This window comes from Mustela lutreola, chromosome 10 (genome assembly GCF_030435805.1).
Source record: "Mustela lutreola isolate mMusLut2 chromosome 10, mMusLut2.pri, whole genome shotgun sequence".
In the NCBI taxonomy this organism is placed as follows: domain Eukaryota; kingdom Metazoa; phylum Chordata; class Mammalia; order Carnivora; family Mustelidae; genus Mustela; species Mustela lutreola.
In genome coordinates this window covers 14,185,976-14,255,710 of record NC_081299.1, presented here as the reverse complement: position 1 = coordinate 14,255,710, position 69,735 = coordinate 14,185,976, and the positions used below count along the sequence as shown (strand labels likewise).

The 69,735-nt window shown below is 52.0% G+C and overlaps 3 protein-coding genes across 12 annotated transcripts in view; 1 reads left to right on the top strand and 2 right to left on the bottom strand.

The window, feature by feature from the left end:
• Positions 1–19,352: 19,352 nt before the first annotated feature.
• On the bottom strand, positions 19,353–28,256 carry UBXN10 (UBX domain protein 10). Of its 5 annotated transcripts, XM_059136652.1 has the most exons (3): positions 28,119–28,256; positions 23,560–23,834; positions 19,353–23,451 (listed from the first exon to the last, which is right to left on the bottom strand). In XM_059136652.1, exons 2-3 carry the CDS (start codon positions 23,817–23,819, stop codon positions 23,004–23,006), a joined length of 708 nt encoding a protein of 235 aa, XP_058992635.1. In that variant the 5' UTR covers positions 23,820–23,834; positions 28,119–28,256; the 3' UTR covers positions 19,353–23,003. The 5 variants fall into 5 exon arrangements, with proteins under 5 accessions (XP_058992635.1, XP_058992631.1, XP_058992634.1 ...); XM_059136648.1 differs by having other exon boundaries at positions 19,353–23,834; XM_059136651.1 differs by lacking the exon at positions 28,119–28,256 and adding an exon at positions 27,449–27,725 and having other exon boundaries at positions 19,353–23,834.
• PLA2G2C (phospholipase A2 group IIC) lies at positions 27,657–48,939 on the top strand. Its single transcript, XM_059136653.1, is given in 7 exon segments — positions 27,657–27,826; positions 32,796–32,968; positions 35,286–35,401; positions 37,356–37,500; positions 39,162–39,265; positions 47,515–47,658; positions 47,661–48,939. Coding segments are annotated over 5 exon segments (510 nt in total). The 5' UTR covers positions 27,657–27,826; positions 32,796–32,968; positions 35,286–35,307; the 3' UTR covers positions 47,684–48,939.
• A 13,714-nt stretch (positions 48,940–62,653) lies between these two features.
• Positions 62,654–69,735, bottom strand: part of PLA2G2F (phospholipase A2 group IIF) — a 9,779-nt gene continuing 2,697 nt past the window's right edge. For 2 of the 6 annotated variants that reach the window (XM_059137113.1, XM_059137117.1), the window contains exons 3-6: positions 68,018–68,162; positions 66,978–67,087; positions 64,743–64,909; positions 63,241–63,442 (exon numbers count right to left, since the gene is read on the bottom strand). In XM_059137113.1, the coding sequence (XP_058993096.1) occupies positions 63,386–63,442; positions 64,743–64,909; positions 66,978–67,087; positions 68,018–68,162 (479 nt within the window). In that variant the 3' untranslated portion in view covers positions 63,241–63,385. Of the gene's footprint in view, positions 64,910–66,977; positions 67,088–68,017; positions 68,163–68,951; positions 69,114–69,735 lie in introns of all 6 variants that reach the window. The other 4 variants (XM_059137118.1, XM_059137119.1, XM_059137114.1 and 1 more) reach the window with 4 other exon arrangements.

Below are 69,735 nucleotides of genomic sequence, written 5' to 3'. Positions count from 1 at the left end.
AGCTGCTAGATTGGACCCTGTGTGAGGACGTATGGCCACTGCTCCTTGTTCACAGATGCATAGGTGGTCAGGATCAGCAGGAGACCTAGAAATAGCCTGTGGTCCCCTACCTCGAAAAGAGGAGACAGAGATTGAAGAGTGAGCTTGCCTAGTGTTTGGAAAGCTAATTCCCACGCCTTCTTCCTTGGCATGGAGAATGTTCTAGAGCTTTTGGTCTCATATATAATGTTATTCCTGCTAAAGCCCTTTAAAAGAGAAAGGGGTGGGGCATCTGGGTGGCTCAGTTGGTTAAGCATCCAACTCTCTCGGTGTCGGCTCAGGTCATGATCTCAGGTCGTTAAGATCGAACCCCTCATTGGGCTCTGTGCTGGGCATGGAGTCTGCTTGGGATTCTCTTGCTCTCCCTCTCCCTCTGCCCCTCCCCCCACTTGCTGTCTAAATTAAAAAAAAGAGAGAGAGAGAGAGGGAAGGAGGGAGAGAGAGAGAGGAGGGACACTGAATGATTCAGGATTAAATTGGAGGTGGTGTAGAAGGAAGGCTCTTGGCAGCTGGAGAAAGTGGCCCTAATTCCTGCTGGCTGAATTTGAACCAGGTCCAAGCGTCTGGCACTCTTCTGGTCCTCTTGTGATAGTCAGACGACCTGAGCTCCTCCTCCCCCACCCCTGCTGTCCCAGTCTCCCAGATTTCTCCGTCACTGGTGTCTCTAGCACACTGGCCCATCTCTGATAACTTTCAACTTCAGGAGTCAGGGTATAAAAGAATCTGAAGCCATTCTCCCTCCCAGTTCCCAGATAGAGTCTTTAAGGGTGATCTGGCACAAATTTGGAGGAGGCAAATACACACATTCCCGACAGTTACCATCACTGACATTTCAATCCGTGCTGACCTGAGGATGGACTTTCTCCCATAGCACTCACCAGTTTGGGACTCCAGAGAGGGCAAACGTTAGTGCAATCGTGCTGCTGTGGGAGTTCAGTAAACACCTGGTTTTGAATGGAGGTTCTCCCTGAGAACCTCTGAGTTTCTTCGGAGAACAAAAAGAAGGTAATGGGAACAGCAGTAACTACGTGAGTCAGGAGGGGGTATGCTTTGCGGCAGTAACAAGGAAATCTGGAAATCCCCGTGGCTTAATGAGGCAAACGTGGATTTTCTTCTACCTTCTTGCAAGATCTGTGCATCATCTGGGCACTTCTCCATCTGGTGACTCTGGGAAGCAGGTGCCCTCCATCCACCATCTCAATATGTGGTTTCCAGGGTCACCGGGTCAGAGAAGAGAGCTAAAAAGTCACGGACTGGTTTCTGGACACATGTCACTTCCACTCATATTTTATTAACTCAGACTGGGTCTCAGGGCTTTGCTTAACTGCTGGGGGATTGGCCGTTTTGGACACATGGACTTCTGAGTGAGTGCCAGGTGTCTCTGCTGCTTGCCTGCCCTCAACAGAGCGGCTCCTGTGGACCGGGCGACGTTGTAAATGCTTCACCTGTTCACCCCATTCGATCCTCAATCTTACGAAGTAATCGCTAATACCTCCATTATACGGATGAGAAACTGAGCCACAGAGAGGTCAAGGCAAGAGCATCCCAGCTGGTGAGGGATGGAGCCAGGACTTAAAGCCAGAGTCTGACTTCAGGACCTTGAGTGCTGAACCTCCGCACTGATTATCTCCCTAATAATATTTCTCTTGGAGGGGAGGGGGGACTTCTGTACGATTATAGGCAATGTCAATAAAACACAGCGTCTGACATGTGATAGTGAATCACAGATGGTAGCGACTTCTGTCAGGACTACTGTGGGCTACCTCAAATCCTTTCTGAGTCAAGGCAGGTTATAAATAGATGACGACGGGATAGAGCTTTATTAAAAGGTATCTCTTTCATCCTGGCATCTGGGGTTGCAGGGAATGCTTTAATAGAACCTTGCAGAGAAGTATCAAGTAATTACCATTGTATGGAAGTATTTTAGCAAGCTGTGCCCATTCTTACCCTGCAAGGGCATGAAAGCAAAGTTTACATTTTAATTACTGGCCTGCCATGTCTCATTACTGGAATCTGCAAGGCTGCTCTGAGCAAAATTTAAGGACACAACAGTAGTTTACTTGTATTTGTTTTAACTAAACATCAGGGCTGGTCTTGACTTGTCCTGTAGGTAGTTACAACAAAAATACTGTGTTGCAAAGTGATGTCTGAATCCCTTTTGCTGCCAGAAGTATATTTGATGTTGAAGTGACTCCCCTGTCTCATTCCTGCCCTTTGTTAATTGATGGCACTCCTGCCCATTATCAGGAAGCCCCAGCAGCTGGAGAGAGCCTGGTGTACAGTGAGCAGGAAGCCCTGCCCCAAGAAGAGGGACGGTTTGGAATTCTCTAGATTTGCATAGACCACTAAAAGATATTATTGAGATTATAGAAGGACTGGGGCAGTGAATGGTGTGCGTAAACCTGTGTGGTTACGGCAGGTGGTCATTCCTCCCTGCGGTGCGAGACGGAAGGCAGACTCTTGGTAATTGAGAAATATTTCTAATTCTTCCCTAATTCTGGGCCCTGGGAGATGGCTCCTTCTTATTTCTCACCTTCTTTCAGAAGCCCAGTTTCTGCCATGGCTTGCAGCTCACCGTCTCTGACAAAGGAAGGTGCGCCCTCCTGGGAATCGCTCACTCTCTGAGTTTAATCCCTGCACTAGGCAATGGGCCAGGAGAGGAAGGTAAGGAGACACCGCCCCAGTGCCAACCACACACAGGGGTAAACAATAAGCTAAGTGAGACTGAACTTCAAATGTGCTCCACAGAGACACGGGGGGGGGGGGGGGGGGGGAGGGGAGACATGCAGAGGCGGGGGCCAATTAACTCTGAGGATCGGGGTAAGGATCGCTGAATCATGTCTGTGGGTGCCTCCTTGCCCTTTGAGACTAATCAGAACCTGGAGATGTTACTATTTCTAAGAACTAAATGGGTCGCGTTCGGTAACGTGATTTCCCAGTATCCTTTTAGCTTAGGCTGAGTATCATTCTTCGGATCAGGTATTGACAATTTTGGCATTGGAAACTATGTGAGCCCGATATTGGAAAAATATCGACCAGTTTCTTGAAGGAAGAATTCTGCAAAATAGCATGATTTCTATGCCTGCAACTACACCGAATTATCCAGGTATATGGCCAGCATCCAGGTGGGAATACACACGGGGAAAGTACATATTTTATAGTGGTAAGATTATGAATTAATATTTTATGAAATGGATTTCCTATGTAATATGGCCTTCAACTTGAGAAGAACCAATAATTATTCTGTTATATCCCAAACATTGCATCTTTTAAAAATCAATGGGAAAATCATTAATAGTGAGGTTCAGAAAGGGAATCTTTAAATACAACTCAAGAACAGTCACTCTTGATGGAAATTCTGACCTTTGGGCAGAGGGCTTGAAAATGGGTTTTATAAAATCAAAACACATTTTTAGGGAAATGCAGGAAGCTTTTTAGGGATCAGGAGCTCCTGATCATCAGGGATTTGCTATTGACATTTTTTTAATACATCAGAACAAAACTAAGAACGCTCTAACTTTAATAAGAAAGAAAAATTCTCCCATTAAGGCACAAATGTTGTACACAAAACTATGTTTCTATTTGTCCTTTATCTCATAATATTTGCCCACATACCTGAACAAAATTTAACATAGCTTTAGACACTGGTTTTGTCCTCCCCCTACAAAAGACTGTAAGTAATTTTATCCAATACTGCATTGTTTCAGATTCTCTAAAAAGGACTTACTGGCTACATTTTAAAATGTGGCTGTCCTGGAACATTTGTTGAATTAGCTATTTGACATCTCTTTAAAAAAAAAATAAAAAGCAAGTTTATAGTTGAAAGAATGTCAGTCTTATTTTTGACTCAAACAGACATGCAGGAAGGTGCTGGTCACAGGGGACCAGGACACTCTCAGCTCAGAGGGGACACACCCTAAGGTTCTTTTTAAGCAGAGTCTTTGAGCTGCGAGGCTGACATTCTAGAAGGCAGAGCCTTAAAGGGAGGTCCAGCACAGAGCCTGCACCAGAATCCTCTGGGACTCTGTCCTGGCAAAATCAGCAAATACATGTGGAAACAAGGGTGACATTGTAGGAATCAGAGGCTAAGACCTGCCTAGCCTGTCCAACCCTCACCAGAACGTGATCCCTTTAAAACCAAGTTGCTTTTTGAAATACAAGCTCCGGACCAGTTCCTGTTCTGTCCTGATTCAACCTGCAAAGCCCAATTGCACCATCTTTGCCTGGTCCTGGCAGAGCAGTACCACCCTTGCTTTCACAGGGCTCCCAGGGTGAAACTACGGAGCAAATAGATTAATATCCACCAGACTGAGCCAGGTCCTGCAACAGCAATTGGAGGCACAGTGCCATCTAGTGGAAAGGGGGAGAAAAGCCCCGCTCTGGTCCTTTTTTTTTTTTTTTTTTAAATTAGCAGAGTGTCATTGAAATAGACCAAAGAATCAGCTGTCCTCCTTTGATATCAAAGAAGCTTGAGAACCAGAGAAGGAAATGGGCTTCCCAAATGTCACACAGCCAGCCAGAGGCAGCTTCAACATTACAGAATCTCGTCGGTCGAGCCTTGGTTCCGCCCTCTTGTAGCTGTAGATTCCACAGTAAAGAAACCAGAAGATAAACGAGCTTCTAGTGTCTGTTAGGTGGCATTTCAGACCTCTGCTGAGGTGGAGGGGAACACAGGTGGGGACCTCTGTTATTTTCTGTCCTATAGAATGCCTTGGCCGCACTCTCTCAGGGATGGGTGCAAGGCTAGAACAAAGTCAGTTGTCCATCTTGCTGCCCCTGCCTCCCCAAAGTCTATCCTGAAACTCTGCATGGGATAAGGCCACATCCATGACAATGTGTGATGGAGTAGGAGATGCAACAGGTTACCTGTGCCCCGCGGGGAGAAGAGAAAGAGGGGAAGGCAGCCATCCCCAGCCCTTCCCAAGCTCTTGCCCTCCTGTCCACTCTTTTGAGAGCCCAGGAAAAGCTTGCACCTCTGATCTCAAGCTTACGTCCCTCTCCCACCTCTTAGAAATTCCCTGCAAGCCTGTGTTCCCAGGTGCCCAGATGCACAGGCTACCCAGATCCCAGCAAAGGGATGGGGTGGAGGAGGGGACGCAGGACCCCTGTTTCCTGCACTCTAGGGACTGCCTGACCTCGGGTTAAAGCAGATTGCCGGGAGGAACCACACACCATGTGGGCTTCTCAGCCAGTCTCTAGCTAAAAGGCATGTACACGGAGTAGCCTGTTACCCACGATTGTGGAAACCGCACGCTACATTATTCAGTGTCAGTATGAGGGATGCAGGAAAAGGTGAACGCCAATGCCCAACTTCATTCCCTCAAAATAAAATCCTAAATGTTGACTCGAAACATATGGCTATGCCTTGGGATAAATCTTAGTCTAGTTTCTCATCCTAAAACAGCAGAAAGATTTCTTGACTGCTTCTCTTCTTTCTGAGTCAGGGCCTTCCCTGGACTCCTGGACCGTCATCATGCCAGCCAGAAGGTCGAGCTTGTCCTGCTCCAAACCGAAGATTCCTGGCAGAGTCCTGAGTAGTGAACGTGAGTATCAAGGGTGTGCTGTTAACATTTAAATGTGTTCTTTTCATTTAATTTCTTCGTAGTCGATTAGAGTAGGGGAACTTTTCATGCTGCTTTGCTTTTCTAACCCAGGGAATCAGACTCAGGGACTTTTGTGGACTGGAATGCCCCAAATTGGCCAGGATCTGACAAAACCTTCAGTGCCTAGGGCACTGGCTGAGTCCCAGTGCAGCATCGCATGGCCTGGTTTACCCCAGGACAAGTGTTCTGAGGTCTCTGGATGATGGCACAGCCTCTGGACGCCGAGCTCCGAAGGTCTGCTGCCTGGCAGCTCCCGGAACAGAAAGCCCTCCCTGCCCCCACCCCTGGGGAGGTCCCGCTTCCACCTGCACCTGCAGCCTCTCCACTGTCCCTGTCCTGCCCTCCAACATTAATTCTCCAACATGAATTCTCAAAGTGTTTGGTGAAAGCTGGCCTTTGTTGTAGCATCCAGGACTCTGTTGAGATGCAGACGCAGACAGCCCTGCTTTCCAGCCCAACACGTCCCTGCCAAAGAGGCTGTAAAGAAGATCTTCATGATGCAGACTATATTTTCCCACAGGAACACTTATAATTGGGGTCCCTTGCTCGCCAGAGGCCTCGCACCGAACGGATCGCAGTGACATCCGGCAGCCTGTCCTAAAAGCCAGTATGTCCCCGAACCTCTGTAATCATCCATCAGAAGAAAATCTCTGACTCGCCTGTTTCCTCTTGATTCTGGCGGGGCCTCAGCTCATTACTCAACGTTCCTGAACTGAGCTGTCCCTCCCCAGCTGCACACGCCGCAGCCCCTTCCTTTCCTCTGCTGGCCTTGATCTTGAGGCCGCGAGCCCCCTAGTTGTGCTGCACGGGGCCGGCTCTTCTTTCTTCACCGAATCCCTTTAACTAAAAGGCCTTTGAACACTTCACAATGTCCTCTGCCCTCCTCTGCCTCCAGCCCCGCATTGACACGGTGCACATGGCAGCGGGCAGCGCTCCAGCCGGTCACAACAGTGTCCCTCCCCAAGCTGTTGAATTTGGACCGTGATTAGCATGTAAAAGAAAAAAAAAAAAGGTCCTATATAATGCACGTATAGGTCAGAGCTCTAAAGCAGCAAGATATATCCCAAATCCACGATGCCTGAAGGTCAATAGGACGCATTCATTTATTCCAAAGATAGGATTGATTTCTTTCTGCATGCCAGGCATTTCCCAAGGCACTCAGGACATAGCTGTGAATAAAGCAAATAAAAACCCACATGGGGCTCTTGAGGGGAAGACATAAATGACATTTGTCCAGTGAGTCGAAAGACCGCTGGCTCTGGCGTCAGGAAGCCTCGGGAGCCAGTCCAGATGCTGTTTCCACTAATCAGCCAAGTGACTACTCCCTCTCTGATCTAGTCTCCTCCTCCGGAGAAGGGAAAGACTTGACTCCGTCCCGAGTAAGGACTTGCACCTGAGACTTATCTAAAAGCACTTTGCTTTGTGACCCTCCTTATACTGTTTTTGGCTTCCCAGCCGAGAAAGAAGAGCTCCCCTGCCTCTCCTTAAGTGAGGCATTCAACCAACTTCCCTTTCTGCCTCGCACAGTTCTTTCCTGCTTTGATTATTCTTTGGTCTTTAGAAAGCGTAGAACCTCTCCATCATGTTCACCTGCCTGCCCCCTGTCTTACGCGCCCCTCCGCCATATTCTCCCTTCTCCGTGACCGTGGGGTCGCAAGCATTCGTCAAGAATGGTCAAAGGATCCCATCTTCAAAGGTGGTTTTCGTGAGTGGGATGCCTCTTTGGGGCCACTAGGATGCCTTTGCGGGGGCGGGGGGGGGGCGTCTGTTCCCCTGAGCATGCCCAAGGAAGCCAGTGAAAGATCAGAGGGAGGGATGCAGTACAGTTGGTGCAACAGAACCACTGGAAACCAATTAACAGCCTGGAAACCAGAGGAAGGATGGTGGCCAAAGGACAGGCCCCCCGCAGTAAACAATTACCAGTGTGGGCTTGGATGGCAATGTAGGTCAGCTCTCAGCCAGCAAATAGTTCCACCAGTGCAAACTGTGAATCCCTTCTGGAAGCAGAATCTAGGTAAAGGTTTTCTTTCTATATTTGGGCAGATGACCACCTGGCCGCCTTGCAACTCCCCTTGGTTTCGAGAGACAGCTGGCCTTGGCTTCCACCTCCCCTCCACAAGAAAATGGCTCAGGGGCCTTTTCAACCTTGACCTTCTGGTTGGTGATCGCACAAGAGAGGGCTAGATTTTGCCTTAGAAACCAGGTCTGGACGGGGGTGCGTATTGCACTCTGGTAGTCTGACCACACTGGGTCAGAATACGGGACCTGGTGTCTGGTAGTCTGACCACACTGGGTCAGAATACGGGGCCTGGTGGATCCTTTCCTGTGTTCTCCAGAGCATGCCTTTCAGCATGTAAAGGCATGGTAAAGATTTACCAGTCCTAGATGAATGTCTGGGGAATTCTAAAGTTAACAACCACACCCCAGCTTTAAGGCTGGTTATGGCAGGGGTTTGGTCAAGCAGAAATGGGAGTTTCTGGGGTTCAGGTCGAGTCCCACAAGCAGTTCGGGGCCCACAGGCAGAGGCTCAGGTGGGTCGGGTCTCTGAGACAGACACTGAGCTCCTAACGTGGCGTGGACACAGGCTTCTATGGTATACAGAGTGCTCCTGCATTTACTCTCTCTTTGGTTCCTCAGACCCGTTCTGGAAAGCCGGCAGAGCAAGCGTCCACAACAGCCCCACGGTGCAGAGGAGGCCGAGATTCACGAAGGCTCTAGGCATCTGTTTGCTGAGCTGGTACGTGACGGCCAGGACTGGAGGGTGGGGGAGTCTCCCAGGGCTGAGGCCAGGGGTCCTTCTAAACACCGCAGTGTGTTGGGGTGTCTTCTGAGAGCCCTGGGTCAGGCATTTCTGCTATCTCTCTCAGCCTCACGTTAGGCAACACCTCAGGTTTACCAGGAAGCCGTGGAGGCTGATCTGGACACTACTTGGGAGAGGCCCATGACCCAACTTTCCCTCGGAGGCCAGAGCCACAGAATCCTAATAGGCGTTTTTCTCCGCAGTTCCTGACTCTGCTTCAAGACCAGAGAGGAAACATCTTCCCCTAAATACCCATGGTTCCCCAGGGAAGCCAGAGTTGTCATATGCTGAGGGCCTCAGAGACCCTCCTCTCTGGTCCCCACTCTGGCGTAGCTTTGCCCTGCGGCCATTTTCCTCACTGACACCCTTTGGCCTCTAGATCATGTGCAAGGGTTGACCGAACCCCGAGATCCCCTCTTTCTCAGGCACTGGATGGGGCAGCTCTCTGACATATGGCCCCAGAGACGGTTGGACTTTCGGTTGGCCTTTTCACAGAGGAACAAAGAAATGTTCTCTTTCCCCAACTTGGCAACACGCGTCTCCACCCATGAAGACACCTGCTAACGGCGAGTCGTGCAGCATTTCTTAAAATGGTACATGAGAAGTTTGCAGAAGTAGTTGTTTAGAATCCTTCTGCTCTTAGTTAACTTTGCCGGCTGAGATGTCTTCCTAAGTTAGTAACAGTAGAATCGTGCAGGACTCACCTCCAATCGGCCAGACTAGCGGTAGCTCACACTGGCTCCCCTCCCCCAATACCGTTCCGCGCTGCAAATGCTGGACGTGAACCAGGTTGCTTCCAAGTCACTCTCTAGGGCCTCATTAGAGAGTGGTGAATGTTAGGGGGGCAAGGAATTCATTGTGCACCTGTAGAGTTCAATGTCTTTTTAAAATCACGACTTGGGAGACATAACCAATGAGCGCACGGTGAAGACCACAGACCACCTCATTCAACGTTAGAGTCGCTTCTCAGGTTGGGTACAAGTGAAAGTCCCCAAAGAAAGGCCAATTAAGGAAACGCTTTTATTTTTTTAATATGATAAATATTCCGCAGACATTTTGGTAGACAAAGAGCATGTGCTAGAGGCCTTCAGAAAAGCCACTCTGATGTCCGTTGGGATGCGGAGGGATGCAAGAGAGGTGGGGAAAGAGATTTCTCTACGTGAGGTGCTCTGTTATCAAACAAGAGCAGTTGGTTGGGGATTTCAGGGTTCCGATGATTCTGAACTGGTTCTCCCTTCTCTGTGGGGACGCTTCTGTCAATCTGGCTTTTGCTGGCCCTTCTAGAGCCTGTCCCTAGGATGACTAAGCTTCGCTGTTTAAAGTAGTCATTGCCTGCCTTATTCATAATGTTAGCATCAGGGGAGATGTGTCCCTTTCTGCAAATGGGGAAACAGAGACAGAGGTCAAGGAAGCCTGCTGCCATGACCACCGAAGGTCTCAGCCGCACTCAGGCTTATCTTCACAGGCAGGTAGGGCCAGCATGACTGTGGTGGATTCGCCCATGCTACAGGGAGAGCCGCTGCCCTGGGGGTCTGGTTCCACTGCCGCCCCGCCCCCTCTCTGTGCAGGCTGGCGTCCAGATTGTGCTAAGACAGGGATGCTGACCCACCAGGATGGCTATAAATGCAGAAGCACCATGCTGCCCATTATAATAAAGAACCTTAATAACTGCCTAGTGGCTTGGATCGAGGCCACGCTTGATGTTGCCACGGCCTTAGCTCAGACCTTCCAAACCCACGCTCCTGCTTCCAGGCTGTCTGACCCTCGGCTACCCTTCCTATGGCCACCAAGAAGTCCTTCTAGAACCAGCTTCTGATCTGGGACATGATACACTCCTGTTTAAAGGGCCAGTTCTCCTTTGCCTGAAGGGAGCAGCCGCCTACTCCTCTGCAGGGCCTGTGGAGCCCTGTACCAGCCCCTCACCTCCTACTGTCTCAGGAGGACCCTCCAGGCATGCCAAGGTTTCATTCCAGGCAGGGCAGGCCCTTCCTGACTCTGAACTTCCGCACATGTTCTTCCCACTGCCTGAAGGCTGTTCCCTTTCAGCTTCTCTGCCTGGCAAACACCTCTTTGGTTCTTCAAGACTCAGGTGGCAGGGCGAGCCCCTCTGTGTGGCCTTTCTTGACTTTCTCAGGCAAAGGTCCCACAGTCTTCTGGGAGCAGGAACCTCCTGCCTGGTGTAGGCACCTAGGTCTTCAACGATTCACTCGAGAGCTGGCCCCTGGTTCCCGCCACCTGGCAGGTCAATACCAGGCTCGGGCCTTGCAGAACAGTGTAGCCCCGCCACGGAAAACATTCTTCCAGATGGGGCACAGGCTCTCTGTGTCACCCTCCTTAGGAAACATGGTCAACCTTGGCACCAGAAATCGTCCTAGACATGGAAATTGTGGAATTGATTAGGAGACATTAAATGTCATTAATGGTCTCATCATTGGTGTGATGACAACGTGGAGAAACACCCAGAAAGGAATGGAACCCCCAGTAGGGGTTCCGGGGGCAGGTGTTCCTTCCTACCAGACTGGAGACCGGCGCCCTCCCCACCCCCCAGCCCACCCACCCTCTGTCAACTCCGACCCCAGTGATCACTGAGCATCGGAGACACCCGTGGGCTGGCCAAAGTCACATTCTGAATTCCCACCTGCCTCGTCCAGGCCCTGGCTGGGATGTCTACCTAAGAAGAACATCCTTAAGATCAAAGGAGGGTCTACCTGGGAAGCTCTTAGTAGACACAAAGCAGGGCTCATGCCCCGCCCTTTCCTGGCTGCTGCAGCCGCGGGGAGAGGAGATTCTCAGCCGCAGCACAGAGAGGGGTCAGGGAGCGCTTGGGCAGAAATACAGCCCTTTTCTCCCTTCTGTTCCTCAGGGAAAAGCTCTGCCCTCAGACACCTCTGAGCCAGGGGCTGCAGGGATCTGAACTCACGTCGGTGTTCGGGGAAGATCTGCAGGGGCGGGGCCTTTGCCGCACATTTCTGGTCAGCGTTCAAGGGTCCACCTGATTTACTCACGGCGGGGGTGGGGGGTGGGGGGCGGTGCCAGGAAGCCTGGCCTCTGACCCGCGGCCCCCCTCTTCCAGGTAGCTCGGCAGGTGGCGCTGTAGAGTGACAGAAGGGACTGAGGGGAAGGATGGGGAGGGCGAGTTGGGAAGGGGGAGGGGCGGGGCAGGCTGGGGACGGACCCCGCCCCCTGCTGGGGGGCATCCTCCGGCTCCAGATGACGTCTGAGCTCAGGCAGGAGGCTCTCCTCCGTGTTCTTTGCTGTTGACAAGAGGGGTCACCTTGCGCCACATCCAGTTCTAGGGGCTACGTGTGTCAGCCTGCTCAATTCTCACAACCCTGGGAGCTCGGTACACTAAAAACCCTGGGAAACTGAGGCACAGAGGGGTGCAATCCTTGCCCCAGCTGTCCTGGAGGGCAGGTCGGAGGGCTAGGATTGAGCCCAGGGGATCTGGCCCGAGGATGCCTGTTCTTCAACATGCACCGCCCTGCAACAGAGCTCATTTTGCCCCAGCGGCTGACATAACTCTCGTGGCGCCGGCTACCTCTGGCTGAGGCGAAGTCAGCGGCTCCGGTGTGCAGAAGAGACTCCTGGAAGACGGGGGTTCCACTTCCTCTGGTACCTTCTGCTTGCCACCTTCAAGACGCCCAAACCCAGTGGGCCGGGGGGTGCCCTTGGATGTGGGACATCCATTCATTTATTCAATGCATGTTTAGCAGTCAGGCAGGGGGTAGCAGGGATCCAGACAGGCAAGGTCCCAGACCTTGTATTGGGGTTGGGAAAAGAGCTAATAAATAAATAAGAAAAATTCAGGTAATCCTAAAAAAGGAAGGAGAGGAAAGATAGGTGAATGAGGCAGAGATTGAATGGTATTGGGTGGTGGGTGGGGGGGAGGGGAGGGCGTGGACAACCCGGGGCAGCAGGGAGATCATTCTGTATGGGTCGTTCTGTATAGATTTTAAACTAAATATGCCCTAGTTCTGTGATCTCCTTTGGGCTGAGAAAATGTCATCTGCCTTGTACAGAGAGCTCTATACACACCCACCTGTCTGGCTCCCTCTCTGGTGGTAGGACCGGTCTGGGCACAGGCTAGGCATTAAATAAGGGACGACTTGTACCTGGGAGGGTCTGGAGCTTGGTCAGGCTGTCTGTGCGCCTGCTTGCTCACCTGGCCCCAGGTGCAGATGCTGCGGGAACGCAGTCCCGTTCAGGCTGGGTCACTGGGCTCAGCCTGGGCTCCGAGAGCTCAAGGGCAATCACCGACCTTGAACCTCAGATTTGAAGGGTTTGGAGGAAGGAACCTGTTCATGCTTTCAGCTTGGCAGTGGTGCTTGCTTTTAGCAAAATCTCCAGTTACAAGTCTTCAAGACACCCCCCCCCACACACTGTGCTCTGTGGAGTCGGAGAATTGGAAGGATCCTGAGACATGGCCCAGCCTCTGTCTTCAGACAGGGAATGTGTGATCAACCCTGGTCCCAAAGCCCCATTTCTCTTCTTGGATATATCCAAAGACGGAGGTCACGGGCCGGGGGGCCTCTAATGTTACCAGGGTTACACTCTGCTTCAGGTCGACTCTTTAAGCCCAGGTCATAGTATTTTCATTCATTCAAAAACAGAGTTCCTGAAAGAGGCCTAATGAAGGGCCACTAGAATATTTGATGACTAATATGGTGGCTGTCTCAGCTGCAGACCAGGCTTCTGTTCTTGTGAAAATGCGAAATATTTAGAGAACGGGATCCCACCTGTCTCCACGGCCCTCCCTGCTAAGAATATATTATCTCGATTAAGGCAAGGAGCGGCGTGGGCTGCTATATTGCCTAAGGACTAAGCAGATGGACTGAACCAACCTGCGTTGGCCAGCACTACACAGAGCACTCGTGAGGACACTGTAAATCCTGTCCCGTTCACTGGGGACGGCACGATGATGGGACACCTTGCTGTGAACTGGTTGAAGGGCACAGATAAGCCAAATGACCCAAGTTAGCCTAATACCTTTGGTGCTAAGCGATTGTTTGGTCTCAAAAGCAGGATCTTCCACAGTTTCATCTGTGGGAGGTGGGTACCCACCATGTGCAGGGCCCGTTGCCAGATGCCCAGTGCAGCCTGAGGGGGAATGAGTCGTGGGCTGTTGTCGAAGGGCCTCATGGTCTGGAGAAAGAGGCCAGCTTTGTGCCCGTCCTAGGAGACGGCTCCTGCCTTGGCTGGAGAGATGGAGAACCATCTCTCCTACGCATCCCTCTGAGCCTCAGCTCCCACAGTACTTTCCAGAACCTTCCTCCATCCTCAATCTGAGATCCCCTAGCATCCTTTCATGTATTCATTAATTCCACAAGCACTTAATGAGCACCTGCTGTATGCCCATTGCTGCTGAGACTGGTGCACTCATCCCTTGAGGCTCTAGTTTTCTGTGGACGACCTGCCTGGAGGTCCTGGAGGCCAGGGAGCACGTCTTCACCCTTGCGTCCCCAGGACCTGCCCAAAGCCGCTGCTCAGTGAACCCAGGAAGACAGCAAATAGCAAGGATATCATGTGGGTGGCTCCGAGAATAAAGACAAGCATTTGCACACGTGTTTACAGATGTCACCCTTTCTCAGTAAACATTACGTCATCGGATTCTTCTCAACAGCCCCTTGGGAAACAGTTGGGCGGGAAGACTGAGGCAGCGTGTGACCCACTCCGTGGAACATGGGACTTTTGATGCCGAGTCCTGTGCTCTCTGAACTCCACACAGGACTGTTTCTTCTCTGAGAACCTGAGGGGGGTAATGAGCTGCGGCAGCTCAGGGCAGGGAGAAACTTCCCTTCCAGCAGAAGGTGGGCTGACGCTGGGTCCAGGCAGCTCCTGACAAGTCCGGGGGGAGTGGGGGGTCGGCTCTGAGAGGAGGAAGCCCCAGGGGACATTTGAGAGCAGGCCTGCCCTGCTAGGGCAGAGGTGAAGAGACTCAGAGACCATAGGAGTTAGCAGGGACCTGGATAGGCCTAGCCCTGCCCAGCAGTTCTGAGCCTGCTGACCCTTAGCACGGGGGGAGTTTCTAAATCCATGCTTCCTAGCCTCCAACCCCTGAGCCTTTAATTCAGAGGATCTGGAGCAGATCACTTTAAAAAGCTCTAGAGGCGGGGTGGGTGAAGGGATGGTGCTGGGTGGCTCAGTTGGTTAAGCATCTGCCTTGGTCTCCAGTCATGATTCCTGAGTCCTGGAATCGGGTCCTGAGTCAGGCTCCCTGCTTCTCCCTCTCTCTCTGTCCTTCTCCGTGCTTGTGTTCTCTCTCTCTCTCTATCAAATAAATAAATAAAATCTTAAAAGAGAAAAAAAAAAGCTCTAGAGCCTTCTAGAGGCTGAGTCCCCCATTTCCAGTCATGATGAGTCAGAGGTTTGTTGGTGACGGTCTGCATTTCCCCAGTGCTTTTCTGCCAGCTGCACGCTCTCCTGCCTCATCTGACACGCTCCTCTGCCTGAAAACGAAGGGGGGGGTGTGTAGGGGGTTGACTGCGGGTGTGTGTGTTGTTGATTTCTTCTCTCATGAGCAGGTGTCTGTGGCTCACACCTTGACTTTTCCTAGAGATGGGACTGAGGAATCTAGACTGGTTGGTTACCAGATGCCTTGGCTGGCCCCTCCTGGTGGGGAATGATTGGAGTAGCGTCCCACAGCCTGAAGAGCCAGGACCCAGTCCAAGAACATTCCAGTAAGTCCCAGGGTGTCCCCTCCATAGCCCCTCTCCAAGGTAAATGGCATTGGGGGGCAAATGCTCTCTGTAGGTTCCCAGTGCTCCCAGTCTGGCCTTTGCCTCAATCTGCCTCTCCCACCTCTTCCTGCCCTCTTTTAAAACCCCAATTAAAAGGCATTAGGAGGCAGTGGCTGGCTAGCCCAGGTCCTCAGAGGGGTACCCAACAAATGGGTAGCTCCGTTTGTTGTAAATCAGTAAGGCCATTTTCTGCCACGATTGTACTCAGTGGGTTTCAGACTATTGTGAAATGAGGTGAAAGACTAGTATAGTACTTACTGCATATGGTGTATAGATTTCTTGTTTACATGATTCTTCCCTCTAGATTGGAAATCCCAATCTAGAGCCAAGACCTACCTGATTCGTCTTTATGCCCCACCTCCATGCACGGGTGGGGCTAGTTTGTTGGCTCGATGAAAAGATATGGATGTAACTAAGATTTGATTCAGAAAAATCCAACATGCACAGAGTTCTGTTCATGACTATATGTATTTTTAAAAAGTGTAATCCTCGTATCCGGTAAATGCATATATTAATTAATAGGAATATTGAGAACAAAGACATATATCTCCCAGCCCACCAACTGCCCCAGGTTAAGGGAACAAATTCACTGCACTTTGGGTCTTTCGCTTTAACGTCAAAATTATGTTGAAAGACACGTGAGATGTTTAATACTGAATAGCAATCAAAAATGTGCAAAATTAGAAAAAACTTTTTTTTTTTTTTTTTTTTTTTTTTACAATTTTCAACCAATAAAAGTAAAGAACATTATATCCACAGCAGTAGCTGGGGGTACCGTGATGAAACGTGAGATGCTTGTTATAGGATCCTTCGAAAGCAAAGCAAAATCCACAAGGTGTTGTTTTGTTTTCTTTGGGGTTTTTTTGGATAATTTGACCTACCAGTCCTATTTCTGGAAACTGTCCTAAAGAAATCATTCAAAAGATTTTGAAAACGCAGATGCAGCGTCAAGCATTGATTTCTATAGCAAAAGCTGAAAACCTAGGAATGTTCCACAACAGGAAAATGGCTTAATAAATTACAGTACAGCGACATGTTGAAATATTACTCAGCCTTAAAATAATTAGGGAGAGGGGAGAAATTTGAAAAAAAAAAAAAAAAGAAAAGAACCTACAACCGCTGTGTTTGTTGAGGTTGCAAATGTTAAATGTATGTGCACCTGCCGGCAAGGGAGTGATGTACAAAATCAATTTCATCCTTAGGAAAGAAATAACATATGCCAAAATATTAATAACAACGGATCTCTGACGGAAAGGATTGTCGGGGTTTTTTATTCTCCTCTTCAATCTTCTTTATAATTTCTAAGTTTTGCATTAAAAAATAAAAAAGGCATGTGTTTTGTTTGGGGGACAGAGCATCGTGGATTCTGTAAGAACCTCTCCTGCCTGGAAAACTGATTAAGAAGGATGATGATGCATATTATGGGTTAGTATTTACTTTAATACTGTTTTTGCAAAAAAAAAAAAAAGTAAGTACTACTTCTTTTTAAGATCTGTTTATTTGAGAAAGAAAGAGCACAAACAGGAGTGGCACAGGGAGAGAGAGCATCTCAAGCCGAGGCCATGCCTAGTGTGGAGCCCAGTACAGGGCTCGATCCCATGACCCTGAGATCACCACCTGAGCCAAAATCAAGAGTCAGATGCTTAACCGACTGCGCCACCCAGGTGCCCCAAAAAGTAAGTACTACTTTTTTAAAAAGTGAAGGGATGATCTACCCAGCAGCTGATGACCTCTCATAAGGTCTGTGGCTACCGCTCTGGTCTTCATGCCTCCCTTGGATGACGGGAAGTTGTAGCTTCTACTTGTGCTTCCACTGGCTCCCTTTGCCTGTTCTCAGCACAGCAGTCAGAGCGCTGATTTGAAGACACCTCAGGTTCCCAATCCTCCGATCAGCACCCTGCAGTGGCTCCCCATTTTACCCAGCGATGGTGCCTGCAGGGTCCCCTGTGATCTGTTTCCCCACCCCCATGTCTGATGGCTCCACCCTCCCTCACTCCCGCCACCCTGCCTGGGACCCTTCCTCTAAGAGGCTGGATGCACTCACTCCTTAGGGCCTCTGCAGCCCCTCTGCCAGGAACAAGGTTCCCCCACCTCCCCTCCTCCCACCCCACCCCCACCCCCTCACCTCCAGCAAGTTCTCTGCCCAGATGCTACTTTGTCAGTTCGGTCAGCCTTGACCACCACATGATGGCTCATCCTCTACCCCACCCCCATGCTCTGCAGATCCCCCTTACCTTGCTCTGTTTTTCATGACATGTATCCGTTTCCACCACATTGCATTATTTATTCCTTATTGTTCTTTTCTGTATCCCCACATTAATTAATGTGTAACCTCCATATGGATAGGGACTTTCGCTCTGCTCTGTTCTGGCATATAGGTTCTTAGTATATACTTTTGGAACGAAATTGTTACAGATGATTTGAATATGATTTGAATGATTTGAATAAGACGAGGGCCCGCTGGGAGCTCCATTAAGAAGGCAAAGAGTGGGGCTCCCGGGTGGCTCAGTTGGTTAAGTGTCTGCCTTTGGTTCGGGTCCTGATCCCAGGATCAGTGTCGATCCTAGGATCGAGTCCTGTGTTGGGCTCCCTGCTCAGAGGGGAGTCTGCTTCTCCTTCTGCCCCTCCCGCCCCCGCCCGCTCTTGTGTGCTAATAAATCTTAAAAAAAAAAAAAAAAGAAGAAGGTAAAGAGCAAACTGAGGCCCAGGCTGGGTTGGGGAAATTAATAAACCCTCCAGAGTTTGGATCCGAGGCTTCTGGACTTGGTATACTGAAATCTGGTCTAGGTGGACACTGCAGGGTCCCAAAGCTGGATGCAGGGCTGGAGCGGGGACGGCAGGTCATTCCCAGACTCTACTTCCCAGCTGGCAACAGGAGAGTTGCTGCCATTTTCCCACGGTTTGTTGGCGAGGGGCTGGCCACTCTGGGCACCAGTGGGCTGGGCTGGACCCACCCAGGGTGTCTGTCAGTGGCACCTGCCAACCGGGGCAGATGCCGGAACGCACCGCTCTCAGCTGCTCACAAAAAGGACCAAGGCCAGGGCGCCTGGGTGGCTCAGTGTGTTAAAGCCTCTGCCTTCAGCTCCGGTCATGATCTCAGGGTCCTGGGATCGAGCCCCGCATCGGGCTCTCTGCTCAGCAGGGACCCTGCTTCCCTCTCTCTCTGCCTGCCTCTCTGCCTACTTGTGATCTCTCTCTGTCAAATAAATAAAATCTTAAAAAAAAAAAACAAACAGGTGGGTACGAAAATCTTGAAATTTGGAAGCTTTGTTAATTAGGTTGGAGGACAGTGGTTTTCTTTGCCCTTCCAAGAAATACATCCCAAGTCAGCTGCTGGGTTTGAATAAACAGAATGGAGGCAGGCAGGAAAGGAAGGAAAGGGATATAAACAACGCTTTTTTTTTTTTTTTACGGGAACTAATTTAATAAGAAACCTTGGTCAGGAATCATACCCCAAGAGTTAGATGGTGATTCACTGATGTTCAGTGAAGTAACAGTTCTAGTTGCATCTCTTCTCAATTAAAGCAACCAGTGGCTTTCGGATTCTCTGTACACCTCCAAAAACACTCACGTACTTCTTTCCTATGAATATGTTTGCTGGTCAGTGCTTTCTCCCGGCCCAAGCACATATTCGCGGCTGATGTGTCTGCTCGTTTTTGCAGGAACGGCCCCCCGTGGCGATATGGTCAAGTGATGTCCACTTGGGTGAATCCCCAAAACTATCTTGCCTTTTCTTCCCCCCTTAACCGATAATGTGTCCAGAATCTGACACCTCCCATGTTATCTACGGCTGCTGTTCTGACCCAAGTTAGCTCCGTCTCTCCCCTGGTCACTGGCAACGGCCAGAGCTGGTCTTCCATCTCCCAACCTGACCCCCACAGCCAACTCTCAACACAGCGCCCAGAGTGATTCTCCCTCCCCCAGCACAGCAGACCTTTTGAGCGAGACTTGGTTAACCCTACCCATGAGCAGTTGTCCTATCCGCGGTTCAGCCTCCTGGAATAGGGTTCAAGTGTGTCCAAAAATACCTCCAGAGATTTGATCTTCCGCACAAATCACTAGGGAGCGTTGCCGCTTCCTCCGTGACTTGAAAGTCTAGGAGCACAGAGGGGCATCAGAGAGGGCTACCAGACCCTGCCCTCACCAGGGAAGGAAAATGCCGTATCACCAGTGTAGACGCAAAACAAAACACCCAATTTTATTTGTACAACGTGAGCTACTGTCTTGTGTGTTGGTGAGTCACCCCAAGTCCGCTCTGCTTGCATTTCGCCAACTCCTCCACCTTGGCCTCTGACCTTGGCCGGGTTTGGGCTGGTTCTGGCTCAGGGTGAGGGTGAACGGGGCCCAAACCTTGCACTTGACAGTGGTGTGTTGCCTCGTGCACGACGGAAACTGATGTTCCTGCGCTTGCTTCGCAGACTGATTCCAGATGGAGGCTGAAGTTGAATCATCTAGTTTCCTTTGCAGCTCTGTTTAAAGGGTAGGAAAGTAGATCCTCTTACCATATAAAAGTCTCATCTGAGATACACCTCAGACTACAGGAAACCACGCACCCTTTTATCTCAACTTATTAAAAAACTGTGTAAAGAGAAACTTTTTTTTATTTTTTATTTTTTATTTTTTGGCCCCTTGGGGCAGCGTGGTTTTATTTGACACGAGAAATGCACACAAGATGGTGGTAAAATGCTTAGACAAAAGCGAAACTTGGTTCCCGGTACACCTCCTTTCGTAATGCATGCCTGGGACAGTGATCCGTCACTAGACTTTAAGGTTTTTCATGGTAATGGAAACCTCAAGGCTTGTCTACGTTTCTTCGCTTGTGGAGTATTTCTGCGGGATCTCTGGAGTGACTACCGGCCCACGGTCACGTTCACCTACATCTCTTCATCAGGACCGCCCTGCCTTGACGGCTGTTGGCTGGATCCCCAGGTACTTTGAGGGCAAGGACTGTTGTGTTAAAACCACCTGCCATCTGTTGGTGAAAAGTTTTTGGATTCTAAATGATGAGTCACTTATGTCTCCTGCTGTTCCTTCTGCCGCCAGAACTAATTTACCTCTTGGACTGTGTCAGGGGAGATGCTGGGAAAACTGGTCTTGAAGCTTTGTCCTACGCAAAGTTCACGTCCCTAATGATCACTCTTCCTGGTGCCATCGCTGGAAAGGTGGGGAGGACTCGCCTTTGCAAGTCAGCGGGGAGACAGCAACAGCCTTTCCTCCTCACTCCAGGATCCTTCACGGGTAAATCTACAGCCCCTCACTTGGGTCGGACTCTCAGCTCCCGAGATGGTTTTACGCTTCCTTGTCAATGGTCCCTTGGTGGGACGCCAATGCCGGTCACCCGTGTATGACACAGGGTAGGCCCTCAGTGACCACTGGTTCAATGAATGAGTGAGGTCTGTGACTACAAAGTGGTCACCCAAAGCCACCCATTAGACCGGGGTGCCCACGTGACAGCGCCATCTGCAAAGTCACCTCTCTGATAGAGAGGCGGCTCTTGCCAACTTCCTAAGGAGAATACTCGGAATGATTTTTCAGAGAAATTCAGGAGACTCTTGCTGTAGAGAGCTTGGTGCAATCCTGTAACCTGAAAGCAAGAGCTATGGGAAGGGTGGGGACCCGGGGTGCCTGGGGACGGGGACTTGGACTTAACAGCAGAGCTCAGTGTTTTCCCAAGGAGGTGAGGTCGGTGAGCCCCTCTGTCTGCCAGAGCCCAGGGGCCGGAGTCCTGCTTGAAAACAGAAGGCGTGTTTCTCCGCCGACTTGGCGTCACACAAATCAATTTTTATTGTGTCATCATCCTTTTGTCCAAAAAAAAATAAGTTTATCAAGGTGGCTCAAATCTAGCTCTATTCTCATGTCCTAAGATACCTTAAAATATTTCTATGTTTCATGCCTTCCACTTTTTTTTGCCACCCCCAAATTCCAAGCTGAATTGCAGCAGCAAAGCCCTAAGTGCAGAAGATTCTAGCTCCCTCCAGCATGCTGTTTCGCTGAAGTTTTCTACAGATTTCCTGCCTGGAGAAATTACCGAGTCCCAGGTGGGTGGGATTTTATTCTTACCACAGAGTAGGTGTGATTTTGAGGGAGGCTCTTCCCCCAGCCTCCTAGGATCAGAGGCGGATATGCACCCAGCCTGAGAGTACCAGGCTGGATGCTGATCCCCCACCCTCCGCCCGCCCAAGTCCCCTCCACCATGGTCGCTGGTTGGGAGAGGTGGCCAGCTGCGTGAGCTGCCCAAGGTCCAGCAAGTCCCAGCTTTGCAACCTTTGCAACCGAGCTAGTATTGGGAAATTGGACCACACATTATGAAAGAACCCACTCTTGAGTGATCTGGGTGGTGTGGGATGGGGAAGGACAAGGCGAGCCTTCTTGAGAGGAAACGACGTTGGCGTTAATCTCCATGGCGGAGTATCAAGTTGCTGGATGTAACATTTCCAGCCGCCTTCCTTATCTAGGTACAAGGCGCACTTGCTGCTGAGGCCGCCATGCTGATAGGCTTCTGGAACTCCTGCCTTCTCTGTGTACCCAGGAACAGGGAGGGCGCCTCGGTACTCAGTGCTCCATGATGGCAGAGCTCTTGAGGGACCGGCTCCCCTACTCTGAATGGTGATTTGGCCACAAAGAGGATCCTGATGAGACCTGGAGGTCTTGCTGAACTCCCGACATAAGAGGACTCTGGCGAGCTGTCCACGTCACCACTTTAGAGTTGGAAAGCCAAGACCCCGTGGTCTTCAACATGGCTATGGGCTAAGGCATTCAGACGTACCACATGCCAATCAGACGGACACGTGGGCACAGGGTCTCTCGGCACAGGTGCAGCCGAATGAGGCCCAACAGAGGAACCCTTGTCCTCCCTGGGGTTCCGAAATCACAAAACAGGGACACCGCTGTCCCCGCTCCAGGGAGTCTCTGTGGGAAGGAGGCGAAACACCGAGACTACATCTCCACACCTCAATGGCGCCTTCAGGGCAAACTTGTACAGACTTGTATGTTCGTATGGTTTTAAAAACACAAAGATTCCATGAGCAACAAAAGCGAAGGAAATCAGAGTACACTGGTTTATCTCAGTTTGGGAAGACTGCAGCATGTAGAGAGTAGCTACCGATGTTTGCAAACCTACTTAGTCTCTATTTAAGAGTGGCTACTTGGCTAATCCACAGTTGTGGAAGCTATATGCTTTCTAGCTCCCAGACTATTTCAGAAACATTGATGTGTTGGGGGATTTGTATTAGCGAAAGACCTGTTCTCTCCTCTGAAGCCACATCACACAAACTGTAATCCCTGAGAAACTCTAGTCACCCGAGCCCAGCAAAGAGGCTGCTTCCAAGATAGTGTCAACTGCCTGTTTCTTAAAGATGTTTGCAAGAAATACAAATGCCAGTTCGACATTTCCTGAGCCCTGGTTATTTACCAGACTTGAATCCTCTCTGGGAAGTATTTAATCCTGCATCAAATACAGAAAGGCAAACCATTGGCTTCAAGAGAGGGAGAGTTCATTTGTAAAGGCAAGCGGGTGCTCCAGAAAGGACCCAGACCTCGGGAAAGGGGGAGACCTGGTCACGGTGGTTTCAGGAACAGCCCTGGTAACTTGCCAGTTCACTCCAGTGCTGGAGGGAATTTCAACAACTGGAAGAGAACCTTCTCAATGTGCTTGGCGCATGTGCAAATTTCACTCCTGCAGAGGAGAGGCTGTGAAGGTGGGTCGCAAGGATCACAGCCCCCCCAAGTTCACACGGCACTTGGGACTGAGCTGCCCGGAAGGCCACAGCAGCCAAGCGTGCTCCTTGCTCAGAGACCCAGGACCCCGGCTAGGGGGCTGCGGACTCAGGGCTCCCCCTCCCCTTTTTCCTGCGAGATGCCCAGCACCGACTTGTGGGGGATTCTGCACTCCTGCAGGGATCTGGTGAGGTCAGAGAACCGTCTCCTGGGCACTTCCATGGTTTCAATGCTGCAGGGCTGGTAGCTGGCCTGGTTCTTGTCCTCGGCCACAGCGACAACCATCTGTAAGGCGTCGGTGGGCCGGAAATGGTGAACGAACCTTCGGCCCGATGGCGACCTGACGGCCAGCAGCAGCCTGGGCTCTTGATCTGAGGGCTCCTCCGGGTCCCCCACCCTGGGGGAGGTCTGTCTCCTGGTCCGGATGATGACTTTCCTCTCTGGGGAAGAAGCTGGAACTCTGGACTCTTCTTCATTCTTATTCACTGTGCCGCTCAGCTGCAGGGAGCCGGCCTGTTTCACCACTGTTTCCACAGACCCCTCCTCCAGGCTCTTCCTGTTGATGGAAGGGAGGACTGGGTATTTATTGAGGGAGGAGGAAGCGCCAGCCGGCACCTGCTGCCGCAGCTCGGGGATCTCGCTGGGAGCTCCCTGGTTTGGAGACCTGGGTGCGCAGGCTCCCGGCCTCTGGCCGCTGGGCGGCTCACAGGGGATGGCTGGAGGCAGGGAGGCCGGCGGGCGGTGAGGACCCGGCTCTGTGCCCTGCGGTCTGTGCGGGCTCGGCCGCGTCCGTCCCTTGGCGGACTTGGGCCTGAGGACGTGCATGTTCGCCGAGTCTGGCTGCCAGATGAAGCCGTCAGCGGCTGTGTGGCCTGCGGTGCTGCGTTCAGGGGGGGCTATGTTCACAGGGGCCTCGGTGGCCATTGCTTCTCAAGACCCCTAAGGAAGGAGGAGAGAAGAGAAGCCGTGGATTATACTTCCCCGGGACTCCTGACTCCAAGCCGGTCACCCCCGGGGCCGGAATCAGTGCCAACTGGCCGGGAGTCTGGGGCTCCTCTCTGGATTTCCTGCATGGGGGAGGGGTACCCGGTGCCACGCATTCCTTCTCAACCTCAATCATTCCAACCACTCGGAAAAATCAGTGAACCAAGAGTGAGGGGAGACAGGTGTCGAGCCCACCAGTAAAGAGATATTTTCAATAAGTAATAATTGTCATGAGGAAAATAAACAAAGTCGGCACCAGGGAGTGACTTGGTTTGGGGGGGTTGGATTCTTATTCTTGCGGGGTTGGGCAGGGAGCAGGGAGCACCGTTGCTGATCTCAGCCACTCGGCCTGAACTCACAGGGAGGTATGCAGGTTCTAGGCCAGGGGCCAGCATACCTTTTCTGTAAATGGCCAGATAGCCAATATTTCCAGTTTTGCCGGCCACGGGGTCTGTCACATAACTCCACAACTCTGCCTGTAGGGTGTGGCAGCCACCACAGACAGCAGGTGAATGAACGGGGGTGGTTGAGTGCCCATGAGTCTTCGCTTGTGGACACTGACATTTGAATTTCATGTCATTTTCATGGGGCACAAAAGATTCCTCTTCTTTCCATTTTCCCCCAACCATTAGAAAGTATAAAACCTATTCTTAGCCCACAAGCCCCACAAAACTGGCAGTGGGCCATCGTGTACCAAACCGGGTCTTAGACCATCTCCATAGGGACGCTGGGCACGAGGTCATCCCACAGGTGTAGGACCCAGAACACGTGCTCCGTGCTCACAAAGCCCCCTATCGGCAGAGCCTGGACTTGAACCCAGGTCTTGTGACCGCAGGTCCTGTTCTGGAGGACCAGGCTTCACTTTCTGTCTTCCTAGCTACCTGGAGAACCCTCCGAGGGCCTCCGTATGCGCACCTCCCGCCGGGGGTGCTCATGCGTGCTAGCAAAGTCCCATAGAAGCTCTCAGGAGGTAGTGTGGGCACTTCTCTGTGCAGGCCCCAATGGCCAGATCAAGTCTCCTTCTCCCCCCCAACCATCTTGGTGGCCCCTTCATTAATTCTGTGGCCACCCCCCCCTTCCAGGCCCTGGTGACATCCTTTCCTGTACACTGCGGGACGTTTAGGGCTCCCCCACCTTGGAATCCTGACCACCACCGCATAGGCTGACCAGGTGTCTCCTTGCCCTCTAAAGACCTTCTGGTAATTTCCCAGTGCCTCACAGTGCCCAAGGAGCAGCACGTCTGAGTGCAAAGGAACCAGGACCTGATGTCCTAAGTCTGGGGTTCTACTGCAGGCTCTGCTGGGAGTTAGCTGGGCAACCATGGGACTGTCAATCTACCTTCCTGATACATCCCTTTCCTCATTTATAGAATTAGCCATATGACCTTGAAGACATTATTTAAATACCTCTAAAATCAGTCCCTTTTTCCGCAACAGGAAGTCGGTAATACGAAATCACATAACTGTGGCCATAAACACTGGGCTCGGGGCATGTGTAGTCAAGGCTTAAGAAGAGGTAAGGTTCTTTTGCTTTTGTGTTTGGTTTTCTGTTTGCTTAGTGCTTTCTATTATTTTAGGTCCAAAAACCTTACCTGTTGCTGCAGAGTTTTTCCCCCAGGGGACCCTTGGTGGTTCTGCTCCTAGCCACCTCTGACCAGCAGGGCAAACCCTGGAACCCGTGCCTGCCCCGCCCACTGCACAGAAATGCAGGAAGGTTGATTTCAGAAACTGCCCATGAACTTGGCTCAAAAATGCAAAATCATGTTTTCCTAAGAAATGTCTTCTGATGTCCCACTTTAATTGTATCCTTACGTCAAACCAACTTACACCAAGCTACCTTCGTCACACAGTCCTGAGCAATGTAATTCCAACCCTGTAGCCTTGCATTCTAATGTTATTCTTCTGTGCCTCTTATCCATGTTGCCAAATTTTAGAAAGCATCCTTTTCGTCTTCATTAAAACCATACCCAAACAAGACACAGTCTTCCCCTATATTCCCCAGGCACTAGCCAGTTCGAAAGCTATCCTTCCTTTCTTAACTTAAAGGCCTCTATGTTTGCTCCCTTCTGTCCACAGACTGGGTCTTTCCACACTTCCCATCTTCTACTTCTCGCTAGGTTTTCACACCCAATCTGGCTGCTGGGAGTTCAGGAACCTTCTCCTTGGCATGAAAAAAAAAAAAAAATGCCGGCCTGTCTCCTTGTTAATTTAATCTGTTTTCTGATCAACTGTGAAGAATGTGGTTTTTCCCCTGCTGGCTGAGTTCTAAAGTCTTTTACTTGTAATTAAGCAGCTCTGCACTTTAACTCAGGGTGACATGAGGAGGTCATTATTGTCCAACTGTTCTGCCAAAGATAAGCGCAATTTGGGAACCAGCTCCCCTTCTCGGTCCTCCCTCCCCCCTCCAGCAATGGCTATTAATTTGCCACAGCTTCTACAGAATTATCACAGACTTGGCTTCTAACTCCCACACATGCCTCAGGAAGGTTTAACTGTCAGTAAGTTTGGTAACTTAGAAATCTCTTCCTTAACAACTTTGATGAGGAAAGTCATGTGTTCTCGCAGGCTCTCTGCTGAATTATTTTTAACAGTAAAACTTGACTATGTGCATGCACTTTCTATACCTTTTGGTACTATATAATTATCCATGTTCGGGGGGTGTCATATTCAAGACACCCTGGTCATAAGATAACATGACTGCGAGCTATCTCAGAGAAAAAAAAAACCTCAATTATGACTAATTCCTATAAGCCCACTCATGGTTATTTAGAGACTAACACCTCCTTCAGGTAAAACCGTTCCATCGAACCTGCTTTCATAACCCACTGCCTCCTCCCGAGCGCGGGGACCATCTGTTACACGGAGGGAACACCAACTCTCCCCAGCATCTATCCCATAGAAAGGGGAAGCTGGGGAGGTGGTGGTGGGGAACAGGTGTTTAAGGACCTGGGCCAACCATGCTTTTGTATCTACACCTTGGGTCCCAAACCCTGTCCACTCCCCTAGGTGCCGGAAGGCTTGGGCAGTGCCCATCATTACCAGCCCCCCCCCCCCGCCCCGCTTAGCTCATTTCCCCACCTCGAGGCCTGGCAGACGTTCAACCACAAAGTGATTTGACAAGATCTTGGTGTAGGCACCCATCAAGCCACCAACCAAATAGGCAAGTGGCCTGTTTGCTTAAACAGAATAGCTACACCCCAGAGGCCTGCTAGGAGTCAGGAAACAAACATCAGTTAACGGTTTCCAGGGAACTGCCAAAAGGGCAGGTACCCATTGCTTAAGATGAATTGTCCAATCGACTGGAAAGGAAGAACATTGGACAGGAAAGGTGGAGTCCATATTCCTGCTTTCCAAAGGAGCCCACCTCTTAGCACAGGGTCAGACCACCCCCTTTCACTGGCAACCCAAATCTAAACCCACAGCAAATGCAGTAAAATACACCCACCCACGTACCATCTGCTGGTATATACCGAGCATGCATAATTTGAATTGGTCTTTTAAAAATGTTTATCAGTTAATACTATCCCCTGCCAACAACCCCACCACCCCCCAGCCCCAGTCCACCCCCACCTCTGTAAGGCTTTCAAGATGAAAGCACTCAGAAGAATCAACAGGAGATGGTAGTTGGCCTGAGCAGGAGAAAACTTTGGTACCATTCCCAGTTCTACCCCCAGCTAAATGATTAGAATGCGCTGTCCCACGCAGAGTGCAGAGTGCCACCTTTACAAGGGGGAGTGGAGAAATTGGACCACAAGCCACCAAGTGATCAAAAGTTTGGAAAAGGCAGTGGGGATGGTTGCAAGAGCAGCGTGGGGGAGGGGAGGAGGAGGAGGAGGAGAGCTTAATTATTTCCAAGTGGGGACATCTCTAAAAGGAAAGGAGCTGAGCTGGAACAGCAGAAGCAGACATTTGGAGGAGAGGCAAGAAAGAACGTCTAGAAAGTGAGAGGTGCCTTGGGTGAAAGCGCATGGGTCTGGGGGAGGCTCTGATCTAGTTCCCGTCTCTCCGAGGGCAGGACGTCCTTTAGTCCCCGTGGGTCTGTCTGTGTCCCAGTCCGTACTGCCCAGCCAGGAGCGCATGGCCCGGTTCCCAGCCCCTTCGGCTTCCGCGGAGCCCGGGAACTGTCCCATCCGACAACGGTGAGCTGGGCCGGGCTGGCTGCCTCTTCTCCCCGGGACCCCTTCCTGTCCCCCCCCCCCCCCCGGGGGGCGGCCTGTCCCAGGGCGGCGGGCGCGCTCACCTGGCCGCTGCTCCATCCGCCCTGCAGTCGCCGGGCTCAGTCCGGCTGGTAAACAGCCGGCGTCTCCGGGGCAACGGGCTGGAGGGGGCCACGTGCTTCCGGTCGGTGGGGCACCCCGCCCGCCCCAGGGGCGAGCGGGTGGGGGGCCTCCTGGGTCCTCTCCTGGGCGGGGCTGGGGAGCACCGTATGCTGTGACCTGGGGGCAGGCCCCAACCCGCTCAGTGTCCCCGGTTTGGGGAGTGGCTGCTGGACTGATTCCCGGGGCACCCTCCATGCTCAGCGGCTGATTCTAGGGCTTGTATTGAGTTGGGGCCTCTCTCTGCCTTGTCTGTTCTCAGGGCAATGTCTTTAACACCAGCGCCACACTCCCGGGGGCTTCGGGACCCTTGGGATCAACTACATCTGCCCCGTTTTGCCTTCTCTAACCAGGACCCCTGCACTTCCAGCAACCCCGTCCACCTCCCCCATTCGTCTTTCAAGTCTTTCAAGTGGAAACCGCAACCCATTGCCCTCTAGGCTTTCTCACTGCCCCCGCACCCCCCCCAAACCTGCTTGTTTCCTGCCCTGACCAGCCCACAGTCCTTTACTCAGGCCATTCCCTTTGGAGAATCCCCCGCGCCCTTGTCCTGCTGCCACTCGGTCCCTCACACCTGATGAAATTCCATCAGTCCACTTGCACCCAGGGGCTGAAGACACCTCGACCAGTCGCAGACCTTGGCATAATTTGTGGAAAGGTGTGGTTTCCAACACCTACTGGACCCTTAACCCCAGGCAGAAATCCCCCCACTTCCCAGTTCAGTTCGGTCTCCTCTCCCCTTTGGTGGTTATTTCAAACCTTGTCCTCACTCCTGAAACCTCACCCCTCTCTCCTGCCCCTCCTCCAACGCAGAAGAATTCTTACTTCCCTCTTCAGAGACAAAAGAGAAACCATCCTATGGAAGCCTTGTTAGTGTTCTGTCATCAGACTACACACTTGCCTGCTTTCCTCCATCCCTCCTGCTCAGTGGGAGGGGACATGTCCTCTGCCTCTGTCCAAGACCTACTCCTCCAACGGCCCTGAAGCCAGTCCCCTGCCAAAGGCCACACACATACGCTCCAGACCTTTGTTCCTGCTGTCCCTGATGCCTGGAAGAGTCTTCTCCATCCTCCCCAAGCTTTGCCTCCTCTCTTCCTTTGCCTAATGCCCACGTAGCCTTCAGATCACAACTTGAATGGATGAAGGCTTTCTTTCAAAATGGAATTAACATAGCTTCAAAAGGAGCCCTTACTGGACTACTATTGTGTGCCAGGCATGGTTCTAGACTCTTGGAATGCGCAGACGAATAATTTCGTGATTGTATTATTGGAGGGTAATGTTAGTAGACAAAAACCAAATTATCAGAAGAAAGAATCAGGGTATCCTAGCATTGTGGCCAGATATCTGCTGTCTCGTGTGTGCTGGACACACGGGCATGGGATTGCGCTAGGGCACAACTGTGACCCTCCTCTGAGATGGTTACAGTTTGGTTGAGAAGGCGTGTCACACGCCCTTGAGGAGTTATAGATCAGATTGTTTTCAAAATACAGTTTGAGCCAAGAATGGAAGAGCGGGCAGGGGTTGGACGTGGTTATATGCCTCTGACGCCGACAGGAAGGTCTTCAGGCCCCAGGAGGTGGGGATCATTTCAGCAGTGAGGTTCCCTCCTGTCCCAGGAAAGCTGTGCCTGACCTGTGGAAGCTGCGGGTGAGCCATGCCACCTGCTGGGGTTGCCTCCTCCCTGGCTCTGGACATCTGGGGTGGCACCTGGGGCCCCAAAGAGGTGCATGAGGTGACGATCTTAGGAGCCGTTGGCTTTGCAGCTCTGTGCTGGGTGGCTTCTTGCTTGTAAATGATTCTGTCAGAAATATCTAAAGCAATGCTCTTCAGGCCTTTGACGCCCACCCAAAAAAGATTAAAGTAGATTCTTCATCAGCTATTTTAATAACACCTAAGGATTATGCAATCTTTTGGAAAATCAAATCCGCTTCTCCCCCTACCGTGTGTGTGTGTGTGTGTGTGTGTGTGTGTGTGTGTGTGTGTCCCTACGTGGGCACGCACTGAAATGGGGCTGATGCCTGGGGTCTGTTTAATATTCAGCAGGACGTGTCCTTTGCTCCCCAGTGCTATGTAACGCACAGTGCCAGGGGAAGCTGGGGGGAAGGAAGGAGAGCCCACCCGCCAATGGCTGTGCCTTCCTGCTCTTTAGAGAGAGCCCTGACTTTGCCACCTTTGTCTCCCCTTTCTTTACAGAACGTGTCTTCAAAAGACAAACCCTATAAGGCCTAGTCTCTGACGCGCGTGCAAAATGGACTCTCAGTAAAGGTGGCCAGAGGCACCTGCTCTGCCAGGTTCAAAGTGGGGTCACCCTCCTTCCCAGCCGTGGTTCCCTTACTCCCCAGATTCCTCCGTGGGTTCCAGCCAGCTTATTGCCCAAACGGGCCTTTGGTCTTCTCATCTCCAGGATCGTTACTCATGCCTGCCCCTGCTTCCTTCCTCGAAGTCAATCCAAATTGACTGATCCTTCAAGGCCCCTGTTAAAAAGTCAACTCTTTCATGGAGGCCTTTCCTGACCACCTCCTCCCCAACCCCAAACCACATTGATCCCTTTTGGTCCAGTCGAACGTGTCCAAGATGGCACCCCCCGCCCTCACCAGGTCAGTTCCTCCGATCTTCAGTGCTCTCTTCCAGAAAGGCATCATTGGCCTCCTTTGCAAAACAAAACAAAATAAAAACAAAAACAAACAAACAAAAAACAACGGACCCTCAGGATCCCTCAAGTTCTTGAGTGGCCGAGCTGTTCCAGAACCCCAATCTGACTGATTCCACCCCGTACTCCAGAGCCCACCCACATGGCACCTTTACCTGCACCCGCCTGTTGCCCTGGTTGTGAGGTAGTGGGCATGGGCCCTGGAATCCGGACTTGAGTTTAAATCCTGGCCCCACCGCTTGCTAGCTTGCTAGACACCTTGGGTCGCTGATTAGTGTTCTCTGGACCTTGGTTTCTAACTCTGTAGAACGTAGATGGTTAAGAATGGGAGTGTGTTGGGCGTGAAATCAGATGCTACGTGGAAAGGTCTTAGCATGTGCGGGGAACGTGTGACTGCTTGGGGAGGGTTAGTGTTCATTATCACGTTGGTTTCGCCTTCCGTGTGTCCCTCCGTCAGCAGGACCTGAGCTCCTCGGGGCTAGGAACTTGCCTGTGTCTGAGTCCCCTGCTTTGCCCGCACGGTGCCCACTTCATGATATGCGCTCAGCAAATGAATTAAATTAATGAAGAGACAATGCCGATTCCACAGCCGGCTTTTCCACCAAGGGACCCAGCTGACTGCCGTTTGGCATCCCCCAAGGATAACTGGTTTGAAGTCTAAATGACCTCCCCCAGGGCTGGGCTGAAGGCAAGAGCTTCAGTGTCTCAGCAGCTTGTCCCCAAAGAGCAGGTGGCCTCTTTTTGAACTAGCAGCTTCCAAATTTTGGAGTCTATACCCAGTGTACTATTCTGCCCTCGATCCCATTAGACGTGTTGATTGAGACCGTGGGTAATCTTCAAGCAGAAGTAGAATAGGGTGTGTGCCCTGGTGGAGAGGCCAAGACGCTGGCACAATTACTACGCGTCCTGATGCCTGAGCATCCCAACAGGACCTGCCAGAGGGAAGTTTTTAGATAATGAAATCCACCTCTTAAAGTGCAAGATTCTACTGCTTCCCCATATTATTAGAAAACATCCATTAATGTTGTGCCTCCTTCCCTGTCTTCTTAAGCAGAACATAGCAAACATGGTACTTCACCTTGGCTACTGTTGGCCAAGTGCTTTCGACCTCAGGAACTTGTTCAGTCTTGCTGGCAATCTGAGGGAGGGGCAGGCTCATTGTTTCCACCTTGCGGATGATGAAGGGAAGGTTCAGGAACTTTCAGTGGCTCTGCCAGGAAGTGGGGGGCCCCCTGCCCCTACCCTCTTTTCCAACAGAGAAGCTGGAACGGTTTGCCCGCATCGCGGTCTCTTACACAATGCACCTTTTCTTGATGACTCGAAGTCAACAACACTCCAGGTGCAATGGTGTTACTGCCGCCAGAACTATCCGTCCCCACACTCCGTGGTTCCAGGTTTGCAGGCTTGGTCCGTTACCATTTTCATCACTCCCTTCTCTCCCTTGCCCGCCTACTAAAAGCCACCATTTAACTCCCTTCCCGTTCCACTGCTGGGTCTGAAAAAAAGAAGCTGACCCCTTGCTGGAATTGTGTCTCAAGTAAGAACGTTCACTGTGTTTTGGGTAGGTAGAGCCCTGGGCACCGTGCCCTACAGGGAAGCAGGAGAATGGCTCAGGGTTAGGGATGCCAGTTTTGGTGTCCACACACCTGCAGCGAGTCCTGGCTCCATCAGTGTGCAGGACAAAACCCCTCACTCCTGCCAGTCTCTATTCTCCCATCTAGAAACTGGGGTGGATCATCTGGGCCACAAGGGGAGACTTGGAAGAGAATCAAGGGAGATAATCCACAAACAGTGCTTAGTCCGTGCTGGCCCTGGGGAGGGGATGGTTTTGTTTATGTTTCTGTAACTCAAAGCATCATCAGACTCTGATCACTTCCTTCCTTCATTCATTCCTCAAATACGGATTTACCTCCCCCTCTCCGTGCCTGGCTTTCTCATTCTCACGATGAAGTTGATAGCGGCATTTCTCTGGCTGAGGGCTGTGAGGACGTACGGAGTATCTGTCTGCAAAGTGCTCAGAAGCCTCGCAGGGTGTGGAAGTGTGACACAAAAGTGACTCATCCTCACCATCATCCTCGTGTGTGCCAGGCCCTGCGTGTGCCAGGAGGCACTGGGAACAAAGAGGTGAGCAAAATAGAATGAGCTTTGATGATGGAGCTTGTGGGTTCTTTCCTCCTCATTTTCTCGGTGGGGATAAAGCCAGCCCACATTTCAGCGTTGTCTACATCAGATGAATTGATGGGTCTGAGGGCATTGCTCACCGGCACCTGCTGACCCGCTGGCTGCTGCGCTAGAGGCTGGAGCTGGAGCTGGAGCCCGTGCCGTGCTCCCCACCATGCTCTCGCCCTTCGTCATGTCCCCGGGCCTCCGGCCCTGTGCCCCAAAGCACCCACAAGAGGTCAGTCAAAGGAGAGGACCGTGCCCGTCCCGCCTCAGTCACAGCCGTGGAGGCCAGTAGACGTCCTTGAAAATGTTCTGTCACCCTCAAAAGGCCACATGGGCAAGAGGTCTAGGCAGGGAGCCTGGTGAGGTGGAAAGAGCGCTGAATTGGGAGGTCTGGACCAGAGGTTCAGTTCTGGTCCTGCCACTTTGGTAGCTGTGACTCACTGCTCTCTGAGCCTTGCTTTCCTCAACTGCCAAACGGGAAAGTGATAGGCTTTACCTGTGGGGTTGTAGGAGGAGCCAATAGGAGTGGAATACAAATTTAAGGTAGTTTAAGGCCCCCTCCAACTCCTCCTTTTGAAGGTGAGTTCACTGTTTATCACTCTACATGGGACTAAGTTGGCCTCCCTGGACACAGATTCTGAGACGGAGAAGTGCATTCTCGGGAGGATCCCAGGATGAGATGTCCCAGGAGAGACATCTGTCAGGAAGTGAACAAAGATGGATTGGAGAGAGGGAGAAGCTGACACATAAAGGGAGAAACTGACACACAGGGAGAAGCTGACAGAGAAGGAGAAGCTGACACACAGGAGTAGAAGCTGACAGAGAAGGGGAAGCTGAAAGACAGAAGGAGAAGCTGCGCACATGGTGGGAGGTTGACAGAGAGGGAGAAGCTGGCACACAGAGGGAGAAGCTGACAGAGAAGGAGAAGCTGGCACACAGTGGGGGAGTTGACACTCAAGAGGACCTGACGCATAGAGGAGGACTTGGCGCCCAGAGACACACTGATTTCATTACCAGTAACACACCCGAGTCCCTTTCTTTGTCTCTCCAAAGCGTCATCACCTGCTCATCTAAAAGACGTGCATGCCTTCTTCTTGGACTACACCATCGCACGGTTATTTTTGCAGACTCAGAAGAGGAAAGGGAGCCAGCCTGTAGAGACGGAACCTAATTTAAAAATTTCCCTGCAGCACTTGGAACGGAGGCTGAATGAGACCAGGCCTGGTCCAGGCCGAGCCTTACATCCTCCAGCAGAACCAGGCCAGAGAGGGGCAGAGGTAGCAAGGACACCTGACGCCCTGGCCCGGGGCCCTACAGCAGGGAGCTCATTCTGAAGTTTTCCCGGGAAACTTTGTCACGGAGAGTAACGCTAGCCAAAGCTCAGTGCCTATCAAATTCTCTGGGCTCAGCAGAGCTACTGTTTGTACTCTGAGTCCTGCTGTTATCAGATCCAGCCCGATTCCCGATGGGCCACATCAAGGCCACTTGCACTTAGAGCTCGTACCGGAACAGGGGTGGGAAGGCTTCTGGGGACAACAGGGGTCCCTGAGCCTCCTCTGTTGTCCTATGGCAAGCGAGCCACATATGAGGACACCTAGTGCTGCAAATAGTATTAAGAAGGGTGTGTTTCGCTGTCCTAGCATTTTTCGGTACCGAGCAGATTTACCTGCCTTGTTTCCATTGGTCCCCCAAGTCTGCGAAGCTGGGGGCTCTGTGGGTTCGAGAAGGCTCTTCTGACAGAGCCTCTCAGTTTGTGAGGATGAAACCATGGAATGCTCACAAAGACCTCGAAGAAAACAGCATGTGACATTGAGGAACTCCTTCATAACTGTTTGAAATTACTGACAGGTCTTTTAGACTCACTTGATAGGAGGGGAAGCCCAGGTTCAGAGGAGCTAAGCTCTTCTGACGGAGGAGCTTCCCTTCCAAGGAGGGAAGGAAGACACGGGTGTGGGCCCACCGTGCTAGCGGGGCTGGACTTCCCGGCATGGGATTTCCATCACGGACACCCTGGATGCCTTTAAACTTGGGAACAGTGGAAATACCGACTCCTCAAATGAAAAAAAGAGGGGACGGTATTGCCAGAAAAAAAAAAGAAACACTTGTACTCTTCAGACAACGGAGCCCTTCGTATCTTTGTATTTAGGCTCTAAACACCAGAAAGTGTATCATATTCAGAGATAATTAGGTTTGAAAAGATCCCTTTGCTCTGAGCCCTAAGCTGTGATTGGGGTTTGGCACCCACATGGCCTCGCCTCATTTTGGTTATTTTCAGGAGTTCGGCTGGCAGACCCCTCATGAGCAGAGAAAGGTGTGATCGCCCTGCCCCCGACCCCCTGGTGTCCTCCAGAATGAAGGCCATTGGAGTTCTCATGGTCTTTGCCTCCTGCCGTAAGTAGTATGGAGCTGGGAGAGCTCCAGGGCTCTGTCCTCCTGTCTGGGTGTCCGTGTCTCCAGGCAGCCCCTCCTGACGTGGCATCGGGTTGGGGGGGAAATCAGAAGAGAGTAGGCGCCCACCAAAGTCCTCCTCCTTCTGTTACTTCTACAAAATGGGCTGGTCCCAGCACTGGGACCTCATGAAACTTCGAGAAAATCAAAGGTTGCTAACCATTTGCTAAGGAAAGGGGGCCTTGACTACTGTTTTACCTCACACCCCCTTTGGAAGCCTCTTATTCTTTCCTTCTTTGCCTTTGTTTAAAGTCATGTAGATTCCAGAACAAAAATGCAGACATATATCTAGCTAATTTAGGGACAATTAATTCTCATCAGAAAGGCTCTCTTATGGTGACTTATGGAATAATGGATAATTATAAGTCATTGCTACCAAGAGATCAGATAACACACCCCTGCACAGTGAGAAAGAACTTGCTAGCAAACTGTGTTGAGTTTGTTAGAAAACTCTTTGACTCGGATGGGTTTGATTTATAGAATTTTCTCCGGATCCATTTTTCTGTCTGTTTCAGCTTTGTAACTGTCAGGTCTCTAAGTCAAAATGTCAGAAATGGAGCTCCCATTTTCCCTTTAGTCCGGGGTGGAATTTACAGTTTTCAAGATGGTGAGTTGTTTGGCGGGGGTGGGGGGGGTTGGGGGGGGTAATGCAGGGAGGACCATTTCTGCAGCCCTTGTGGTGGGCTCTCTACAAGATCAGTGCCTGGCCTCTCTCTCTCGAGGGGCTGCTGGGGAACAGCTGTGACTACCCCAGGCTTCCCCACCCCTTCTGTGGTGCTTTAGGACAATAAAACCACAGTTTCACATGGGGAGTCTCCTGTGAACATGTTCCACACGCCTCTGTCTCTGTGTTTCTTCCCAAGTTCATGTTTTTATGTTATTTTATTGCAAAATTAATATATGCAGGTAATTAAAAAGTAAAATAAATGACTATAACAAGCTGAAGCTACTTCTCATCCTTCCCAGACCCTGGTCCTTTTCCTACACCCAAAGGTAACCACTCTTCAGAGTTTGGTAGACATGCTTCTAGACTTTTCCACATGTTCATTTCAACCATTTTAATAGAAAAGTATTACTTGGTCACAAAGTATTACATGGTCACAGTAAAAAAAAAAAAAAAAAAAAAAAAGCCAAATAGCATAAAAGTATATAAATGGTGTCTATCTTCTTCTCCACCTACTTCCTCAATCCCACTGCTCAATCCCGGAGAGATTGCTATTAAAAGTAGATGTTTTCAAGACACAATTTAGTTACTCTCCCTCTGTTAGTAGATATGTGGGTGGTGTTCAATTTTTTGATACCACAAGGGACAAGCTGCAGCAAACATCCCTCTGTGTGTGTGTGTGTGTGTGTCTGTGTGTGTGTGTCTGTGTGTGTTCTACCCCCCACTTCTGTAAACATTCTGTAGAAGTAAAAATTGCCAGGTCCCTGTATATTTGCCATTAAAAAAAAAAATAAGATTGAGGGCATCTTTTCTGCCTCTTAAGAGATTGTACATGCCTGAGGATATTAGTAGGAACTGGCATCTCTGGTTTTAAAATTTTCCCATTAATGTTGCATGAGACCCAAGGGTGTTTCTGCCTGGGGTGCTGGTTTTTCACTTGGCGGGGCGGGGGTGGGGGGTGCGCTGTGGGGAGACGTAGTTGACGGTAATGTCCCAAACATCATGGAAGCTGGGTTCTCGTCCTGGGGTGGCAAGAAACTGGCTCTGGGGCACAGTGTTCTCTGATCCTATTCCTTTCCCCAGGAAAGGGGCTGATGATCCCGGGCCATGCCCACATCTGGGGGCATGTTTCGGGGTCTCTTGGTGTCCCAGAGGCCACCGCTCTTGGTTCGAGTCACCAGGCTGGCATGTTCTCACTCCCCAATGTCTTCTTTCTTGTGTTCTGGCCGGCAGTGATGGCCCCTGCCCACAGCAGCTTCTGGCAATTTCAGAGGATGGTCAAACTCATCACGGGACGGAGTGCCTTCTTCTCGTATTACGGGTATGGCTGCTACTGTGGCCTTGGGGGCAAAGGGACCCCCGTGGACGACACAGACAGGTGAGTCTGGGGGCTCCTTTCATGTGCACTGAAACCCAAGCCTGAGGTGAGGCAGGGTGTTAGGACACTCACGCTGCGAGAGACAGAAGCCCATTCGCAGTCCCGCAGCCACCATCTTGAAATCCTTGTGTCCAGACGACGTGCCCCGAGTTCTCGTGCTGCACCAGGCCTTGAAAAATCATCCAGTCAGTCCTGCTCAGAGCTCGAGAAACGTCTTCAGTTCTCCAACGTCACGGCAAACGTGATCTTCGCTCAGCAACCCAGTTTTTAGGATTAGACCGCGGCAAGGCCGCCCTGCTGTCTCCTGGGCCTAATTCCACAATCCGGGAGAGAGAATCCCAGTGGCCCAGTTTGGAAAAGTTGTCCATCTGGGCGAGGCCACATGGCCCAGTGTGGCTGCCAGGCCTACTCTTGAGCGTGGGGTGGGGAGTGTGAGTCCTGAGAAGTGGAGGTTGGCGTAACCTGGCGAGGGCATGGGGAGGGAGGAAACAGGAAAGCTTGTACATCATTCATGTGGAGAAATACGATGTTTCTCACCACTTTTAAGCTCCTGTGTGTAAATTATGTTCTTGTAGTGGGACCCGAAATGTCACTCCTAGAGCTTGATTCCTTGGGGCTGGGCTCCTGAGAGCCTGGAATATTCCATCCAGAGGAATCCCAGAGCACTACAGGGGGACAGACACAGATGGAATCCCCATCCTGTGCTGAGCATTGGGATCGGTGATTGGCAAGTGGGACCTAACTTAATCCTTACATATCTGGTGGCCAAGGCAGTGGTCCCATCCCTAGGTGACAGGCAGCAGCCATGAGGATCCCCTAAACCACCATGGCAAAACCTAAAGACATGCCAGCCCCTGAGTGGCCAAGTTAGGATTTGAATAAGAATTTGCCTGTTTCCAAATCCGGACCCTTGACCCACTGTCCCTCCCCTTCCAAGCCCAAAGGCTGATGACAATTTTAATACCATGAGACAAAGACGACAAAGAGCAAAGAGCCCGCTCCCAGGTAGGGTTGATGAGAGGAAGGATGGAAGCATCTGGCCCAGAGCATTTGCTTTTCTGTGTCTTAGAATCCGGTCCCCGGTCCTGCCCCAGCTGCTTTCTCTTCTTCGTGTTCTCCCTTTCGGCCCTGGGCCACTCTGAGCACCATGAGAACATGGTGCTTTGGGTGTTTTGGTGAGCCCTGTCTTCTCAGAGACTATCACAGTGCTTGGCACATGGTAGGTGCTCAGGAAAAATTCATTACGTGAATGACCGAGTCACATGGACCTAGGTTTGAGCCCCGTGTGTGTGTGTGTGTGTGTGTGTGTGTGTGTGTGTGTGTGTGAGATTTTCCAGCTGTATCCTTTAATGAAATTCCCCCCTTGGGAGCTCATCTCCTCCCCTACAAAAATAGGAACAACAATCACACTTCACAGGGTTACATGGAGGAACTAATGAGATAGCAGAAGGTACTAGAAAGGGCTCACGAAATGTGAGTGGTAATGTTTATATTGTTAATATCTTCAGGAACTTACCTCCTTGTTATCAATGCTTTCTCGCTCTGGGGAGGAGGCAGGGGCGTCCTTTCCAGGGTCCACCCATGGCTCCCCCCGCCCCTCCGTCCCCCATCCCCGATACCCCGAGGCCCTCCCCCATCACCTGCTCTGGTCTGGCCCCCAGATGCTGCCTGGCGCATGATTGCTGCTACGGGAAGCTAAAGCAGTTTGGTTGCCAGCCCGTGCTGAACAGCTACGAATTCCACATTGCCAACGGGACCGTGGCCTGTGAGTAGCCCTCTCTGCAGGGACATGACTTTGAACCTGGGCCTCTCCTTAATGCCTGCCTCCTGGTAGAGGAGCGCTTTGAGATGAAAATGGACAGTTCTAGCAATCAGAGCTTCTTGGGAGTGCTTGCTTGGTCTCTGGTCTGTCCTGTCCGTGGCTGCATCTCCAGCACCTTCCGGGAGCCTGGGGTATAACACCTGTTCGATAAGTAGTTGTTGACTTGAGATTACATTGCATCTTGCAGCTTTGCTTGGCAACTGTTGCTGTCGAGAACATTCCTCTGTCTGTCATGTGTTAACAAAGCAGCTTAGCTGTCTTTCAGTTGAATAAATATTTGTTAAGGGCGAGGACATGCCAAGCCCTGGTAGGGGCTGTCAGGGGCGGCTGGGGGGCGGGGGACACAAAAGTAATTAGGAGGGGTGGGGGGAGGGAACCCATGTGTCATCAAGGCCATTCGAGGAGGAGAGCAAAGAACAGGGGCGGGCAAGCCTGAGTGTCCAGCAGGTGGGGAGTGGCCCCCGCTATCCCGGAGCGTGTTTGGAGGCTCCTGGGGTGTGTGTCTAGGGAAAGTTTGGTCTAAAGAGCAAGCACTTTCGAAGTCCCTGGCTGTAACTTTCTCATAAATGTCATTCATTCCGGGGGAGCCAGTGATTTGAGTGTCCCTTCCGGCAACTGGTCTCCCACCTGGCCTTGCGGAGTGGCACAAACCACTTTCCTCCTTACGTGTATTTGTGCTCGGCTGTGAGTGTGTCGGGATTCACCTGCCCCCCAAGGTCAGGGAACAACCACCTCCCTTCCTTTCATCCCCCCCCCACCTTAGAATGGGTGCTCAGTGCCCAAACCCTAGGGCTTCCCAGCGCCCCCCCAACCCCGGAGCCCTCCCTCAGGACATACCAAGACGGACCAAGCATTAGGACTATGCGGTGTCCCTGACCCAGTGGTGAGACCTGAGCCGGGCGGGGGTGGGGGATGAGGCTGGGGTCTCAGAGCCCCACAATGGGAGGACAGATGGTCGAGGTCTCAGCCTCCACAGCCCTCAGCCCCCAGCCACACTACCAATGGGGAGAACCCCGATTTCCCACGTGAGCTCAAAGAGACTTCTGTGCTGGAGCTCTCTGGCCATGACGGTGCTCATACCTAAAGCCGTGTGTCTCCTGGGAGATCCTGCAGACCATGTGCAGGGGCTGGGATGGGGTGAGGGCCTGGTGGGTGGCCAAGGGAAGAGGGCCGGAGGAAGTTGCCCCCGAAGTGTTGCTGACTTTGACGCATGATGCCCTCAGAGGCAGGGACCAAGCTTCTGGCTGCCTCTTCTCACCCTTCCTCCCCGCCCCCACCCTTGGCAGGAGTCAGGGGGGCAAGCCTGGCGGTTGGCTGGAGCAGGGGCACGCAGCAAAGGTGCCCCTGACTCTTCTCAGCCTGGCTCATGGTCTCCCTTCCATATGGTTTCTTCTCGTTGCTTTTCCTCTTGATCACAACATCTGTCATGTCAAGTGTTACTTTAAAGGTGCTTGAAAAGTTACCACTTTTAGAGAAAATATCCTCGAGGAGCTCTGTCCTCTAGTGCCCCCAGGAAGTGTGGGGACTGAGGAAGAAGGGAAAGGGTGATCTGAGAAGGGAAGTAGAATTTCAGCCGGTGCGGAGCACCTGCCCACACTGTGGTCCCAGGTTTGGGGCGAGCTTCTGCCCTCTGCACCTGGAGCAGCTTTGCTTTGCTTTGCTTTCTTTCTTTCTTTCTTTCTTTCTTTTTTTTTTTTTTTGGTGCAGCTTCTTTAGCAGTCCTCCTCCCTCTCCCATGTAGGGCCAGAGCCACAGCCTGGGACCCCAGGAGTTGGGGAAGACAGTGATCTGAGTGACCAGATGAACCCCTCCCCTCCCCCCACCAAGGTGGCACACAGAAGCATCCTCTGCTTGACACCTGCTGGGTAGTGGTGGGAAAAGTTTGCTACCTGGGCTGTGCTTCCCACAGATCCTGCCAGGCAGCCAGTTGCCCCTAAAGCTTGAGAAGACCTCCTAGAGTCTGGCACCCTGTTAAGGGTGTTAGCATGGGGAGGGGGCAGGTGCTTCCTAGACAGTGAGTACCAGGCCAACCCCCGTCCTCCCCACCTGACCTTGCCAAGCCCCAGCTCCCAGGAGGAGGGCCAGGAGCTGGTGATCTGAGTTCTGATGGTGGGTCTGCTGCTGGTACCTGCTGAGCCCACAAACCAGACCCAGGCACATTCATTTACTTGTCCAGTATTGCCTGAGCGCCTACTGGGTGCCCATCCAGAGCCAGTGCTGTGCAGGGGCTGGAACGCAGAGCAAGGCAGACTCAGGTCCTGCTCTCCTGGCATTCTCCAGAGCCGAAAGCGCCCTTGGGGTCCCTTTAGACCAACCTCTCATTATAGGAACAGGGGGACAGGCTCAGAGAGCGTAAGCGTTTGATCTGATTAACAGGCAAGACTAAAACACGTGTGTCTTTAGCTTTTCCAATGCTCTGGAACGCACTGCTTGGCATGAGTTTTCTGGGCCTCAGTTTTTTTAATCCATAAAACAGGTGCATTAGCGACAGCAGCGGTCTGTGAGCATCTGTGATGGGTGCTTTACACAGAGCACGCTAACCCCTGGGATCCTCCTTTGAGGTGAATGTGATTATCAAGAAGGACCCTGAGGCTCAGAGAGGTTAGTTGAGATGTCCACAGTCACACAGCCAGGAAAAGAGTCCTGAGTCGGTCCCAGGTTGTCTGGTCCCAGAACTGGTGCTCCGGCCTCGCACTGCACCCCCCCATGGTATGGGGCTGGTTAGAGGGTGTTATGGGGGTGTGCTTGGTTGGAGGGCTCCCACAATTGCAAGTCTTGTTGGACTTGCCTTCCTTGTCGGCAGCATCCTCATCAGAATGCGCAGCACCGGCCCAGCAGACAGAGAAAGGCAGATGGATTTGGCTCCTCTGTGATGCCCCAGATCTTTCTGTTATAGCTTTCTGTTCCCCGTTAAGAGGCCCAGAGAGAGCACACACTTGGGAGTCAGGCTTAGAGCTGGGTCTGAATCCCAGCTCCACCACTTCTAGCCAGATAATTGCATGACTACCCTGGGCCTTAGTCTCCCCATCTGTAAAATGGGGCTAATACTCTGCACTTTGTAAAGTTGCTAAAGTAATCGCACTACAGGGTCTGGCCCATAGCAGGTGCTTAGGCAAGGCTTTTTCTCTTAGAAGCCGGGACTTCTTTTTGCTCCTAAGTTTTCTTTTCCCTTTTACTTTTGCAGAAAAGCACTGGGATTTTCTTCATGACTGTTAGATTTCTCAGAAGCCTCTCCTCTGCCCCTATATCCCCTCAAGCTAACGTTATTAACTCCCTAGAGAAGAAAAGCTCTTCCCACCTCAGTTACACTGCGGTTCAAAGTGCAGCCCCGTAAGGGTTAACTCTATCCCCACCACCACCAACCCCCAACCTTCAAGTTCTGAAATCCCTACCCAGAGCCTGGCCCCAGGTTGCCTAGCAACCTGCAGCTGATCCGGGGATGCAGTTAGAGAGCAGGGAAGGGAAAAGAAAACAACTTGGCCTGTCCATGTCTTTAAATGTCACTGGGAGATCAGTGCAGAGAAAGGCCTATAACCCAAGCCCTGGGGCCAATTTGCCAGGTGGGGATGGCCGCCCTCAAGCAACCGGGGGACCAGGGAGGTTGTTATCCCTCCTCTGAGTGGGCTTATGTAAGTTCTTGGCATTTGCAAGGGACTTTAAGATTAGCCAGCAGAGACACCCACCCCCTCCACCCACACAGCCATGTATGCGTTGTGCAAGAGGCCATGGGAAACAGAGACCAGGTTCCAGCCCTGGTCCCTCTTCCACCTCTATGTCTGACAGCCTCTGACTTCTCCCTCCACCGACGAGGGAAGGTGAACATGGCAACCCTGGAATTCGTGGTGTGCAAAGCTCTTCCTCCCTCATTACTGGAGGTATCCCTCACAACACCTCACCACTGACACATCGCCGTTTTTTTTCTCCTCACATTTGTCTCTACCTGAAATTGCCTTGCTTGTTTATGCATCCGCTCTCCTGCCAACCAGAATGTGAGGTCCGGGAGGGCAAGGAAAAGACCTGCCTTGTGTGGGGGGGCACTCGTCCCCATTAGAACCCACAAAGAAGGACACCCTGAGAGCTATGCAAAGTGGGGTCTCCAGGCTCAGACCTGTACCTCCAGTGCCTAGCCAAAGGCCAAGCACATGTTCAGAACTCAATACGTGTTTGATGAGTGAATGAATGAACTCATAAAATAGTCAATGCTAATGTCTGTTTCCCGATTTGAAAGCCGAGGAAACAGGCTTGGGGACAAGCAACTTGCCTGAAATCCTAAAGCACGCAGGCGGTGGGTCTGAATGGAGAGCCTGCTTCCCACTGCCTGGGAAGGGGATCTTTTGCTGCCACACAGAGGGTGAACCTCCAGCCAGTGGGGCAGCAGCGCCTAGGGACGGAGTGCTCCCTGGATGTTTAGGATGGAAGATATGTAATGAGAAGGCACACTCCCTGCCCAGGGAGCGAGTCAATATTCCCAAATATTGAGAAATGAAGTGTTCCAACAAGCCAACAGGATACAGAAGGATGACAACAGGGAGAGGGAAGGACCGCTACTTCAGGGGGCCGAAGAAGCCTTGACGGAAGCAGCATTTAGCCAGTGTGGCAGGAGCAGAGGCCATGGGCATCGGGACCGCGGTGGCTGGTGTCGCACGGGGAAAGGGTCCGCGGGGCTGGGCCGGCAGGTGAGGAGGGCGTCTTCTCCATCCGTTGCAGGGGAAGCCTCCAGAGCATTTGCTGCAGGATACAGTCTGCTCTTGCTTTAGAAAGATCACTCTGGCCACTGTCCATGGTGGTTGGGGAACCGGGGAGGAGAGATGGGGAGCCATTAGTGAGCACTGCGAGAAGCTTCCACGGGGCGTGGAGTGGAGAAGGAGAGAAGCGTCGGATGCCGGGTGTTTTGCAGGTTGATTGTCAGGGGTCGCTGATGGATAAGATGCGGGGTGTGGAAGAAAAAGACCGAATCCAAGGTTCCCGGACCCAGCGGCTGTGCGGAAGGTGTTGTCTGAGCTTGTGCAGATGGGGAAGAACAGGCTACGGAGACCCAGCAAGCACTTGGCATGAGGCTTCCTGAGTTTCAGATGCTTATCAGACACCCAATGGGGAAGTCAAGTGTCCAGGAGCATACGGGAGTCTCGACCTCAGGGGAGACACCTGACTGGGGCAAGAACCCAAGAGCCATGGACGTTCGGATGGCATTTATTTTTCTTTTATAAATAGATTTTATTTATTTGAGAGAGAGAACACAAGCAGGGGGAGAGGCAGAAGGAGAAGCAGGCTCCCCACTGAGCACGGAGCCCGATACAGGACTCAGTCCCAGGACCCTGGCATCATGACTGGAGCTAAAGGCAGACACGGAACCGACTGAGCCAAGCAGGCATCCTTCAGATGGCACTTAACTCCCTGAGACAAAACCAGAGGCCCAGGGAGAGAATTTAGAGAGCAGGGCAGAGGCCTGGGACACAGGCAGGAGGAGGCCTGTCAGCAGCCCGAGTTCTCTGTGGTGAACATTCCTGTACAGCGTCCTGCTTCGTCCCGTCGTGGAAGTCTACTCCACAGACTGAGAAAAACAGCCCTGAAGCCTTCAGGTCCTTTCTTCAAGACTCAGTTCCTGTCTTGGCATCTCCACGAGCAAACCGAAAGATGCAGGGACTGGATTCAGGCTGGTTGGGAAGAGCTGGCAGGCAAGGAGGACATTTCTCGGCCCAGGCTTCCTCTCCTTCTAGGTCTTGAGGGGCCTGGCCCGGCCATGGCTATGGGATGCCCCGGAAATAATAGCTCACAGCCGTTGGGATGCCCCGGAAATAGTAGCTCACAGCCGTTGGCCCCAGTTCAAGATCAGTTCCAGCGCGCCTGGGGCCCAGGTGAGGTGTTCAGAGGTCACACTCTGTGTCAGGAGAGGGTCAGAATCTGTGTGTCTGAAAGGACCAGACAAAGCCAGAAAGGGACAGCGGAGTGAGAGAAAAGACAAAGGACAACAGAGATGGAAAAGAGGAAGCAAGGAACAGAAGACAGAGGTAACCAGAAAGAGGACAAGAGAGAGGAGGGGATCCAAGCAGAGTGACGGTGGCCTGGATGAGTGACAATGACCTGGACGAGTGGCAGGCCCTTTCCCGAAGAGAGCATGGTTGAAGGGGGGCAGTGCCCTGCATCCAAGTAGCCCCCCGAGGACACCAGCCACAGGTCCAGGTGGGCCCCTTCAGACCGCGGCAGGAAGCAAGGGGTGTGCTGGGTACGAGGGAGACCAGAGACCCGGAGGGGACAGGGGCTTGAGCGGGGCTTCTGGGGGGAGCTGAGGCTTGATGGATCCTGAAGGATTTTTCTCAGATGGAAAGAGGGAGTGCGAGGGCAAAGGTGACCCAGGTGTCGGGAACAGTGGGAGTGGCAGGAGCCCAGAGCCAGGGGCGGGAACATCCCTGGCACACTCCAGGAGGGCACACGGAGGGCACAGCTGGAGTGTAGGAGGGCTGTCGACGCGTCTTGAGAAACGAAGTCTCTGGGGAGGTGTGGGAGGACAGCTTGCTGCCGGAGTTGGACTTTAGTGGGAGAAAGGCAAGCGAACGGAGGACGGCCGGCGCTGGGACCAACTTCGAAGGGCTCCTCTTCTTCCCAGAGGCATCACCATCGTCATCACCGTCAGCACTTACGGAGCACGGTGGGTGTGCCTGCCATGTGCAAACCGCTCCCTCCGTACCCTGCGGCCAGAACCCTCACAAGGAGCCTGCACCGCAGACACCATGATTTATTTTTGACACTTATAGTTCTCATCATCATTTTGTAAATGTGGATGCTGCAAGTAACTTGCCCATGATCAACAAACTGGTGAGTCTGGCTGCCTCCCTTCCTCAGCCCCAACCCTCACCCTCAGAAGAGAGCAGAACACACACACACACACACACACACAGAGAGAGAGAGAGAGAGAGAGAGAGAGAGAGAGAGCACTGCAGCTCTGGCAACTAAATAAAAGATCTCCATCTAGTGGTGACTTGGCCAAAGGGCAGACACTCAACCCCAAAGGCCCAGAGAGGGGCTGGCTGCATTCATTTATCTGCGACCTCGGATGAGCACCCACTATGTGCTACCATCTGTTCTGCACGCTGGGGATGCTGTGATGGACAAGACAGACAAAACCCTGGCCTCGCAGAGCTCACACTCTGTCGAGGGGAGACAGACACGTGCACGCAAATGCATAAGAGATGCGTGGGTTGCACAAAACACAGTGAATGAGATAGACGGGAAAGGGGCTGCTGGATGACGCTCTAGGTCAGGGGCCCGGGAGGGCCTCTCTGAAGAGAGGAAATCTGACCACGAACCAAAGGAGGAGTAGGATCCAGTCACTTGAAGGTCCTGGAGAGCAGTGTTTTAGAATGATGAGAATAAAGGCCCTGGGACAAGAGGGAGCCAAGCATATGACAGGACAATGTTCCCAGAGCACAGCAAAGGACAGTGGGGGAGGAGAGGTTTGCAAGGGCCAGATCACAGCAAGGCTGCTCTCCGGCCCCTGGTGAGGATTTGGATGTCTTCCCGCAGTATTAGGAAACTGCACTGGGGCTTGAAGCAGGAGAGTGGACCTGATGGGGGTGACAGTCTAAGAAAGTCCCTGTTCATTTCCTCCTGTTAGGGAGGAAGAGCTGGTGGGGACCGGGAATGCGGGAGTGGCCAGGAAGGGGGAGAGAAGAGAGCAGAGCGTGAGGTCCTCTAAACAGAGAAATCGGTGGCGTTTGCTGTGGACTGGATGTGCAAAGTGGAAGAAGGGGAGGAACCCAGGCTGCTGCTCACTTTCGGGCTCGAGTAGGAGGCAGTGCCGTTTTCGAGCCGCGAGCGTGGGTGAAGGACAGGTTGGTGGGCGGAGGGAGCACTACATTGAATGTTCCCTCCTGAATGCCTTAAGCTGGAGATGCCTGAGACATCCCAGCGAGATGTCCAGCAAGCAGCTGGATATACGAGGTGAGTTCTGAGAAAGTGGTCCTGTGTCCTTGGTCTGCGTGCCCACTCAGGGTACCCCCATATGCAGCCCAGCCTCCCCCTCCCCGTTTCCTTCCGGGCTTCTCTGGCATGTCCAGGTGTGACCAGGGACCCAGAAGACAGACTCCAAATTTCCTCCCTTTCTGTTTCCAACCCTTGACCCCTTGCAGCAAGCTCCCATTTTCCCACACCTTAGAACCAAGCGGAGCCCCCAGTGACCCCTTCTCTCTCTGCAGGTCAATGTGCCCTTGACCCCAGCATCAGCTGCCTCTGTGGGCTGCGGGCATGTGAGTGTGACAGGCAGTCTGCCTACTGCTTCCGAGAGAGCCTGCCCACCTACGAGAAAAACTTCAAGCCGTTCTTCTCCAGCCGGCCCCGCTGTGCAGGCATAAGCTCCAGTGCTAGGCAGCCATGGGCCTCCTCATGGGCCAGCATGGGATCCAAGGTCACCTGTCCTTCCTGAAGCCTTCTCATGCCATCCTCAAGAGGCTCTAGTTCCGCAGTCATCCTTCAGGACATGGCCTCGGGTACACCTTTGTCACTCGAGCCCAGAAAGCAACTGATCAGCAACGTAAAAGATAAAATCCTGGCATGCTATGGAGGGAGCCCCTGCATATAGACACAAATAAATAACACTTTCCGATAGTCCTATGGGCTCAGAAGCAATCAACTGGTGGTAGGATGGAGAGCTATTCTGAACCCCAACCCAGGAATTTCTAGAAGGGGAATAGGATGCAGGATCTACCCTAAGTTCTCCCTCCACCCTGATCCCCAAATCAGGATGCAGGGTGGACTTGGGAACGGGTCATGCGACCCACATCCAGGTGTGGGCAAAGCAGGGATCTTGCAAAACACAGTCTTGGCACACAGCCAAGGATCTGAGAGCTGCACTTGGACTTCGTTTCTCCTCTGTTCCAGTTCTGCTCCCCAAAATCCCTCAGGTAGGAAAGATTAATGTCATTTCCATCTCTCCGGAGACAGAGCATGAAGATATCCACACCCACCATTGCCACATGGGTGTCCCAGGAAAATGTCACAGAGATGGAGAAAGGACCTGGAAGGGGGCATCAGAGGGACCCAAAATTTCTACCCAAATTCAGAAGCTCCTAGTGTTATCAGATTTAGAGTTTAATGAACACCAAAGTGACCTGAGCTGAGCGGATTCTGTTCTTTTTAATGCCCCACTGGCATGGCAAAATGCACAATTGGCCACAATTGTCCTTAACCTCACTGCATCCTTGGCTCTCGTGAAGGAATGCGCAGCTTTGTCGATCAAGAGGTAGAGTTTATTTTTCCCAGTGGTTGAATCTGAACTCTGCACCAGCCCTGTGAGTTATTTTGGTCAGTAGAATGTAGTGGAACCTAATGATGGTCTGCCAGTTCCTGAGCCTGGGCCAAGGAGACCTGGTGCTCTACTCTCTCAGGATGCCAGGCTCCTCCAAGAAGAAGCCTGGGCTGGCCCAATGGCAGATGGGAGCCAAAGTCCATCAGCCCTGCTGTGTCCACTCAGACATTTGACATATAAGAACTCTTGGCAAAGGTCAGCAAAACCTATTCATTGTTGACCATGACCCACAAGAGACGCTCTCTGGGACCAAAGAACACTTTCCGGCTGAGCCCAGGCTAAGTTGCCATTTGCAGAATTGTGAGCTGAATAAAGGCTGCCATTTCAAGTCTCTTAGGTGTGGTGTAGTCTGTTACACAGGATAGCTCACCGATATAACGGGTCTTTGTTCCTGGAGACTCCAGGTTCTCAGCACTGTGCTGCCCTTGGAGGCCAGAAAATATTACAGACGTGTCCTCTGACCCATACCTTGAGGTCTGGGAGGAGGAAGGCCATGGTCATATAATAAGGGAGAACATGCAAGGGGCTGTGATCACACAGTCATCCAACAAACATTTAGTGAGCCCCCACTGAGCATTGGGCACCCCCACCAGCGCTGGGCAGTAGGGATTCAGAGATTTTTAAGAAAACAAACAAAATCAGGGCTCAATATCCTGGGGAGAACTTCAAGAGCCATAGCATCCTTTAGAAGCTCAAGTTCAGACACTTAGAATCTGGATTGAGTGATGCTTCCCTGATGGGAAGACAGTAAGGGAAGCCAGGGGTGGTCGGCAGAGGGTCTGAGAGCTGGTGCTCTGTGCTCTGCCTCATTCAGCAGGCAAAATCGAGTGGTAAATTCACCTGCCCTTCCTTCCTTCCTTCCTTCCTTCCTTCCTTCCTTCCTTCCTTCCCCCCTCCCCTACCCACATGCTCTAGTCATTACAACCACAGAGGAGGAGCTTGAGGTCAATGTGTGTATCTATTGGCGATTGTCCTAAAGGTCTGAGGTAGGCGGTTGCAGAGAGGCGGGTGCGTACCTAGTGTGGCCGGGTCCCAGCCAGGCACCTTGGCTCCCAGCAGGATTCGGACCACAGCAGAGGCAGGCTTAGGGCTCTGGACGTATTGGGCCATCTGCCACCAAGGAAGAGGCAGGCCAGGACTGCACTCTGCATGGGGGACAGAGGTTCCAGTGAGAGATCCAGGCCACCTTGCTCGGGTCTGAGACGTGGGACTGCAAAGGGATGTCGTTGACTTTCCCTGGGAAAGCCTGCTCTCCTGGAAGGACAGCCATTCCCCTACCCACAGGTGCACGCCCAGGGCTGCTCCAAGCCAGGCCCTGTGCTAAGAGCAGAGAAACAAAGAGGCATCAGACTCCAAGTGGCTCTCAGGTCAGGCGTCACAAGTCCACAGGCAACCACAAAGCAGGCTGCAGAATATGCTGGAACAGGGTCCACGTGGGGAGCAACGACTGCCGTCCAGGAGGGCCAGGCCAGGCTGCCCAGAGGAATGCTGAGGGTCTGACATCTCACAAAGTGGGCTCTCGGGGTGGCCCAGCGGGGCGTGCAGAGCTTCCCCATGGAGGGATGGAAGGTAACTCAATATGCACACACGCGGGAGCCTCTGCCACCTGCCTCTCCCCTTCTCCGCTGGGGGGCCGGGGAGGGCCTCCTCCATCTTTGCCGTCCCCCACCCAGGGCAAAAATCTGCGTGTCAAATTCTTTCTCTCATATCTCACATCCCACATCCAATCTGTTGGCACTCCTTTCAAAATAAAACTAGATTCTGTATGTATTTATAAAACACTTAGTAAAATGCACACATTAAAAAAATAAAATGAGAGAGGAAACATCTAGAATCTGACCACTTCTCGCCACCTTCAGGGCTGCCATGATGGCTGGTCCGAGCCGCCATTCCCAGGGTGGGCGACAGCAGCCGCTCTTCCTCATTCTCTCCGCCCCCCCAACGCTGGGCCTCTGCCATCTCTTCTCCACGCAGCAGCCGGTCAGCCAGCACAGCGCCTGGCGTCCCACCAGGTCCCTGCTCTACCCATGCTGGGCAATGGCTCCCCATTTCCCTGTAAGTGCCATCGTCCTCCAGGGACCCAGGAGGTCCCCATAACGCCCCAGCCTGCTTCTGGACCCAGCTCCTCTGCTCTCTCCCTGCAAAACCTCCAGCACACGGGCATGCTCCCTCCCTCCAGAGGACCCGGCTCTCCCCTCTTCCTGGAATGGGCTTCCCCAACCGCTCACTCCCTACCACCTCCAGCTGCCCTGGGATCTCCCCGTCTTCATAAAGCTGGTGCCCACCAGCCTGCCGGATGCTGTCCACTGGCCCCTGGCACTTCCCTTCTCCCTGGTCCTGCCCCCTCCAGCTCTGTTCTCTGCCACTCGACACCTGACCTCTGTCTCCCCAGCCAGAGTGTAAACTCATGAGGGCAAGAAACTTTCTTTTCTTTTTTTTTTTTTCTTAATCGCAGATGTATATGCTGAATGGGACACGGTCAAGAGAGAATGTGGAAGGTAAGGGGATGGCCAGGAGCTCAAGAGTGGAGAGGGGCTTTCCAGAGCCAACACAAGTGAGGTGGCGGGCAGGGCTGGGTGACGGAGAGCCTTGCCGCCCCCCCTGAGAAGCCTGGGGCTGATCCTGGGAGCAATGAGATACCCCTACCCCATTCTCTGCAACATGACCACTCTCCGCATGTGTGAACTTGGGCAGCTCAAGCGTCTTGAGGCCTAATATCCTCGGGGGCAACCTAGATGGCCGAGAGCGTGGCCTGCGGTGATCAAGGGGGACCCACAGGGAGGTGACAGGGACTCTGTAAGGTTCAATCACTTCACCACTGGGTGCTGTTGGAGTGAGAGCCCCGCCTCCAAGGGGACAGCCTTTGAATGTGGATGCATTTTTTACAGCAGCTCTCTACAGATTTTCCCCGGCTGTTTCTTGCTGCCTGGGGAAGCTGTCAGCCAGTGAGGGAGGTGGAGCGGCGGGCACACCCTCCACCAAGGTGCTAGGCTCAGTGCCCTCCTGGGGAGACGCTCTGCAGTCGCCGCTTTGGGCTGACCGTGCACATGTGGGCTGAGTCTGGAGTCACTATCCTGCATTCCCACTCCTGGGGTGTCCGTGAAGCTGTGAAAGTCTTGACGAGCAGACGTGAGGAACGTGGCGTATGGCCGTGGGGGTGTGGCTGTGGGCCTGAGCTCAGGTGGTGTTGGGGCGTGGTGGGGAGTGAGGTGACTGGGTTTCTGGGTCAGTGGGTGCCTGGGCTGGTGGCTCCTGGGATGGGCCAGGCATTGCTGGGCTGGCTGGGAAACGGGGTCCCATCCAGATGAGAGAACAAAGTAGGGCATTGTCCAGGCCCTGAAACCCTGAGTGGGGAGAGGGGAAGTCCACGTGTGCCACCCCCGAAGTAGCCCCCCATGTCCTGAGTGCTCACCTTGTCCAGACACAGAGTAGAGACCCACCTTTAGGCACGGGCTGTTAAAAGTTCCAGTTTACTGCAAAACCACACAGCTAACACGGCCAGAGCAGGGTGTTGTCAGACTCTGTCCCCGCTACCCCACGGTCCCCCTCAGCAGGCTTGTCCCAGAAGGAATTCAGAACTGGAGAGACTCAGGGGTGGGGAGGGCAGTGACTGAGGATGTTACTCCAAGGGTTTAAACACTTGCCCTAAGGGGAGGCCTAGGTTCTGGCTAAGCCACTAACTCATGGTATGGGTTCATCCATCCATCACACGGATATCCAGCATGGTGAGACTGGGCTGGGCACTGTGGACTCAGTGGGAGCAGCAGGGGGTCTCCCCTCCACCTGAGACTCCCAGCCCAGGCAGGGACACACAGACACCAACAGCACAGTGAGGAGCAGGGAGCCCGGCGGCCGGCAGACCTCGGGGGCCCCCCATCCAGACCTGCAGCTCTGGGAAGCCTTCGGACCTGCCTGAGGATAAGTGGGTGTTAGCAGGCAAGGTAGAGAGGAGGGGAGCCCGTGATCCAGGAGGGAGGCTGGTGCAGAGTGGGGAGGTGTGGAGGGGGTGCACAGGAGCAGAGGTGAGTGCAGAGCAGGGGTGGCGTGGGAGAGAAAGCCCAGGTCTTGAGGAAGGCATCTGGAGGAAGGATGACCTTGCACAAGCCCCACCTCTTTCTGAGCCTGATTTCGTCCTGGTCCCGAAAACACAGCATTTGTGTAGCTTTGTGTTACTGATCACCAGAGGGTCTCAGGAATGACTCATCCTCATTTCACAGATAGAAATAGAAGGCCCAAGGGAACAGGTTGGCTGGAGTTGGAACCCATGTCTTCTGATTCAAATCTCATTTCCCACCCCCTTTCTCAAGAGGAGGGGGCTGGACTGGCTGCTCTCTGACACGGAGGCTCCGGAATCAGGGTTCAAACTCTGTTTCTGCTGCATGGCCTTGACCTTCTCTGGGACCCCGTTTGCTCCTTCTAGAAATAAAGCCATCACTAGCCCCCACCTCATGGGGTCGTTAAGAGGATTGAATGAGATAGCAAACACAAAGCCCTGAGCACCTGCTCAGCATACAGCAGGCACTTAATACATCCCATTCTTCTTACAGGGCCCCGACAGCATGAGATCCCGGACGGGCGGCCCGGGTAGAGGGTGCGAATTCCAGCTGGGCTGCTGTTGGCAGGGCCCGGGCTCCACACCCGCGTAACGGGCAGCCCTGCCTCCCGAACTGTGTTTCTTGTCACACTTGGTGGTGTCAGCTGCTTGTTAGAAAGCCACAGCTGGGTAGCTGACAACCCGCATCGCCGTGCCAGCCTCTGGGGAGGAGAGGGCCGCCTCTCTGAATTCACAGTCCGATCCTGAGTTGGGGGGAGTGGTGGCTCCCAGGCCCAGTGGAGCAAACGCAGGGCTGGACAGATGCCAGGTGCCCACCTGTGGGTTCATGGCCATGCGTGCTGCACGGAACCTTGCTACTGTCTCTCTCCCCTCCTCCTCCTTCTCTGCTGCTCTCCCTCTCCCCCTCACACCCATATGCAAGGAGCCAGATTTTCTTGCTAACCCACAGCTTTGCTTTTGCCAGGTTTCCATTTTGGGGAGAAGGTCCCCCATGAATGTTCCATTAGCTCCTTCTTCCTTCTACCCACTGCTTTTTGCCAATCTGGCCCTGCAGACCTTTGGTCCGAAACGTCAGCCGAGGGCACCAGTGTCTGGGGCGGACAGTTTCCACTCTCTGCTCCAGACTCCGTGCTAGGGCATTCCCACCCGTGGCCTCATTTCGTGCCCACAATATGCTCTTCATTAGGACCCTCATTGTGCAGGGCAGAGGAAGGGAGGTGGCATGTGCATAGGTGGGGGGGGGGGGTGTTGGGCTCAGGGCCATGTGGCTCCGTCTGCTCTTTGCAGGAGACGGTGTTGATGGCAATAAAGGATGACAGAGGCAATGCTGGTCACCAGTTGGTCATGTCCTTGTGCTCTCCTGGGCATGGCCAGTCTGCAACAGGGTCCAGAAGCAGAGGGGCAGGGGATGTGGAGCATAGAATGGGCGGTGACCCAGAATGACCACTAGGTGTCACTCGAGTCCTGGAAAAGAGCTGGCAGCCCCTCCTGGAGGGCTCTGAAGAATGGGGTAGGGAGAGCTGTGCTTCCAGCGAATGCAGAATTCTGACCTAGATTTGGGCAGAGATGCTGATGTGGAAAACTAGAGCTGGACGGAGGTGCAAGTAAAAACCGATTGTATTCAAGAACTATGGCAACGAGGGGGAAAAAACTTCAGTATATCAACTGCACTCACCTGAAACAGAAAAATGGGGATTTACAGCCAAATGAGCAGGGCAGGGGGAGGCTTCTCTGGGTGGAGAATGGCTAAGATAGTGAGGGGTGGGGGGCTCTTGCTAAACTGACCTAACAGGAGTCTTGCTGAAGGCAGGCCTGGTGACCGCACCGGCGGTGGGGAGTGCGGCGTGGGGGAGGAGGGAATTTGACCAGGTGTTGAGGACAGGTGGGCGCTCTTACCACACAGACATGGCAGATATCTGGCCACATGCCAATGATGTCAGAGGGGCACAGAAGCCCAATGGTCAGGCCTGATTGAGGAGAGGTCTCAGAGGAGCCTGACTGAAGTTTGGTCGAGGAGACAGTCTTTGTCCGTCCCTGTTCTTGTTCGAGGAAAGAAAAAGACATTCTCCTTTCTGAGCAATACGCATCCCTTTCTCATCAGTCATTTTGTTCGGAAGTGGCCCGCAGAACCATCTGTGAGGCTTGGTAGTAGAGGATGTTTGCTGGAGGTTGCAAAGTACCAGGCATTTCGATGAGGGAGATTTCCATGCAAATAAAAGAAAACCAAAGATGAGTGGCTGGAACTGGATGAAACCCAGTTTCTGAGCCCAGAAGGCAGCCAGTGGAGATTTCTAGAAGTTGAGCCTGGAGCATCTTTAGACGGTGAAGTGAGAACACCAGAGGAAATCTAAAGGACCCCCTGGCGTGTGACTTGAATGTCCTGGGCGATGGCCCAGCCATGAATGTCACGGCCACGTCTCTTCCTCTGAGAAGAACGTGGAAGCATCCGGCCTCAGCTCCCAGGGCTTCTTCAGATGCTCCCCCTAAGGATCTGGGCAATGGGGTTTAGTTCTCAGTGACTGCAGGTCAGCAGGAAAATCAGAAAAGTCAGTTTGGAGAGTTGTAGCTAGATCTCCAAGGAGAGATCTTCTTCTCCAGAAGATCCAACACCAGGTGCAGAAGACAGAACCCAGTCCAGCTTACAGGTGGGCATCTAAGTAGAGAGGAAAACAGAGTTTCACCAAGGGGCGAAAATAGCTCAAAAACAATGAATAGGACTATCATTTAAAAAGCCAAGGACATGCGCCATAGTTTCCCATTGGAACACTGAAAATCTGTCTCTACAGACACCTCCCTTGTTGATTCCCGTTTCTACAATACATCTGATTTCATACAATTCATCTGATTCCCGTTTCTACAATACATGATTGTTCACACAAGGGCAGTGAAAAAGGTAATTGACCCATAGGCCTTTTAAACTTTGCTTTACTGGAATCTTTTGTAAGGAATCTCAGGCTAGCCTTTCAAGAGCCTCTCAAGGTTAGGAAGCAAAGTTAAAAACTCACCACCCGATTTTTCTGGCAATGCCTATATAGATTTGGGTGAATTCGTCTCCTTTCAAGGTCCCCAGTATAGCCTAAGGTTGCTGGGTCTGCCAGGAAATGACCTTCTTTATTCGCCTGCAAGGCCGGGAGCCCTGCAAAGCCAGGTCCCGGGCTGGTTTTTCCAGAAGGGCTCCATGAATCAACCTTAGTTTCTTCCATTGTGTTCTATGCACATCATTCTCAAACATGACATTCCAGCCAAGGCCTTGGGGATATAACCAGTTTCCAATGACATTCTGTCATAAGGAAACGGATTCTTCTTGAACTTACGCAAATAATTATATTGCCATGAAAATAAGAATGCTCAATGTAAGTTTCCAAATTCTGGAGGAATCGGGCAGGGAGAAACGATAACCTGTTTTGTTTCTGCTTGCAAAAGTACCATCTACTAAATTGTCATGAATTATAGACAGCTTGAGATAGAAGGGAAAACAGTTCTGTAAACCCAGAAAATAGAACATTTAAAAAAAAAAAACCAGCAACATTTGAAGGGAAAACTAGAATCATCCTTCACTGGCTAATTCAGTCCCATGTAATTAATTCTTGTTCTGCTTGATCTTGGGTTCGCAATTTGATGAACCCGTCAGCTTCTCTACTGGTTCTGGAAACCCTTACTGAGGTCAGCAATGTGATCTAAAGGTCATTGAATGTCATCAGAAGTCTGCTCCCCACAATACCTCCCCTAGTCCTTTCCAGGGGTCTCTGAAATTGTCCTTGCTAATGAAAATAGAGCATTTTGGCTGCCCGGTGATTGGCATAACCTTTCAGGAAAGCATCAGAGGAAAGCTTACTATCTGTAAATGACAAGAGGCTTAAAATAGCTGCGGTTAAAGATCTGATGAGAACTCATTATAAAACAATTAACCAACAAAGGAATGTAATCGTCTCTGTGACATACAACACATTAAGATAATAACTAGAATTATGACTGATAACATTATGCCAGGATGTTTCATAAGCAACAAAGCATAGACAAATTTCTACGAATTTCATACAATTTCTAAAATATTTATATATTTAATTTAAAATATTTACCCATTCAAGTATAACAGGAAAGTTAAAGTACTTCTTCTGATCTGACAGTGCCGTCCAAGCAATCCAACATGTCGAATAAACCAGATTATTTTTAACATCTCTCCTTTTACAAGGTGAGAGAACAAATCCTTGGAGATTTTCCAGGGACCCAGTGCAAGGTCAGTTTAAGACCAGGATTTCATTAAGGAGTTGATTTTTGGGAAGGCAAAATTGTAAGAAAAGTAAAAACGAAAAAAGCCGTAAACCCCTAGCTCTTCTCAAAGTGAAAAGTCTGGGGGGTGGGGGGCCGTGCCCAAGTGGTTCAGTTGTTTCAGCATTTGACTTTGGCTCAGGTCACGATCTCAGGGTCCTGGGATGGAGCCCTGCTTCTGGGGCTCAGCAGGAAGCCTGCTTCTCCTTCTCCCTCTGCTCCTCTCCACGATTGTGCATGCACATTCCCTCTCTCTCTCAAATAAATAAAATTTTTTTAAGAAGTGAGAAGTCCGTGTTCTCTTAAATAATCACTGACATGGTATGGTTAATGTAAACACAGGAAATTATTCGGATAAAACATAATCTTTGTTTTCTAGGCAGTTTTACTTAAAAGATAAAGAAAAGCTTTCTACAATCTCATAGAAAGAGCAGACGAATCATCCAAGAAAAGTTTGTTGTTTCAACAGAAAGCAAACCAAATGCTAGTTTTGCATCTTACACTATTGCGCTCATTTTTAAAACTTTATAAATCAATCAATTCAACGAAGCCAGCTTGACCACACAGGAAATTCCTTCTCACAAACCCTCTACAACTTTCTATAGCCATGCAAATTTTTTTTTTTTGGTCCTATATTTTCCTCTTTTTCATTCTGAAATAACTTTTATTTTATTTTTTTAAAAGATTTTATTTATTTGACAGAGAGAGAGATCACAAATTGACAGAGAGGCAGGCAGAGGCAGGGGCCGCGGGGAAGCAGGCTCCCTACGGAGCAGAGAACCTGATGCGGGGCTCGATCCCAGGACCCTGAGATCATGACCTGAGCTGAAGGCAGAGGCTTAACCCACTGAGCCACCCAGATGTCCCTAAAATAACTGAATCAACCTCTAAACAATTTGTACGTTGAAGACAAAATTTTTCTCCTTTTCCTTAACAGAAATATAGCCTACATTCTTGCATAATTTCCCTGCAGTTTTTTCTTTATCCTTATTATTCCTAGAAATCTCTAGCAATTCACTTATACATAACTGGGATCTTTAAACCACAGGAATCTCAATTTCCAGTGAAAACAAGGAAATAGACACTTGTTAACTGTCTGCTATATGTCAACATTCTATAGTAAATTAGTAAATTTTATGAATATACCATCTCACAATTCCTAGAAATACATATAGTTCTTCTGGTACAATTTTTCCTTTTTTTTTTTTTTTTTTTTTTTAAAGATTTTATTTATTTATTTGAAAGACAGAGATCGCAAGTAGGCAGAGAGACAGGCAGAGGGAGAGGGAGGGAAGCAGGCTCCCTGCTGAGCAGAGAGGCTGATGCGGGACTCGATCCCAGGACCCTGGGATCATGACCTGAGCCGAAGGCAGAGGCTTTAACCCACTGAGCCACCCAGGCGCCCACAATTTTTCCTTTTTATTAATAAACCCAAAGGTATTTCTTCATACCTTATAAAAGTAAAAAGACAAAAGTATATAAGCATATACTTGTGTTTAGTTATTAATGTCTTAGTGGTTTATCTGACTTAGAAATGATTTAGATAGTTAATGACTATCTATTACTTAATTTAATTAGCTTAACTGTTAAGATGGCAAGCTACTCAATGTCCACAATAGTCAAACTATGGAAAGAACCTAGATGTCCATCAACAGATGCAGGAATAAAGAAGATGTGGTATATCTATACAATGGAATACTATGCAGCCATCAAAAGAAATGAAATCTTGCCATTTGCGACTACGTGGATGGAACTAGAAGGTATTATGCTTAACGAAATAAGTCAATCAGAGAAAGACAACTATCATATGATCTCTCTGATATGAGGAAGTGGAGATGCAATGTGGGGGGTTAGGGGTTGGAAAAGAATAAATGAAACAAGATGGGATCAGGAGGGAGACAAACCATGAGACTCTTAATCTCATAAAACAAACTGAGGGTTGCCGGGGGTAGTGGGGTAAGGAGAGGGTGGTGGAGTTATGGACATTGGAGAGGGTATGTGCTAAGGTGAGTGCTGTGAAGTGTGTAAACCTGGTGATTCACAGACCTGTACCCCTGGGGCTAATAATACATTATATGCTAATAAAAAAATTCAAAAATTATTTAAAAAAAGATGGCAAGCTACTAAAAAAATTATGGAAGCTGTTCTTAGGCGAGCATAGAAGAACATCAAGCAAAACTCTCTAGCATCTCAAGCTATTTCCCTTAACTATATTAACAGTACCTGCCCGTTAGGCAAACATTGTAGAAACCAAAACCTAAACAACCTACAGACACGGGTTTTCTGTTTTCTGCAGTGCTTGATCAACACAAATGAACAGATATCAAGCAACTCACTTTTACTGCACCTTGACTTAGACATTTTTTCCTTAGGTTCAGTTTATAATTTTTTATAATCTTAAATACCTAGTCGGTATGACATTATCTATTTAACTACTAAACCCCAGTAGAATGAAACATATGCTCATATCGTCCTTTCCTGCTGGTAAATCGGAAGACATTTCTGTTTTTGTTCCACCAATGCCATTAAGCCAAGATTTGCTCGAATCGTATGGGCTTGGAAAATACCTGGGTTCTTTGCTAGATTTCTGTGTGATTTAGGAATACTTAATTAACAGAAGTGCTGATTTCTATCCAAGCCCCTTTGAACAGAGCTCCGTGAAGAGATGTCGTGAATTAATCTGGCAATGCTATCTTGAATAGAATGATATCCCATATATATTACATACATTCACACACACGCACAAACTATTTTACAGGCAGACAGAGACCTTACCAGTTTCTCTCTAAAAATTTAGCCCATGAATAGCAAAACCTAGTGATGCACGCTCTCTGATTTATACAAAATAGTTGGATCTGGTCTTCACTCCGTTGTGTATTCTTTATCTGAATTGTGTTTCTGGCAGATGGGACAAGCTGAGGTTGTGTATTCAGCATGAGAGCTAAGATTTTCACTGGTGTTTGTGGCAGAGACTTTTAAGCTTTTCAGTTGCCCCAATATGTAATTTTTTTAAAAAGAGGTTATTTATTTATTTGGGGGGGGGCACAAACGGGGGAGGGGCAGAGGGAGAGGGAGAGGCAGACTCCCCACTGAGTGGGCAACATGATGCGGGGCTCGATCCCACGACCCTGAGATCATGACCTGAGCCAAAATCGAGAGTCGGAAGCTCAACTGATTGCACCACTCAGGTGCCCCCCCACTCCAATGTGTAGTTTTAAGGAGGCCATGGAATACATTTTAAGGGAGAGATTTGAGGGGACGTCAAGCAGCTGCTGGGATGTCTCCAAAGCCCTTCTAAATGAATAAAATATCTAGTTGTTTCCAAAGAGCATTTTCCTTCTTAGCTTTAGGTGGTTGCTTCTAGGGGTCCCAGAGTCCCTTAAGAAATGCTTACGGAGGCAGAGAGCTAAATATGCAAGGACCCAAAGGGCTGGCCTGGGCAGGGAAAAGGTCTGGCAGGGGCAGGCAGAGGGAAGGAGGAGGCAGGGGTTCGAAGGCATCATATAAGACGACACAAGGGGGCTGAAGGGAGGCTCAAAGAAGGTGTGGGTGCGGGGCGTGGGAACGGAGAGGTCTTAGAGGAAGCAGTGAGTTTCCAAATTCAGCAGAGGGTCAGGAAGGAGAGGGGTGCGCTTGAGTCAGCTGAGAAGTTTCCTTGGAAGAAGCAGGATCAAATAGAAGAGAGAGGCATTCCAAGAACCAGGAAAAGTATTCCAGCCTCGGGAGTCAGGGAGTGGATCCCCACTCGAAAGGGCCAGGAAGAAAGACTTGCAGCCCAGCAGGTCTCTGTCAAACAAAGTAGCCTATACCTCTCATCCGGCTTCACAGAGTGTACTCAGAACCTTAAGAACCAAAACCTATCCTTGCCGGGCCTCAGTGGACCTTTACACAGAGCCCCGGCTCAGGGGTGGGGCTCACAGTGGATCCCCCATCAATCAGTCAGGGCTGAAGACGAAAGCCTCAGGATGTCCGCTTGGGGTCCTGGGTGACATGGCAAAGGGCCCAGTATGATGACTCTGTTCTCACACGAGTCATGGCACCACGGCGGTTAGAAAACCAGAGCCAGGGGCGCCTGGGTGGTTCAGTAGGTTAAGCCTCTGCCTTCGGCTCAGGTCATGGTCTCAGGGTTCTGGGATCGAGTCCTGCATGGGGCTCTCTGCTCGGCAGGGAGCCTGCTTCCCCCTCTCTTTCTGCCTGCCTCTCTACCTACTTGTGATCTCTCTGTGTGTGTCTAATAAATAAATAAAATCTTTTAAAAAAGAAAAAAGAAAAGAAAAGAAAACCAGAGCCAGACAGTCGTTTCGGTGGTAGAAACAGATTCTATTCAAGAACTATTGCAACAAGGGCCCATATGGAACTGGGCTCTCATTCTCAGTAAGACAATTATGAACACTCCCTTTTCTTAGATGGGGACGTATCGCCAAGGAGCAGGGAGAGAGGCTGGTGGACGGAAGACCACCTGGGAAATGGGGGAGGGGAAGGAATTTGATCAGATACTGGGAGCCCCACCCCTTCTCCCGTGCGCGGTCCCTTCTGGGACTGCCACGGACACACTTGGGGCTTCAGTCTCCATGCTCCCCAAGCTCCCATGACACCACTTGGCCCCGTACGGCCAGGTTTTCTCAGGTTGCCCCCACCGCCAGCCTCTGGGCTTCCTTGGGTAGAGTCTGAGACTGATCAGAGATATACCCCCCCCACCCGGTTCCCGATGAGCATCGGTACAGGTCCATTGAATGAATGAACCAACGGACAGTCTTGTCCAGGAGCTTTCAAGCTTTGAAAGAAATTAATAAAGAGTGTCTCTTTCTTCTTACAGTAGTTCGTGTGAAAGCTCAGTACATAATAGAGGCAAAGCAGAGCTGTTCAATGGAAGATTGAGGTGGTGGGGAGCAGAGCCCCAGAGATCATTCCAGATGTGCCCAGGAAAACACATGGCTTTGGGGAACAGTTCCTCTGGTCCCCTTGCACATTGGGAAACTGATGCCCACAACAGGGAAGGGACTTAAATCAAAGAAGGGGCTTGGGGGGGGGGGGGACCGGGACTTGGTGTCCTGTGGATTTTCAGTTGCTGGCTCCACTGTGCCCAGCTGCACAGGTCATCATTAAGAAAGTGCAAGGAAGGGCAGTTAAAAGTCAGATGCAGGGTGTCTGTCTGGCTTTATCAGTTAAGTGTCCTACTCTTGGTTTTGGCCTCAAGTCATGATCTCAGGGTCATGTGAGAAAGCCCCAAGTTGGGCTCTGTACTCAGCTCTGAGTCTGCTTATCTCTCTCTCTCTCTCTCTGCTCCCTCCCCCAATAAATACATAAAGAAAAGAAATCTTAAATAAAAAAAGTTGACCCTGAGGAGTCAGACCCAGCCCCATCACTGACAACCTGTGTCTTTGGACAAGTTACTTTCCCTCTCTGGGCCTCAGATGTTCAGCCGTAAAGGACGGGGTGGAGATTGATGCCTGACAAGCACCCAGCCCAACAGTTATCGTCATCCAGCCCTTGCAACACACCACTCTCCAGCCTTCCTAATACTCGCTTCTCTGCTAGAGCGGGACCACTGCCTCCAGGCCCCGGGGCAGGAAGGGGACAGGCCATGCCAGATGCTGGGTGTTTTCCCAGAGCTTTCCCCAGAGCTCCAAACCCTGGAGGGAGTCTCTGTGCCCTCCCCTGATGCCTGGTCAGTGCGCACCCAGCCAAGGAGAAAAGGACCAGCAGGGGGAAACTGAGGCAGGATGACTTTATTAGATTGAGGAGGGCGTGCTGAGTCCTAGGGAGTGTCTCTGGGGTGCAGCATCCTGAACAGGCCGGGGCAAGGTGAGGGGGGGAGCAGGCAAGACTGTTGGCCAGAAGAACCTACTCCCAACACATGGGCCCAGACTCTCTGTGGTGGAGGCATGTGCAAGGTGGAGAGGCACAGCCCAAAACCTGGGCCCCCACGGGGGAAGGGTGGAGGCTTCTGCAGACCCCAAGTCCAGCGGGGACACTGGGTGCCCCATCGTGGTCCCACCCCTGGCTTGGTGGGAGCTTCGGCTCAGAGATAACGGGCCCTCCCAAGACAGCCAGGAGAGGGTAGTTCGTTAGCTGGAAGACGTCAGCGATGAGGCTCACAGCAGACCACGGCCACCACGTCAGAGGGAGGTGAGCGGTGGAAGGGCCTCCTCTCACGCACAGTGACAGCTGACGCCAACGGCTTCATCTTTAGTCTCCGAGGCCGGTGTTCTAGAAGGTGCCACTAGGCAAGGCGTCTGCCCCGTCCTGCTGTTTGGGGGGTGGGCAGTCTCTCCCTACCCCCATGCCTCTCTTGCCTCCAGCTTTCTTGGCCATGCCTGCTGACAGCAGCCTACGGGGTGCTGGCAGGGCAGGGCGAGCTCCTGGTGGCTGCTCTCGGTGTCCAGGTGAGTCACAGTGCTGGGCCAGGGGGTCATCAGGGTGAGGCAGGGCGTGCTGGTTACTTGGAGGCCGCTGAGGTCAGGAGGTGAGGCAGGCAAGACAGGGGAGGGTGCACCTGGAGAAACAGCAGTGCTGGCGCAGAGTCAAGAAAGCTGCACCCACCCCCCCACCGAGGCTGACCCTCCTCCACCTCGGCCCACAGTCCCACCGGCTCAGTGGGAACCTGGGCCCAAGGAGGGTCCTGCAACCCAGGCTCCTTTACCGCGCTTCTCCTACCCAGACCCCTCAGGTCTGGGTGCCTCTGGGCCCCACCTCTCTCCCACTTTCTCCGCTTTCATCCCTCTGCATGCTGCTGCCTCCCCACGGCCTTCCTGAATGTTCCCCACAGCCTCCTTCCTGGACCCGGTCCCTCTTGCCTTTGTCTCCCCCTTCACGGAGGTGGGTCCCCGCCCTCGGCCTCCTCCCCATGGAGAGGACTTCGGACCCCAGGGTGCAGCCTCGTCTCTCCCTGGCAGGGAGAGAGGGGTTTGGGGTCTCTCCACCCACTGGCCTGGCTGCTGCAGGACAGGAGGTGTGGGAATGGGGGGACAGCCCTGTCGCCTCCACGTCTGCCAGGGTCCCAGGAGCCTGGGGTTGGGAGCTCCTCTGGGCCATGCCCTATGGCAGGCCCGGCTCAGCAGGGAGGCAGGGGAAGAACTGTGAGTTCTTGGGGACATATCGGTGCCCCCATCTGGGTTACCCTGCACCGAGGGGAGTGCCACTAGGAATGTGGGCTCTGTCGGAGCCCTGGAGACCGCTCTGAGGCCAGACTTTGGGGCAGAGACGCTAAGCACTGTGGTCACCCTCTGATGTCTGGGCCACCTCTGACTCTGGTCCACCTACCCTGGAGCTCCAGGGAGAAAGCAAGGGTCACCCTGAGTCCTCCTAGGGGCAGCCAGGAGGCCTCCAGAGCCCAGACCTTGGGACCAGCCCGCCATCGGTCTGGCAACCTGTCTGAGAACACACCAAGCTCTGAGGTTGTGCCGGCAGCTAAAACTCTCAGTCTCTAAGTCCCCGGGGTCCAACCTGGAGGGTGAGGCCGAACAAGTCAGGCTGTGGCCAGGAGCAGAGGCCCCACTCAGGGGACCTCCTCTCTCTCAGGCCTTGCCTTCCACACTCAGGAGAAGCCCCAACAAGCTGCATGTTCTCTGCCAAGTCTAGGACCGGTGGCAGAACATGGCCACACCCAGGGCCAGGCTGGACCAGCCTGGGGGCCACAGTCAGAGCCCAGGCCTTCCCGAGCCCTTGGGAGCCTGTCTCACAGTCCTTGGACTCCCAGTCTCGCCCCGCCCCAGCTCCCCCTGCTCAGTCTGTCTTGTCCCCAGAGGGCACTAGGGAGGTGCAGGGGGAGTGGGGTCAGTGTGTCTCCAGGCCACCTCCTCGGGCGGTGGCTCGTAGATGCTGCAGTTGGGCGTGGGGCCCTGACAGTAGATGTTGAGGTAGTTTCGATACTTCTCGTTGTACGTATGGTTCCGGAGACACAGAACCACACTCTTGTCACATTCGCACGTCTGCTTGTCGCACTCCGTCTCGTTGAGCTCACCTGCGCGGGGCAGAGGTTCTAGTGGGCCTCAGAAGGTGGTCCCATGGTGGGGGGACGGGCAGCAGAACCTCACTGGGGGTTCACCCCTGGCCCACGGCTCAGTGGGCCCCGCCATCTGCGTCCACCGCCCTGCCAGTGGCTCTGGGGTGCGCTTCAATCGGAGAAGCCCTGAAGTCCAATGGGCCACTTTATAGATGGGGAAACTGAGGCAGGCACAGAAAAGGGGGGACTGGTTTACCTAAGTCACCCAGCCAATCTAAGGCAGAGCTGGGCCAAACACTCAGGGGTCAGGAACTCCCTGCCCCGGGGCCTCCTCTCTTCCATCACGGAATCACAGGACCCCTGCCCTTGGAGGTAGCTGGTGGTAAGGAGCCTCCGTGGAAGGCTGGCTTCCTAAAGAACCTGGCGCAGGGCCACCCACGGGCAAAGGCTTAAGACCTAGTCACTGCTCCCACTGCCACCATTGCTGCCAGTGTTGTGAGCGCCCAGAAACCCTCCACCCTGGCCGTATCGACCTGAGGGCTGCCTGGGGATCTGCCGGGGGCTTATGGAAACGGAGACTGCTGGGCCCAGGCCCCATGGCTTCGGGTACACTTGGTCTGCATGGGGCCCGACAATCTGCATTTCTAGCAAGTTCCTAGGTGATAGCGATGTTGCTGGGTCAGGGAACCCTCTTTGAGAACTGCCCCCAGCTCAGTGGTGTGCATACTTCTCAAACTTTGCATCAGCAGAATCCTTGCTCTTAAATGAAACTCTTTGCAGGAGGCTAATGTATCAAATGGCCTAAAGAGAAGCACTTAGGCTATCAGATGGGCTAACGGGGCCAGCTGGACCACTTAGAGGACCCCCATCCCCTGACTCCCCATGACCTTAGGAGCCCCCAAAACCCAACGTGAAAACCACTGCTTGGGTTAGTCCACTGCCTTTGGGGATCCCTAAAATGCTTTAATGAGGGACCACCCCACTCTCCCAAGCCAGCCCCGCCAATCCACTGTTTGAATAGCAGAATACAGGGACCTCAGCTCCCAGAGGGCCCCACCTGAGCCCAGTTCCCCACCAGAGAACAGGAGACTTGGGGTTTCTTTGCAAATCTGGGCTTGCTGGTGAGCTTGAAGAATAGTGAGCAGAACCTGGTTAAGCCAAGGAGACAAAGGGGAGCCCAGGGCTGCCCATGGGGCCGGGCCAGGAGGCACCTGCTACCTAAGGGGAGAGAGGGCAGGGACACTTGAGCCATTAAATTGGATGCCACATCCCTCAACTGAGCAATGGCCTGGAAAGTCCATGGCAAGGGAGGGAATGTTGCCAGGCCTGGTTCTCATCGCTTAAATCCTGGAAACACTGAGCATCCTAGGATGAGGCCATCTTCCAGCAGGGTCCCAAAGGCAGAATTAGAAAGAAATAAGTCTGTTCTGATCCAAACTCTTCCAAGGACTCATGGAGAGACTGAGGCCAGGTAAGGGAACACCTTGGGTAGGGTTACACCCAGCAGGAGGTTCTGGCAGAATCCAGGTTTGAACCCAGGTCAGCATGTCACAAAGTCTCACCATCACCAGAGGACCTGGTTAAAAACAGATTTCTGGGCCCTCGCCCAGACCCACTGACTTAGAACTGCTCCTTAAACCCCGAGAAGCTGAGGAATCAAGGATCAGGGAATGAGGGTACTCATTCAGGCTGAGCACATCAGGATGAGGACCATGGCTGGGGTTCTCAGATTTAACGAACAAGAACAAGGGGCCTGGCTAATTTGAATTTCAGACGAACAGTAAATATTTTAGTATAAGTATATCCCAGATATTACATGAGATATACTTATGCTAATTCTTACTTTTATACTAACAGTAATTGATTTTATGCTAACATTGAATTTTTTTAGTATAAGTATGTCCCATGCAATATTTAGGACAGAATGATGTGAAAATAGTTTTCATTGTTTATCTGAGACTCCAATTTAACTGGGCACCCTGTCTGTTGCCTGGCAACTGTGCACACAGGGTGGTGGGGAGAGGGACTGGCAATCTAAGCTCTTCTCCTAGGTTGGGGAGGAGGGAATGGCAAGGGGAGAACTCACTGCAGACGACCTCAGTATTATTCTCGATGGTGTGCTCATAGTGGTCCACATAGGGGTGACAGCCCAGGTCAAAGAGCTTCTGGTAGCAGCAGTCATGGGCGTGGCAGCACCTCGGGGCAGGTGGAAAAGAACAGGCGATGTAGGCAGGCTTGGCCTGTCTCCTACTGTCAGAGATCCCAACTCTCTGTACCAGTTCCTTACAGATCAGACCTGCAGACTCTGGCCCAGAGGGGGCAATCACATGACTGAAGTCACACAGCCCGGCAGAGCCCGGCCAGTGCCCCAGTTTCTTGCCCATGATCTTGCCTCCCACCTTTCCCCCTGAGAGCCCTGAGTGCAGCTGCAGGAGGCAGGAAGCGTCAGGCTCTCTGGCAATGCCATCAGGATGGGAAAGAGGATCAGGGCTCAGTCAGTGTCCAAGGAGCCTGCCTGGCTATAAGAAGGGGCCATGCCTGGCTATGCGGGATGGCCAGGGAGAGACAAAGTTGCAGGGACAGGAAGCAAATGTAGTGTGGCCAACTCCATCCCCTCTGGTGGAGGAAGGCAATCAGTCAACATGCATCTATCAAGTCTCCCCCCCGTCTCCTGCCCCCCATGATGCCAGACTTAGTGCTGGCTGCTTCTGGGGAGATAGGAGCAGAAAGTAACCATGGCTTCAGTCAGCAGTCTGATGGAAGAAGCTCAAGCCCTCCATCAGAGCCCCTTAGGGTGATGGGGGCGAGAGGGGTCACAGTCCTTGCTTTTGCTGAGCGTGAGCTGTGTGTTCGTTGCTCCCATGTGCTTTGGGGGCAGGTCAATGTTTCTTTCCTGGCAAGAGTGCAAAGTTCAAATGCCTCCAAGACCAAGACTTGGAGAAGGACAGTAGAAAGCATCCACGACAGTGGAGGAGGGCATGAGTCAAGGTCACTAACTCATTGGACCAGGCTCATCCTTTGGGGAAAGAGTCCTCTCCCATCTGTCAGAGATGGAGACCAGTCCAACCCTCACTGTCTCCCCTCCCTGTCCTGACACAACAGCAGCGCAGGCGCTCTGGGACCTACCAGTCCACCTCGTCCATGGGCAGCCCGCGCCCTCCCAGCCCACAGTAGCAGCCGTAACCCACGAAGGACAGGATGGCGTTCCTCCCCGTGATGGCTTCCACCATGGACTTCAAGTTAAGCAGGCTGCCGTGGGCCTCGGGCAGGACTGCAAGAAAATCAAGGGGTGCTGTGAGTGTCCTGCCTGGTGGGTGCCCACCCCTGCCCCATCTGAGTGACTGTCCTCCCCACACCCCAGGGCCAGGGAAGGGGGGCGGGAGGGAAGGTGAGCACAGGCAGGAAGGGAAGCCATGTATAAAAAGCTGTGACAGGGGGTTCCTGGGTGGTCCTCAGGTCATGATCCTGGGGTCCTGGGATCAGGTGCTACATCGCGTTGGGCTCCCCACTCAGCGGGGAGTCTGCTTGCCCTCTCTCCCTCTACCCCTCTCTCCCTGCTCATACTCTCTCTGTTTCAAATAGATAAATGAAATCCTTTTTTTTTTTAAGATTTTATTTATTTATTTGACTGACAGAGATCACAAGTAGGCAGAGAGAGAGGAGGAAGCAGGCTCCCTGCTGAGCAGAGGCCCCGATGAGGGGCTCGATCTCAGGACCCTGGGATCATGACCTGAGCCGAAGGCAGAGGCTTTAACCCACGGAGCCACCCAGGCACCCCTAGATAAATGAAATCTTAAAACAAACAAACGAACAACCACAACCGTGAGGCACCAGGGGCCTTAGAAAGTAATCATTGTTGCTATTTGTTGAGGGCTCTGTGCCAGGCTCTGTCCTAAGCCGCTCCCATGCATTAACTCACTGAGTGGTGTTATTATCTCCACTTTATAGAGGAGGAGACTGAGGCCCAGAGCACCCAGCAGCTTGCCCGAGAACATTATCAAAACTGGTAGGGATAGAACTTGGACCCGGGTAGTGAGACCCCAATGCCCAGTCCACTTACCGTAACGGGGTTCACAAATGCCATGTGCTCCCCTGAACACAGGGCTTTGGTTCTGGGCCCTGGGCTTGGTCGGGTTTCTCTGCCTCCAGCAAGGACTCAGTGTCCCTGCCACAGTCCTGGGCCTGGTGCCAGTCACGATGAAGCCAGAGACAATTCAGCGCTCTGGTCGTTCAGCAAAGACAGATGGACAGACACACAGACAGACACACACACACACACTTTCTCCTTTGGTCTGTGTCTCGCAGGAAGCAATAGCACAATGACCCCTTCCCGCACCAGCAAACTCAGCAGCTTCCCCGCACCTGCCAGGCCAGCCCACCCTGGCAGACTCTCCCCTCCCCTGCTCCCCGACTCCTGGGCCCTGGGCCTGTGCTGACTCAGCATCTCCTCCACGCTCACCGCTGAGTCAATCCCAAGCCAGGTGCTTAAGTCTTTTCTCGGGGGAGGCCACCCCGCACGTAGGCAGGAGAGCCACTGCAGCCCCATTTAATGGGCTTGGGGATCCCTGCTCTTCCTGAGCCTCCCTGTCTGCTGGCTGGATGATTTTTGTCATTACAGAATATAAGGAGCAAAGGAGAGAGGAAATGGGGAAGGAGTTGGGACAAGTGGCTTTAAGAGGATGCTGCAGAGCAAAGTACATGTGTCAGCGGGATTTGGGGCAGGGAGAGGCAGGACCCCATGTCCCGTGGGCCTGAGCCCATCCCTGAGCTGCACAAGGGTGTGAGGGCTGTTGGTGAGGGGAGGGAGAAACCGGATGCTACCTCTGTCCCCCAGGCCTTCCTCC

What these genes read in the sequence shown, in the direction of transcription:
- UBXN10 (XM_059136648.1), bottom strand. Translation starts at nt 23,819, where the DNA reads ATGGCCACCGAGGCCCCTGTGAACATAGCCCCCCCTGAACGCAGCACC.